Source organism: Arvicola amphibius, chromosome 5 (genome assembly GCF_903992535.2).
Source record: "Arvicola amphibius chromosome 5, mArvAmp1.2, whole genome shotgun sequence".
NCBI lineage: Eukaryota > Metazoa > Chordata > Mammalia > Rodentia > Cricetidae > Arvicola > Arvicola amphibius.
This window is the reverse complement of record NC_052051.1, coordinates 94,630,730-94,702,818: the sequence shown is the minus strand read 5'-3', so window position 1 is coordinate 94,702,818 and position 72,089 is coordinate 94,630,730.

Below are 72,089 nucleotides of genomic sequence, written 5' to 3'. Positions count from 1 at the left end.
ATGGAGCCTCCACCATAGACAGACATGCCAAAATTTTACTGGTAGGTCACTGATACATGGCAATACACAGATTAATGGAGATGAGTTAAATTAATATATGAGTTAGCCAAAAAGAAGCTAGAGCTAATGGGCCAAGCAGTGATTTAATTAATAGCTTCTGTGTGGTTATTTTGGGTAGCCAAGTAATGAAAAGGCAGCCTGCCTACAACAAGTGTTTTTGATCTTGGTCATTCTTCTAGGTATAAAATGGAATCTCAGAGTTATTTTAATGTGTATTTCTTTAATGGCTGAGGCCATTGAGCATTTCCTTAAGTGTTTTTCAGCCATATTAGATTGATCTGTTGAGAGTTCTCTGCTTAGGTCTATACCCCATTTTTTATTGGATTATTTGTTATTTTGATGACCAATTTCTTGAGTTCTTTGAATATTTGAGATCAGTCCTTTGTCTGATGTGGGGTTGGTGAAAATCTTTTCCCACCCTGTAGGGAATTTTGTCTTGTTGACCATGTCCTGTGTTTTACAAAAGCTTCTCAGTTTCACGAGGTTCCATTTATTATTTGTTGTTCTCAGTGTCTGTGCTACTGGAGCTATAGTTAGGAAGTGGTCTCCTGTGTCAGTGCATTCAAGGGTACTTCCCACTTTCTGTTCTATGAGGTTCAGTGTGCTTGGATTTATGTAGAGTTATTTGATCCATTTGGACTTGAGTTTTGTGCATGGTGATAGATCTGGATCTATTTTCATTCTTCTACATGTTGATATCCAGTTATGCCAGCACCATTTGTTGAGCATGCCTTCTTTGTTCCATTTTATATTTTTTGCTTTTTGTCAAAATTCAGGTGTTTATAGGTGTGTGGATTGATATCTGGGTCTTCTATTTTGTTCCATTGGTCCTCCTGTCTGTTCTTATGCCAATACAAGGCTGTTTTCAGTACTGTAGAGTTTGAAGTCAGGGATTGTGATGCCTCCCGAAGTTCCTCTATTGTTTTGGCTATCCTGGGTTTTTTGCTTTTCCATATAAAGTTAAGTATTGTTCTTTTGAAGTCTGTGAAGAATCTTGCTAGGATTCTGATGGGCATTGCATTGAATTTGTATACTGTTTTTGGTAACATTGCCACTTTTACTATGTTAACTCTACCTACTCAAGCACAAGGGAGATCTTTCCATTTTCTGTTGTCTTCTTCAATTTCTTTCTTTAAATATTTAAAGTTCTTATCATACAGGTCTTCCACTTGTTTGGTTAGTTACTCTGAGATATTTTATGCTATTTGTGGCTATTGTGAAGGGTGAAGTTTCTCAGATTTCTTTCTCAGCCCATTTATCATCTGTGTACAGGAGGACTACTGATTTTTTTTTGAGTGAATCTTGTATCCTGCTACATTACTGAAGATGTTTATGAATTGTAGCAGTTTCTTGGTAGAATTTTTTGGGTCACATATGTAAACTATCATATCATCATCAAACAGTGAGAATTTGACTTCTTCTTTTCTGATTTGTACTCCCTTGATCCCCTTTCATTGTCTTCTTGCTCTAGCTAGGAGTTCAAGTACTATATTGAATAGATATGGAGAGAGTGGACAACCTTGTCTTGTTCCTGATTTCAGTGGGATCACTTTGAGTTTCTCTCCATTTAGTTTGATGTTGGCTGTTGGCTTGCTGTATCTTGCCTTTACTGTGTTTAGATATGTTCCTTGTATCCCTGCTCTTTCCAAGACCTTTATCATGAAGGGATGTTGTATTTTGTTGAAGGCTTTTTCAGCATCTAATGAGATGATCATGTGTTTCTTTTTTCAGTTTGTTTATATGGTAGATTATATTGACAGATTTTTGTATGTGAAACTATTCCTGTGTCTGTGGAATGAAGCCTACTTGGTCATGGTGGATGATTTTTCTGATGTGTTCTTGGATTTGGTTTGTCAGTGTTTTATTGAGTATTTTTGCATAAATGTTCATGAGTGACATTGGTAATTCTCTTTCTTAGCAATGTCTTTGTGTGGTTCGGGTATCAGGGTAATTGTAGCCTCATAAAATGGGTTTGGCAGTGTTCCTTCTGTTTCTATTGTGTAGAACAATTTAAGGACTATTGGTATTAGTTCTTCTTTGAAAATCTTGTAGAATTCTGCATTGAAACCATATGGTCCTGGGTTTTTTTTTTATTGTTGAGAGACTTTTGATGACTGTTTTTATTTCTTTAGCTGTTACAGGTTTATTTCATTTGTTTATCTGGTCTTGATTTAATTTTGGTAGATGATATTTATCCAGAAAGTTGTCCATTTCCTTTAAGTTTTCCAATTTTATGGAATACAGGTTTTTGAAATATGACCTGATAATTCTCTGGATTTCCTCTGTGTCTATTGGTATGTTCCCCTTTTTGTTTCTGATTTTGTTAATTTAGATATTTTCTCTCTGCATTTTTGTTAGTTTGGATAAAGGTTTGTTGGTTTGTCTATTTTGTTTATTTTCTCACAGAACAAACTCTTTGTCTCATTGGTTCTTTGTATTGCTTTCTTTGTTTCCATTTTTTTTTTATTTCAGCTCTCAATTTGATTATTTCCTCCAATCTAGTCCTCCTGGGTGAATTTGCTTCTTTTTGTTCTAGAGTTTTCAGGTGTTCTGTTAACTTTCTAGTGTGTGATTTTTCCAGCTTCTTTATATAGTCATTTAGTGCTATGAACTTTTCTATTAACACTGCTTTCATTATGTCCCATGAATTTGGATATGTTGTGTGGTCATTTTCATTGAATTTTAGGAAGTCTTTAATTTCTTCCTTTATTTCGTCCTTGACCAATTGGTGATTCAGGTGAACATTGTTTAATTATCATGTGTATGTGGGCTTTCTGAAATTAGTGTTGCTATTGAATTCCAGTTTTAAGCCATCTGATAAGATACATGGGGCTATTCCAATTTTTTGGTATCTGTTGAGGTTTGCTTTATTGCCTAGTGGTCAGTTTTTGAGAAGGTTCCATGAGGTTCTGAGAAGAGGTATAATCTTTTCTTTTTGGATGGATATAGATGTCTATTAAGTCCATTTGAGTCATAACATTTGTTAGCTCCCTTATTTCTCAGTTAAGCTTCTGTCTGGCAGACCTGTCCTGTGTTATGAGTGGGGTGTTGAAGTCTCCCACTAGTAGTGTGTGGTTTAATGTGTGATTAAAGCTTGAGTAGTGCTTTTTTTTTTTTACATATGAGGATGCTCTTGTATTTGGGGCATAGATTTTCAGTATTGATATTTCTTTCTGATGGATTTTTCCTGTGACTAATATGAAATGTCCTTCTTTGTCTCTTTTGATTGATTTTAGTTTGAAGTATATTTTGTTAGATATTAGGATAGCTACACTCACTTGTTTCTTAGGTTTATTTGATTGAAAAAATTTTTCCCAACCCTTTACTCTGAGGTCTCTCTTTGAGGTTGAGGTGTGTTTCTTGTATGCAGAAGAAGGATGAATTCTGTTTTTGTACCCAGTCTGTTAGCTTGTGTCTTTTTTGGTGAGTTGAGTCCATTTATATTAAGGGATATTAATGACCAGTGATTTCTAGTTCCTGTTATTTTAGTTTTCATTGTTGGTGATGTTATTGTGTGTGTTTTTCCCTTCTTTGGGAATTGCTGCTGTGATATCATCTTGTGTCTGTGTTTCTGTGGATGTAGTTAAATTCCTTGGGTTGAAGTTTTCCTTCTAGTACTTTGTGTAGAGTTGGGTTTGTGGCTAGGTATTGGTTAAATTTGGTTTAATCTTGTTCTGTCATGGAATATCTTGTTTTGTCCATCTATGGTGATTGAAAATTTTTGCTGGGAATAGTAGTCTAACCTGATATCCGTGGTCTCTTAATGTCTTCATAATTCTTCACCAGGGTCTCTGGCTTTCATTATTTCTGTTGAGAAGTCAGGTGTAATTCTGATTGGTTTGCCTTTATATGTTACTTGGCCTTTTCCTTTGTAGTTTTTATTATTCTTTCTTTATTGATAATTAAATAATTTCTTTATTAATTAATAATTTAAACTTAGAGTTTTAATTATTATGTGGCAAGGAAGCTTTTTTTTTTCTTTTTGTCCAGTCTGGTGTTCTGTAAGCTTCTTGTATCTTAGTATGCATATCTTTCTTTATGTTGAGAAAGTTTTCTTCTACAGTTTCATTGACTAATTTTCTGTGCTTTTGAGATGGACTTCTCTTTTTTCTATCCCTATTATTCTTAGGTTTAGTCTTTTCGTGGTGTTCCAGATTTCCTGGATATTCTGTGTTAATATTCTGTTGTTAGGTTTAACATTTTCTCTGCCTGGTGAGTCTATTTCTTCTATTATATCTTTCAATGCTTATGATTCTTTCTTCCATCTCTTGTATTCTGCTGTTTATGATTATTTGTGGTTCCTGATCATTTTCCCATATTTTCCATTTCCAGGATTTCCTCAGTTTGTTTTTTTATTATTATTATCTCTATTTTGGTTTTCAAATCTTGAATGGTTTCTTTCCTTTGTTTGATTGCTTTTTTCTTGGTATTCTTTAAGGGAGTTGTTTATTTCTTCCATTTTTTGTTTGTCTTTTCCTCCAGTTTTTGAGGGAATTTTTCATTTTCTCTTTAAGAGCCTCAAACATTCTCCTAAAGTTACTTTTTAGGTCGTATTCTTCTGCTTCATCTGTTTGGAGTGTTCAAGTCTTATTGTTATAGAGTCACTTGATTTTGTTGGTGATGTATTGTTGTTTGTGGTATTGAGTGTGTTCCTACCTTGTCTACCCATCTTTTCCTCTGACTGATGCAGTTGATGTGTCTCTAGTGATCAGTCTTATAGGGGCCAGTTGATCCAAAAGCTCAGATGGTTGCTCCTTGTGGTGCAGTTGGGGCCATGGTTCCAGTCACCACAGAGGTCACTTAGTGTTCCCGGAGGTTTCTCTGCAATCCTAGAGGTCCTCTGGGCCTGCTCCCACAGAGATGTCTTGCTTGGGCCTGCTGCCCTGGAGGTTGCTGACTCAGGCCTGCTTCTGTCAACTTAGCTTGCTTGGACCTGGTACTGCAGAAGTGGCTAGCTCAGGCCTGCTCCTGTGGAGATTGCTGTTTTGGGCCTGGGCCTGTGGAAGTCACTGACTCAGACCCAGCACTGCAGAGGTCGTTGGCTCAGGCCTGCTCTGAAGAAGGTCACTAGTTCAGTGATAGAAGATTCTCCTACCTGGCTTAGTTTTCAGATGTTAATAAAATATCAGTTTATAAATGGCTGCCAGCTCGGGACGGAGTTATTTCCCTATGCCTCTCCCATTGTTTTCTTTCCTTCTCTCCCTATGTTTACTTGAACAATCTCAACAAGGAGGCCCTTCACAGGAAAAGCATTATGTGGACAAGAGGTTGATAGGCTGGCCTTTCTGAACTTAGAATCTTTGAAAAGAGGTTCAGATATGTGCCATGTGTATGCACACACACATTTGTAGTGGTGTATGACCCCAGGTAGTCAACTTCTGCTGCTGTCCTATGGGAGCCAGACATCTTGTTTTCTGAGACAAAGCCTCTCACTGGGAACTAGGGCTTAGCAACTAGGCTAGGCTGCCTGAGCAGTGAATCCCAGGAATCCTCCTGCCTCTGTTTTCCAGCACTGGGTTTACAGTCTGCACCATCATGCCCAGCTTGCATTTGGATCCTTGACTCAGATTATCACTTCTAAACAGCTAGCAAACACTTTACAGACTGAACGATCTCCTCATACCCAGGCCTTAAAATTGTTTAAATTTTACATTGTTTCAATTTTATTTAAATTCATAATCTCCGAGAAGATTCTTTTAATGTGACCTTTTTAACATGACTTTTTGTAAAGACGAAATTAGCTGAAATTTAATGAAGCCACACTTTGGAATAAGCAGTGATTGACACACATTTTATCACCTAGTTCTTACTTTTACATAGGTTTACTATCAGATGTGTGATGGCAAGAAGGTAGATGATGTGGGAGCCCCCCCATAACATCCTGCCACAGTTTCAAGAAGTAATACATTTAGATACATACCCTTATAGAAATAAGAGGTGTCTACATGTAGTGGCAGCTGCCGAGAAAGAGAAAGGGGAAGCAGTGCCTGCTGGTTCTACTTAAAGAACAAGGAAACTTACGTTGCGAGATTGCTTAGCTGAACACTCTGGTTGTTGGAAGTGAGGAACAGACTTCAGACGCAATTCACAAAGCTTAGGCCTCTAAACAAAACCAGAGAATGGATGCCCATTTCCAGTTGGCATGGAGAGTCTTCAAGGTTGAGGGCTTGCAAATCTGCTTTCAAATTTTCTAAAGAAAAAAAATCCTTTCAAAACTATAGTTACAGCATACTAATTAATATGTCCCAACGTCCCTCCACTTCAGTCACCTCGAGAGTCGAAAATTGTTAGTGCCACTTAGCTTGGCTTGGCAGTCCTTGTCCCTCAGAATGGAGCCCTAGTGGTCTTTCTGACAAGCTAAAGTACAGACGCATATCTGCTGATGTGAAAGGGTCCTTTCTGTGAAATGTGTTGAACACTCAGTGTTTTACTAAATGCTCTGGAATATTTTTTTATCTACATATCTCTTCTTTCCCAGCCACATTTAATCTTTTTTTTTTAATTGAGGTCACTTTCTAGAGCCATTACCCTTCATAAATTCTATAATTTTAAATGAGGTTTTGTGCTGTAATCCAAAAGATAACTCATTCTATTTCCAACATTTAATGTATTTTTCTCTTCTTTTTTTCCCTGAAAGCAATATACGTGTGTAATTAATAAACAATTTAGTGTGTTGAGGAACCTAGGAAGTTGGCAAATGTTCTGGGGATATGAAATCTCAAGAAAAGCAGCACATTATAAGAAATACTAAGTAATTACTTATGTAAGCTTTCTTTTTAAATTCTAAGAACATTAACTACTAATTACCTACTAATTACCAGTACTTCAGCAGGTGTTTGCACTTAACTGTAGGCTAAAGCCCCTGTGAAAAACAAAACCCCTCACAGTCTCTCTCCAGAGTGAAGCCGGGCCCCATTGGACCGGAAGTGCACCACGGGCTCTGCAGGCTGCTCACAAGCCAATGTCTGCACCATTTGGCTGCCTCAGGTGAAAAAAGCCAAGTGGGTCTGTCTGTTTCGCTTTGTGTTCTCTCCAAATGCTGCCATTACCGAGGAGTGAGGACAGGCTTGGATGGCAGCATCCACGTATCTGGGGTTACACACAAACTATGATAAAGAGGCCTCCATCAGGAAGACATCCGTCTCACTTCCGGTGAAGCTGTCCTGTGTGGCTGCCTGGCTGGAGCAGCCTTGCCTTCTCCTCATGTTTTCTCTGGAAAGGAAGTTCGCTTACTGTGTTTATCTAACTATGAAAATGACTGTGAATATCCCTTCCAACTGGAAGAGTATGGGATTCTTTAATTCCAACTTTCTCAAAGCTCTAGGAATAAAAGATATTCCGTATTACTAAGCCAGAGAGGGTTCTGCTTCCGGTATGTCCCTCTGTAGAGAGCAAGCCAGTTCTTGACCCGGAGCTGAGCATTGTGTGACTTGCTTGAGAAAACAACTACTGTTTTCCATTCTCTTCTCTTTACCCTTTCCTTCTGGGGTGCTTTCCTTGGTTTTGTGGTTTGGTTTTCCGAGACAGAAACTTTTTTTTTTTGTAGCCACGGCTGGACTCAAGCAGAGGATCCTTTTGCGTTTTGTGTCAGACTCCCCAGGTCTAGGGTTACAGGTGTGCACCACCAGCCCCATGCCCACCCCAGAATAAGAGCTACTCCTTCTGATGCTTCAGTCATGCCTACACGGTCCCTTGCTTAGCGTGACAGGGAATGCAGGCAGGAAAAGGTGATGCTTCATGGCACAGTCTCACCTGAAATCTACCAGAAGGTGTTCTGCTCTGCCAGGACCACATTCCTTGACTCACACCTCAGTTTCCTGTGGCTACCATAAAGAATTACCATGGCCTGAGGCTTCCAGCAACAGAGTTTTATCCTCTCACAGGTACAGAGATCAGAATTAGGAAATCAACCGTCAATAGGACTCTGAGGAAGCCTGTCTTCCACCAGCCTCCAGACAGTGCATGGCTAGTGCCTACATTTATACCACCTCTTTTCAACTTCTGTCAAATATTATACTATGCCTTTCAAAAGATACTTGCCATTAGGTTCAGGGTCCACCCAAACAACCAGGATACTCTCATTTCCAGATCCTTAAGTTAACTGTATGTGCAAAGACGTCTTTTCTGATCAGGATCATAGTCATAGATGTCAAGAATTTAGATGTGAACATTTCTATTGGAGGAAGGGACATTGCCACTTAAGCCAATGTCCCATAAGTGATCTTTAATGTGTTCATTTATTCAATTTATCAAAGCCTGTGCTGTTTCAGGTACCTTTTCAGTTGAGGGATAATGCACTAACAAGATGGAGTAGGTTCCTATTCACAAAGTTTATGTGTGGTAATCCCACCCAAACTTGTTTATTTTTTCTACTACCCAGCTTAGGCATACACCTGTTCTTAGACTCTACGGTCCACTACAGTCATCTTAAACACTTATAAAATCTAGTTAATCATAGCATTGCGCAGACTGGGGAGACAAAGGACAAGTGTAAATACTTCAAGAGAGAGGGACATCAATGTGCAAATTTTATAAAATAATTTTACATTATAATTGAAATGCCAAAAGACTGAAGAATTCAATGCTGAAGAAACAGACATTAGTGCAATGCGGATCCATTCTGTCTTTGTCAGCCAGATGTCTTTTACATATCACAGGCTGCCGCTTTGTGTTGCATCTCAATTGACTAATTACCTCAGTTTATCAAAACTGAATATGAGTTCACATCTATTACTTTCCCAGCAGTTAAGTGTTCTTGTTATTAAAAACTGTTGCCTAACCGGGCGGTGGTGGCACATGGCTTTAATCCCAGCACTTGGGAGGCAGAGGCAGGTGGATTTTTGTGAGTTTGAAGCCAGCCTGGTCTACAAGAGCTAGTTCCAGGACAGGCTCCAAAGCTACAGAGAAACCCTGCCTTGAAAACAACAACAACAACAAAAATTGTTGTCTAATCATTCATCATTTATTCTAAAGTTTTAGGAGCTCTGGAATGAGAAAATGAGTGGATCAAACCAAGTAGGTATCAGGAAAAATGGGGACAACCACACTGGAGGACTATTGTCCAGTAATATGGTTGTGTACGACCATAGACATTGGTCAGAAAACAGGCAAACCAAGAAGTGGTCATGGCCAGGGAGAAGTAGAACGGCAGATTGAACTGCAAGATGTCTCTAATGCAGAACTATTTTCCAATCAAAGGAAGAAAACATAAATTAACCATGTCTGAAACCGACCTCAGCTGCCCATTATACACTTAAAGTCTGGTGGGTCTTGATGAGGGAAGAGGGTGGTTCTTGCTGATGGTGGGGTTTTGTGTTGAGAGGCCTCCTAGAGTACAGTTCCCTTGCAAATTTAATGGATAGGGTCTCGTCGGATGACACCAAATTGGTTTTGTATGGAGAGGCAAATGGCATCTCTCTGCACCGGTAGCTATGTGGTAGCTATGTGGATACAGGTTTTAAGGGAGTGACAGCCAGGAGAGTGGATTCTCAAGTCGAGCCATGACCTCACCTGGATCGCCAGCAGTCACAGCAGCCTCTTGAAGTTCACTTGACTCTACCAGACAGCAGCATGAGAGGCATGGAAGAAGCAGCTGCTTCCTACCCCTCGGATGGCCTAGGCTCTTTTACAAGGGTGCAGGCAATTGAGACAGGGTCTTGTTCTGTAGTCCAAGCCGCTGTTGAACTCACAGCAATCCTCCCACCTCAGCCTCCAGGAGACTGGGATTTATAGGCACATACCATCACACGAGAGTTGTTGGCCTTCTCTTACTGACATAATCATTCTTCTACCAGATAGGCGACATCATAATTGAGTGATCAGTAATCCTTAGGAACATTTTCATAAGTTGCCAGTGGGGGGTTAAAATTTGTGGAATAAAAGCAAAAGCAACAATTCCTTGAGAAGTTGTGAAGGTGTTCAGGGCTGGCAAATGCGAAGTCCCCACTACAGAGGAAAATGCTACTTACCCTCTACTGTAGTAACAAATACAAGAACCCCAAGGTTCAGGAAAGGGAAGGGGGCATGTTTTTTCCTTAGCAGATTTGATTGTTTGTTAAGAAAATAGTTATTGTGTGCTTTTCCCCAGTTAATCAAGCCATTTTGCTCCAATCTAAACATATCTACGTGTCAGTTTGAAGGGAAGCAGCAAAGCCAGGTGCAGCTTGGCTCTCTGCTCACAAGGGAGGTGTTGTCAAATGTCTCTCCATAGCCAAAACCCTCAGTGCCGGCTCTCTTTCCATTCCCTTTCAAGGACTTCGTTAACAAAGCGAACCGGGATCATTGACCTAAGGAATCTGAAGTTGCATCTCTCTGAACATCTGTCTTCCTTGGGCTGAAGTCTCTAAAGAAACAGTCAGTGAGGCTAGGTGACGCATTCCCTGTGACACGAGGCAAGCTTGCTCAGTCCGCTGTCTCCTTGTGGCTGTCCCCTGCCTGGCCCTCATGGACACTGGAAGTTAGTTCTCGTAGCTCTCAGGTGCCTCACAGATTTCCGCTCTACACAGCCCTTTCAGGATGCAGAAAGCTCAGAGAGAGGCCTCCACTTATCTACCTTCAGCACCTAGCTTAACCAATGTCATCAGAGAACCACACCCATAAATCTTGCTTTGTGTATAAATGTCTTATTTGGAACCCCAATGTGCTGAAACTGCCCAAGAGATGCTCAGCAGGTATCTGTGGGAAGGCAGTCAGGTTCCACTGTTCTTAAGACTATTGAAACTACTTCAAATAAATCCCTGAAAGACCCCAAGATCCAAACACTAGTTTGTCTTCATGTGCATTTTCATATCGTGTTTCATATTTGTTCTCTGTTATTTTGTGCATTCTGTTGTTCTATGTAAATTATTGTTAAAGAACTGTGTCTAACGCATCTATTCTACAATGAATGTTGGAACATCTGAAATAGTTTACATTTCTCAGGAGTCATGACTATCCCAAAATATGGCACAAAGTAAACCAATCAACAGCTATGTGTTTTCTTCCCAACAGAAGTGACTATGAACACAGAGTGTTTTTGATTCCAAATCAGGGAGGTCTTATACCAGTCCACTCACTCACTGTGGCTGGTGCCCAGCGGTGTAAAATAGTGACAGTAAGATTGGAAGAGGAACAGTCCATGTTGTTGGCAGTGTTCGCTGTACTGATCTGCGCTGCTTCTACAGATTGTGCCATTTATGACAATTCAATGAGTCCTCTGTTCATCATTTGCACAATGTCAAATATGTGTGTGTGTGTGTGTGTGTGTGTGTGTGTGTGTGTTATTTCATGTAAGCAGCAAAATAGAGGAGCAATTGGTTGTATATTCTTGTTCAGTGCAGTTCCTAGGTTGAGACATATCCATCCCACCCAAGACCATTCCCTGCCTCGATAGGATGGATGTGCATAAGACACCAGGTTTGCTCACGTGCACTGTCTTATCCTCTAGTGCAGGGTCTATCACACCACAGGGACAACATCTTAAGCCAACATGGCCTTGGCATCTCTCCGCGTGGTCCCTTCCCCATGTGTCTCATTACAGTGCAAGCATCCATGGGAGTTACTGGTAGCTGGTTCTCCTTAACACTGGTCTCGGGAACAAATTTGCAGGGCCCAGCTTTGCCCCAAGCCTGTGCCTTGACTAACCTTTGTCCTTGACCCTAACAAGTGTCTACCAATAACACCACAGGAAAGGAACTCGGCTGCGTGCACAACTGTGTGTGTAAGAAATTGAAATAGAGCCATGGGGATCCAACTCTGTTGACAAAGCTCCCTAGAAAGTACTCTTGAATCTACCTGGAGGACGCCTGGAAACTTTCCCTAAAGAAATGGTACATGACTTGGGTAGGGGCTTACCCAGTGATGTCTTAGCAGTTTCTGTCAATCCTGATTTATGTTGGGGTTGCTTTCCTTCCTTCTCAAAATGCTTCCTTCTTCCTAACCAAGTGTGGAAGCACATGCCTATTCCCAGTTCTCCAGAAGCAGAGACAGGAGGATTGCTACGAGTTAGAGGGCAGTCTGGTCTAGATAAGAAGAACCTGTCTAAAAAGGAAACTTCTTTTTGACTCTTCCAGAGTATAAGGGGAAAATCATTTCATTTTTTTTCAAATCCACTTCAGAACAGTATCATGCTCATGTGAGTCTATTCTAGCCTTTCTCGACCCCCAGCTTCTGAAGGTAGAACATAGATAACAAAAATATTTTGCATTCTGTTATTCATGGAGCTTCATGATTTCAAACAGATCCGTGTCAATATGCACACAAATAAAAAAGTTGTACAGCACACAGAATAACAGCCCCGCGAAGATATTGCAGAACCTGTGAACATGTTAACATCTAAACAGAATAAGAAGCCTTCGAAGATATTGCAGGACTTGTGAGCATGCCAACATCTAAACGGCCTTTGAAGATGGAATTAAGGGTGTAGATATGAAGACAGAAAACCCCTCCTATGTTGCCTTGTGGACCCAGTTTCACCACACAGGCCTTCAAAGCAGTAGAGGATGGAAGAAGGTGGAGCTAGGAAAGGAGCGGAGGTGGGGAGAAGGCAGGAGAAACTCAAAATGTGAGAATCCCTTTACACATCACGTCTGCCTTGAGGATGGAGAAGAAAGCCATGAGCTAAGGGATATGGAGCCTCCAAAAGTTAAGAATGGCCATCCAGGGACAGCCAGTGAAAAGGGGAGTTTCTTGTCATAGAGCCACACAGACCCAAATTCTTCCCAAAATGTGAATGAATGAGAAGATGTTTTATCTCCAAGAGTCCCTTGCAGGAATGCAGAACTGCTAAGCCCTTGATCTCAGTCACAGGGAAGAACCCCCTGCATTAGAGTTTGGTTTACAGGACTGTCTGACCTTGTTTGATTGGAAGCTGCTTAGTTGCCTGGCAATTCATTATAGCCACAACAGATGACCAGGCTGCCCTCAGCAGTAGGGGATCACAGGTGCTCTGAGGTTCATTCCTGTTGACTCCGTGTGACCCGGACAGGTTCCCTCCTCTCTGTGAACTCCAGTTTCCATAGCTGCAAACAGTTCTGATAGCACTCGACACTTAGCCTGGCTACATGTAAACTAGATCATGCCTGTGAAAACACCTTCCAAGATGCTACAGCTACAACAGGGGCTGGAGAAAGCCCTTTGCTAATTAAAGATGCATCCCCAATGTAGTGGTTCCCAACCTTCCTAATGCCACCGTTCTTTGATACCTCACATTGCGGGGACCCCAACCATAAAATTATCTCGTTGCTACTTTATATATAGGATATCTGATATGCACCCCTCAAAGGGGTCATGACCCACAGGTTGAGAAACGCTAGCCCAATCCATATATGTTCTCAAATCTATTTCTGGGAAGTCTTGATCAACTTAGAATATTTTCCCCTTCTCTCAATAGCTGCTATGTTGGCTTTGTTGTGATTACATAGCCAAGAAATACAAAAGGAGACTTACGCTGGCTCAGTTTCAGAGGTTTCAATCCGTGGCTGTTTGGACAGATTATCTTGAGACGGAGGGCAAGGCAGAGCATTAGGCAGAAGCAGGTAGTGAAACAAGCAAAACCAGAGAGAACGAGGCAGAGTTGCAGATAGACTCCAAGGACAAGGCCCTAAAGACCTACCCTCTCCAGCTACAAACTGCAGCACCTCTCCTCATACCCGGGCTGGGGACCACTCCTTCAACACATCAGCTCTGAGCAACAGTCCAGACACAAATGCCATAGTCGTCTTTACGTAAGAAGGGTGACTTCTCTGAAACACAACCTAAATGCCATGGGGTCGGGCAGTACCCTTGGCTTGTCTGCAACTCCTGGCTCCAAATCAATCAAGCCAGCTTAAATCACTCTCAAACAGTTATAGAATTGGCTTTATGTGGCAGTGCCTGGTAGCTACCGGGCATCCAGCTCCCTTTCTCACCCACCCACTCCTGAGCACAGGGGCTCCAGTGATGGCAAATGAGTCCATGTAGGGTGCTTGTAAATGGCACGGTCAAGAGGAGACAATAGCACAGGCTCCCAGGTACACCTCACCCATTTAAAGCTTCATGGTACCCACTGCTGCTCCCCACAGCCTACTCTCTTTAAACAGTCCTGTTCTACTTTAACAAAACCGGTAATTTCTCATTTAATGCTGCTAAATTTGTAGTGTCCAGAACAGTAGACTGGCTGCCTTCTTTGAAATCCCAGGAGGTGAAATGTATTCAGTTTGATACTCATTAAGTGGCCAATCACCCATGACATTCAAGGTGCTATAAACACCCAAACACCATTCTGGCAATATCGATACATTGGAAAAAAACAGTGAACATTTGGTATTGTCCACTGATCAGTCCTTGTCTTCTGCCAGTAAGTTCTTTTTAACCTAGAAAATGGAGACCTTCAAAACAGGACAAATCTTGGTCTAGGAGTTGAGATTCCTTGTTGCTGTGTGAACCCTGTGACTGACGATGAACCTCAGGATATCCCATCTTCTCACCAAATACACACCCATGGTCTCTCCTGCCATACTTTTGTCATGAGCTGTTTGGAGAGTGGGGTAAGAATTGCCCTGGAGATGGCAAGGCTCTGAAAGTGCGGGCAAGAGAGCCCCGCACCAGCCCGCAGATGGTTAATATTTAAAGCTGAAAATCCCCAACTCAGCCTTAACCCTTCAGGCCTTCTTCTGAGGCAGCCAGCAAGCACCCTCATTCGTTCACTTGGCAACGTGTGCTCCCATCACGTGCCTGCTCTCCCCTTGTCACCTTTCCCTCCTTCGCCACCATTTTTTTTTACTGGAAACATTGTAAGATGCTCAGATGTGGCCAGGCCCCTGCCGGGTCTATGCATATGCATGAGGTAGAGCTCTTGCCCCTTGGAGATACTGATGTCACAACTCTGGGGAAATGGCTAAGTAACCATGACAACATGGCTCGATGTTGCATCCTGCTTTGGAGGGCTCTGGGATGGCCAGCCCTCTATGCAAGTAAGACAGGGACATTCCCTCAGCAAGGAGTGCTGAGTGTCCAGCTGATGGCAACCAGCCAGAAGCGACAGAGGGCCATCCACGCTTCCTTCCATCTGGCTCCCCTCGCCTGCTCTGGTGACTGGTGAGCAGCCTGTGATTTATCAGGCTGAGCGTCCCACTCGGGAGCAATGAATGTATCTGAGAAGGCAAGGGAAGCTGGGAAATACAACCGTCTGTCTTGAGGGTTGAGGTCAGAGATTCGATCTTTGTCAATTTCTTTCTCATCTTAACCAGGTGCCACTGACCCTAGGGTAGCTGTTCAGGGTGATTTTCATATTTTAAAGTCGTTATCTTCATCTAGCAAATTCTGCAATGTGGGCAAAGATGGATAGAGGACAAGTTTCAGATTAAAAAGCAACCTACATATTGTTAGCTTTGGGATGTGAGTCTCTCAAATCACTGTAAATGATAATAATTTAGTCATGGTGTTATTTCCAAGGTAAATTTTCTCAGATAACCCCCATCACCACTACATTTTCTAGATTTTTTTTTCAAAAAAGCTTAAGTACATGTTTAGAGCCTCCATCATGGACTGCTAAGGTCTGAGAACTGTTTTGTTCCATTTTCTCAGCCCCTCCCACTGCCCAAAAGTAATAATGTCTGGGTACACAGCGTGTGTCCCTTGCACCTGTCAATTTCAGAAACATTTCCACTATTAAAAAATAATAATTTAATGGGGACTCAGTGTATGTATGCTGCCCTATTGTTCAGGGCTGTAATTTGAATAGCATTTTTAAAAAGGGAACAAAGCCCCCTCGCTAACAGGATGTGTGTGGAGAGCTTTTTTTCTACTTGCCATGCTCAGACAATACTGGCGTGTGTGGAATCAAGGAAAGCTGCACATTCAGTAACAACAATAAATAATGAAATGAATGGGCAATTGCTTATGAAGTAGAGGATATGGGGTTGACAACATACACACGGGGGGGGAGGGGGGCTTTGTGGGATTCCCTACAGCATCAAAGCTTTGTCTTGATAATGTCACACTTCACTCTGTATGCTAACCTCCCTCCTTAGAGCCACATGCCAGAGCCAATAGGCTCCAAGTTACAGGACCTGGCAGTCCCAGGTAGTCCCAAGAACCCTCTAGTCAGAGAGCCCCCAGTGAGAGGCTGCATTACCCTCTAAGTGTCCCCTTTACCTACACTGCTATTGGCGCTCCTGTCTTCATCACCTGCCACATGGCCATCTGATCCCAGCAACTCATCAACCACCCAGGACAGAGAGGCTCTGACTCCTGGCCACCTGCCAAGAGGACATCTTTGGACTCCATGCTCACGAATGTCAGAACAGTTGGGCCATTTCTACTACCTTGTGAAAAGAGAAACTTAAACTCACAAGTATCATTCATAAATATAGCAGAGTCGTTGTTGCTAGGAGAGTAAATGTTGTAAGGTCAATCAGTCTGTTGCCAGACAAATGCATCGGATTGAGTTCCATAGTGCAATGTCCTACCCCAGGAAAGAAGGGGAAATAGCCCGGCTGTGCAGGACACTTTTGTTTCAAACCTGAGGGGACTGTAGCAGCTGTGTGTAAGCTGTACACATTCAGGATGAACCAAATGGTAAGCTGAAGTGTCATCTCTTGTTTCGTCTCTTGGGAGACCTCAAAAAAGAGTGTACAACATCAACCACACACATACTGATTGCTTGCCTAACTGTGGGGCTTCGTGGCATGAGTAGAAAAGTTATCTCTTGACCCAAATCCTAAACTATGAGACACTCTGTCTACTTTATATTTACCAGCATTCTTAACTGCAACAGAAGTCGGTTCTCGCTAATCATTTAGAAAAATCGTATCTTTTCCAGAACTTTTGGGTAGTTCACAGAAGGCAAAAATGCAAAGCTCACTTGCAAGAAACACTGTCTCAAGCTACTCTTGAGCAGGCAGATGGTTTCCACTGCTGTCACTGAGCATGGCCTCTCCAACCTGCACTGAGCACTTGTCTGCAGAAGGTGAATTTAGCAGCGCTTACCCACGTACTTCTGTATCCCAAATTCAAACATGTCTCCCAGCCTGTCTCAGCAAGATCTTTGTCCATGGTTATACAAAAGGCTGCCCCTGCCCTGAACACAACCATGTCCCGATCCAGAGAGATAAACAAGAGGCGCTGCAGGAAAGTCTTTCCCAGATGGATCCCAGTCCTTTCTTCTAAACTCTCTTGGTCTTCAGGGAAATCCAGAAAAGACTCTAATGCGGGGCTAGGGCCCATTGAGAGTCATCACAGGCTCCAAGCTCTCTTGACAAGTCTGCAAAAAGAGCATGGCCCATTAGTCAAATAACTATATTTCCCTCAGGCCGGTTACTTAAATTTGTTCTCTACTCTTAGCTTGGCTCCTAAACAGGACACAGACGAAAGTAAGCTGAGCTCTCACCTTCAGGTGGCCTGTCTTGTTTTATATTGTTTGCTTTGTTTAGTCAATGGTTGTATGACCATCTCACACAGCACGAGCTGTGTTCCAACTCTCCACATAGTGAAGTATGACAGCTCCACAAACAGTGTTAGCTCCTGATCCTCCTGCTTCACCCCTAAGTGCTGAGGTGACAGGTGTGTGCCACCACACTCAGTCCCAGCCAGTCTTAATCCACAGTGGGAACACCCAGAGCCCTGACAAAATCAGAATTGTAGTCTTAAGCAAAACTGTCTTCCATCCCATTTTCTCAGGACTGTCTCCATGGCTGGCCCGTGAGAAGCACCCATGCATTCTCTCAATGTTTTTTACAAAAACCAAACTGTGAATATCCACCTCTCCTTCGCCAGTGACAAAAGTTCTTCTGTCATTCTTCAAATTTTTCTCTTCCACATGTTTCTTCCAAGTTCAGGAAAAGTGTGAAGTTCCCAAACCAGTCATATTCAAGGCCTTCCCACAAGGCTGAGGAGGAGAAACTGTCTCTGTATTTTATACTGGGGGTTGGGGGATCTAGAAACCAAGCATAGCAGTATCTCCTCCAAAAGGAATGTTAAAACCCCTCTCAATCTCTGTCCCTTATCTGTCAACATACAAGGGGTTTTAAGAGCCTGTAACTAGGTCATGGTTACCTCATTGCTAGCTCTTTCAGCTCATGGTGACACGTTTTCTTAGTGGATTCACCCAAACTTCTGCTTTATGTGGAAAAATTGGCTATTTTGTCCCCAAGGGCTAACTACACCTTCCATGGACCTTGAAATCTAGCATGTACCTTCTTTTCCCCTCTTATAGGTTCTGTTGTTAGATTTGTTCTCTCTTACCACAAACAACAAAAATCCAGAAAAAAATACACAAATTAATTTTTTCAGACATTTGAAAGAAACAAAAGAAAGCTGTGCCTCCTCCCATGGAAAAATATAGACACAAGATGAGCCTTCAAGTTGAGGCCTGTTTCCACATAGCAGTTCAAAGAATGGCACAAAGGCAGATTCCAGAATTCTTACTGAGTTTATAAAACATTGAAGAGAATTCAGGAAACCTCACAGCTGTAATTTCTAGGGCAGAAGAAGATATGTAGAAAATTTCTAGAATTCCGTGTAGCTGTTCGCCCCTCTCTACTGGAACTTTCCCTTGATCTCCTCATGTGTGGGTTGCTAGTCCACGAAACAGCAATGAACAGCTTCTAAAGAAGTGTTTGCTTGAAGCCACGACTAGAACAAACTCAGAAGCTCACACAGGGCTTAGAACTTCTTGAACTCTCAGAAAAACTACAACACCTTAGAAGGACAGATAAATTAGATAACAGGGTAGGCCAACTATAATCTGGCACAGTCAGTTATGTGTTTCAAGTCAACAAGAGGAAAACAAACTAAAGGTTCCATATATACATAAATTACTATGTTTGATGTGATATAAAAGTTAATTATCCTGACTTGATCACTGTAAATTATAAATATGTATAAATTACAATATTATACCCTATAAATAAGTGCATATTATGTCGATTAAAAATGAAAATTATACCTTTAAGTCCCTTTAAAATATAACCATTTTAGGCTAAAATAATAATCATATAGTATACAACTTGTAATATATATTAAAATATATGATTATAGCTCAAAGAATTAAAAGGCAAAAAAATATGTGGTTATTTGGTTCTTCAAACTATTCATGAAGAGCTTCAGTGTAGTATGAAGTAAATAAAGATGAAATAGCAAATTATATTGCAACCACTTACATATAAAACAAACAGGTCTGACGAATAACCCAAGCATATAGATAAGAGCAAATAGCTTAAAGCCCAATTAGCAAATAATAAAACACATTTCAAGAACAATCAAGTGTTTTTCTATATGTTTTGAATATACAGTTGGCTTTCAACATTCACTATTTCCCATTTGTGGATTCAACCAACCTCAAATTGAAAATTTTCAGGAAAAAAGAAGTTGTGTCTATTGAACCTGGACAGTCTATTTCTCGTCCTGTTGTCATTGCCTAAGTGGCATACTGTAATGGCTGTCACCGTAGCACTGAAACTGTGCTAAGTTGAGGGAACACTGGGATGATTTAAGCATGTGAGAAGACATGTGTGGTGGTTTGAATGTAATTGGTTCCAATAGTCCCAAAGGGAGTGACACTGTTAGGAGGTGTGGTTTTGTTGCAGTAAGTGTGTCCTTGTTGGAGGAAGTGCATCACTGTGGGGTCAAGCTTTGTGGTCTCTTTTGCTCAAGTTTCCCTCAGTGTGACACAGAGTCCACTTCCTGTTGCCTTCTGGTCAAGATGTAGTCAGCACCATGTCTGCCTGCTTGCTGCCATGCTCTCCACCATGATGATAATGGGCTGAACCTCTGAACTGTAAGCCACCACCTCAGCTAAATATTTTCCTTTATAAGAGTTGCTGTGGTCATGGTGTCTCTGCACAGCAATAGAGACCCTAAGACAACAACAGTAGGCTACATGCCAAAATTAATTCATTTCATGGAAGGAACAAGCAGCTGCAGACTTGGGGTTCCTTCGAGGAAGTTCCCAACCCAACCTACTGCAGACACTGAAAGACACTATAGTTTTGTTTGCTTTCATGAAAAACTGTGGACTCCACTTAGGAACCAGGCTTCCCGTATTAAACTCTGGCTATCCTGAGTTCAGTCCGAACATACTTCTAAGGCACAGCTGACACAAAGAAAAGCTACCAGTGTGGAACTGTGGAGATGGCTCAGTGGATGAATTGCCTGAGTCTGGATCCCTGACGCCTATATAAAAACTCCATACTGTTCTGGGAGGCAGAGCTCTCTGGATAGACAGTCAGCCAAGCCAATGGGAGACGCTCTTCTTAAACAGTAAGGTGGGAACAGCTGAGAAAGACATCAAACCTCAACATGTGGCTTCCACATGAATGTGTGCAAACCTCCACACATGAACATATGAATGCCTGCACATACACATGCACATGTGTGATGTGTGCAAACCTCCACGCATGAACATATGAATGCCTGCACATACACATGCATATGCGTGCACACCCTTTCCACATAGTGTTTCCTGGAAGAGTAACATGCCAATTCATTACCACAATAACAAAGATCCATATGAGACCAGCCAGCCATGCCTAGACACAGGTGAGTTTTTCCGTGCGTGTGTACCTGTGAAGTCCAAGGTTTAAAGAGGAGGCTAAAATAGTGACTGGGAAGAAGGTGGGGGGCATACATAGGTCACATTTCTCTGTAAGCTCAAAGAGGCTCAGAATCTGCTCTGGTATTACCTTAAATAGCAACCGGACTTTGTCCAGCACTTAGTACCCATATGTGGAAAGACAGAGACACAGCTAGGGGTGCAGCACAATATTTAAGCACTTATTTGGCGAGCATAAATACCTGGGTTCCATCCATCGCGCTGTGAAGGCTACATAAAAGTAGAGAAAGGCAAGATGGTGAGAAGGAGACAGGAATTGAGTGGGAGAAAAGAGGGAAAGAGGGTCTGAAGAAATCTATCAGCACACATCAGAAATCTATGCATTTCTGATATTCCTTGCACATGGCAACAATGAGGTCAAGAAAATCAAGAGACTGCTCTAGGGAAGAGCGAAGGCATTCGATGCCTGTGACGTGGAGAAAAGACTCAGGACTGATGCAGAGAAGCGGTCAGATGCATCCTCCCAGATGCCGGAAAAGATTCTCTTGCCTAACTAGTCAGGCCTGTGCCAAGAAACAGCCATTTAGTCTCCCTCCTCAGCTAGCAGGCTCGTCTGACAATTGTCCTGCAGATTGATGGATAATGTAATCAGGATAGTGTATGTGCACAAATTGAGAGGTGTGGTCATTACAATACGATCTTAATGCACATCAGAGGCCATTCTGAAGGCAGAATATTCAATTTAGAAATCTATTGTCACCTAGATCCATCTGCCAATAAACTGCTGGAGAGACACATTTATATTAAGGAAAAAACACTTTGCCTTCTGGTTCCTCCAAAGATCCTTGAAGATAAAGTAGTTCATCCTGAGAATCTTTGTTTAAATAACAATAAAAGCCTCACCTACATGAAGGTCAAGGGACAGGGTGGTTGACTAAAGGAAGCAGCCTCCATTTTGTACCTAGCAAGGTTTAAGAGAATTCCTGTATCCTCATCACAATCTCTCTGACTATATGAATGTATAAAACACAAGATCTAAAATGTGGAGCCACACATGGTGACTCAACACTCAGAATTTCTTTACAGGAAAAGACTATGGTTGGAAAAATAGCACAGCTGGAAAAGTGCTTGCTACATAAACATGCAGGCCAAGTTTGATGCCCAGAACCTACTCGAAAAAGCAAAAAATAAAAACGAAAACATCAGGTATGATGACACATGCTTGTGGTACCAGCTCTTGGGAGGTAAAGACAGGCAGCTCCTGGGACATCGTGGCTAGCCACCTGTAGTAATGGGCATGTTACAGCCAATGAAGAAACCTTGTCTTTATAAAGAATGTGGACAGTTCAATAGCTCCAGGGTTACCACAAGCAAGGTTGTACTCTGGCTTCCACATGCATGCAAATACATGTGCATGCACACCTGCCTGCAAGCCTACAATCACACACACACACACACACACACACACACACACAAGAAAAATCCTAAGTACCTAAACAAAACTTGTAACTTGTAAAACTATTGTCTTATAACTAATCCAATTCAAGTTTCAAAACAAGACTGCCAATCCACTCCTACCTCCATTGTAGCTAATGCACACATACGTAAGTATCCTTAGGATTACCTGCCCATTGTCTATCGACATGAACCCTCCTGCCTGCCCCCTTTTCATCCTCCTTCCCTCCCTTCTTCCTCCTTCCATCCTGGGAGAAACTAGTTCTCTGTTCCTGCCCTCAAGAAACTCTATCTCCATCAATTACTAACAGAGCTACACTTTCCAGTGACATCTGTCCAATTCATTGGAGTAAATTCTTCCCCAGCATCTCCTGATGCTCCGGGAAGCCCGGGGAGAGGGAGCTCCTCTAAATGGAACAACTATTTATTTTTCACTTAACAAGAGTAAGGCTTCTTATGTCAAAATCTGACTCAGGAGCCCTGAATATAAACTGGCAAGGGAAACCTAAGTTCACCTCAGAAACATAGTTAGCTGACAACCACCTTGGGAGAGAAGAACAAAATCCTATTCCAGCTCCCGCAGACTGATCTGAGCCCCTTTTGCTGTCACCTAACACCGCGGGTTTGATTTAATTTGATGAGACTTCTAAGACAATTTAAAACCTAAGCATTTAATACTAACCCTGATCGTTCCTCCTCGGCACATACTCAAAAGGGTTCCTGGTCCATAAATAAAAAGTCAAATCAGATGTGAGATCCATCAAAGAATTTTGTTTTGGTTTTGGTTTTTTTCATTTGTAAGGTCCAAGTTATCTTCCAAAGAAAAGACTGAATGGAAACTAGAAAGAAGCAGATTTAGGCTACCCTGGGGAAGCAATCGCCAATGACCGAAGCCATTACCTCTCCTGAAGGTAACAGGTTAAAACATTGGTTGTTTCCAGGTCAGAAATGAAGCCTGCACCGTGGTTTCTGCTACTGGAAAAGTCACTTCAACTAAAACTGAAATTTAAGCCTTTAAACAGTTTCCACCAAGCAAACACCTGTTCACTAACATCTGTCCAACTCTATCTGTGGGCACAGCCTCTAGAGGACAAGATTGTGTATGGGGACCAGGGGGGACGCTGCAGCTGGACTCAAGCCGGTGGGACCATATCCTATCATTATACTCTGGGAACTGGGTCTCCTTCCTGCCACAGCCTCCCGCTGTGACCTGGTGTGTTCACTTTGCCTGCCACACACTTCACCCAAGCTGTCTTCCTCTCATTCTTGGATGGGATCCCTGCAGACTCTTCCACTGGGTCCTCACTGCTCTCTCATTCCCTGGAGCAGTGGCTGAACATGGTCAAGACTGTTTGCTCCCCTTTACAAAGGTCTGCCTTGCTTAAGTTGTAAGAATTGGAGATCTTGTTCATGAGGCCCCAAGCACAATGTCCAGCTGTGGCCCACTTCCTCTGTTGTTCCTATGAACAAATTGTAACTACCGCCTCCCTCCTCCCAGCCAGAACTTCTTCCTTAGAAGATGCCCCATCTTCAGTTGCTGTTCATGTGTAGCTCTCTTTGTTGTTGGCTTTTTCTGTTACTTAGTGACAAACGCTTGTGTTTGTCCATGAGTTTATGAGTGAGGAGGCTGGGTACAACCCCTGGGCTGGGTGTCCTCAGCTGCAGGCTATAATTAAGATTTGGACAGGTGTGGAGCCTGAGCTGTGGGTCAGGATCCCAATCCAAGCTCATGTGGCCGCCCAAAACTCATTCCCTCGTTGTTCTGGGATTCACTATAGCTTTCATCTTTAAAGCACGACTAGAATCTGGCTGCTTCTATCTTTGACCTCTGCCACTTTTGGAGGGCTCGCCTAATTAGATGCTACCCAGGGCAGCATTTCTGTTAACAGAAAGTGAACTCAATAAGGAGCAGACTCACGGCGGCACACTCCAGTGGCTGCAGACCACAGCCCAACCACGGCAATCACAGTCCACCACCTACACATCTTCAGGTTTTAAGAAGCACATTACAGGTCCCACCCATACACAAGGGCATCCACTCAGGATCAGTTTAGCCTTCTGCCTGGCATAGACATTAGTGTGTCCATGGAATCCAGCCATTACTGGCCAACCTGTAGTCACGATGGAGTGCAGCCGTAGAGCACCATTGCTGCTGTGCTTTCCGCTCATCTGAGAACTCAAGAGAAACAGACACAGAGGGCCTGGCCATGCCAGGGAGTCAGGAAAAGGGTGGCAGAAGGAATTCAAAGCCATTAAGTGTTACTTTGGAATTCAGCCTTTCCCGCCTACCGAGTGAGAGGTGCTGCGACAATGTCACTGCCTAATTAACCAAAATCACCTGGTCAATGGTCATTGCCCTCCTGGGGATGGCTGAGTGCAGACCCTTGCAGCAAGAATAGACTGAGAAAGGAGTGTGTATAAACACACGTGCGCGAACACAGCCAAACGGTCCAGATGTCCTCTGCTGACATTCAAGGATTTAGTTTCCTCAGTGTGGCTTTCTGGGTGCTGAGGGGTGTGGGGGCCACAACAGACTTCTCTAACTGGAAGGAAAGAAGGCAGCTTCCCTCCCTCGTGAGTGGTCCTGGCAGTGGCAGCTGCTCTTGAGCTAATGAGGTCATCTCCTACTTAGGCCACAGAGCGGAGGCCTCCTGGGTGGATTACACACTGTGGGCTCAGCAGCTGTGCCTGGGATTCCAGACGAACAGCTGAAGTCCGAGGACCACCCCGCCCTGCATTGGGCATAGCCTGGGGGACCCCGTTCTCTCTGCCAGCCACAGGAGCCTGTGTGAGAATGTCTATGAAGAGCTCCCTCCAAACACCTGGAAAGGGAAAGAGCGCGCCTCCATTCCTCAGGAAAACACCACCACCCTGCTTCAGGCCAGCTGGAACCAGCTGGAACCAGCTGGATTAAAACCGCACTTCAGTGTGGTGCAAAGTATAGGCACACCTCTCCACTGGGCAGAAAACGAAGCCCAGTTGGTGATCTGGGTGCCTGATCATTTACTTCAGCAATTGTATTTAACACTTTAAAAAAATCATTTGCTCATACCATGTTGCCTGTCTTTGTTATTTTATTATTATCATTATTAATTACTTTTAAATGTTTTCTTTTTGCCTTACGCTTTTGTCTGGCTATCACATAGGATCCCTCCTGCTGCCTCTGTGACTTTTTCTACATTGCCTTTAGTCCCGTGGCCACTTTACTTCTAGTTCTCCACTCTCGATTGATTGTGTTTGTGTGTGTGTGTGAGAGAGAGAGAGAGAGAGAGAGACCGAGACAGAGAGACAAAGACAGAGACAGAAAGGGACAGAGACAGAAACAGAGAGAGATAGAAACAGAGAGAAAGAGAGAGAGAGACAGAGAGAGATGGAGAGACAGAGACAGAGAGACAGAGAGAGTTGGAAGGAAGGGACAGAGGGAAAGAGGGAGCCAGTCAGGTGAGTGCAGGTACCTGCAGAGGCCAGAAGAGGGCGCTGGAGATAAGGCACATTGCTGTGAGCTACTCAGTATGGTGGGTACTGGAAACTGAATTCAGGTCCTGTGAAAGAGAAAGCTGTGCTCTTAATCCTGCATCCGTCATCTTTGCAGTTCCCTGGCTGGTCATTTGTCTGGCTGGTTGACTGTTTGGTTGGAGTGTTGTTGTTGTTCGTTTGTTTGTTTTCCTGCTGAGGTCAGGAGGCCCAGTTATTCCTAAGCCTTTGCCTTATAGCTCATCCAACCACTGGCTAAAGGCACTTTGAACGCCTTACAAACTAACACACTTCTGTTGAATGGAGAGTATAGAGCCGGGGATGCTTGGTTGGTAAAGTGTGTGTGCACAAGCATGAGAACCTGACTTTGTTTCCCAGAATCCAGACATGGTGGTACAGGCTTCAAATTGCAGCACTGGGCAGGCAGAGAGCAAGAAATCCTTGCAGTTTGTTGCTCAGCCAGCCCTGAGCCTACCTACCCAGCCTGCTCCTGTTGGAGACCCTGTCTTAAGAACGAGCCAGCTGGTAAGAGCACCCACTTTGAAATCATCAGATCTCTGTTCAAATTTCCAAGCCCCACATAAAAAGCTGTGTGTCGCCCTCACATCTACAACCAGTGTTGTGTGACAGGGAGACAGGAGGGTCACTGGAGGCCAGCCCTGTTCCGAGGTCAGCAAGGGGCACCACCTTAAGGAGCAAGGGTGGGGAGTAACAGAGTAAGACACACAGCATCCTCCTCTGGTCTCTGCAAATGTTCAAAAACATGCACACCCAACACACGTGTGCCCACAAGCTACATACTGCTCAACATGCACACCCAACACACATGTGCCCACAAGCCACATACTGCTCAACATGCACACCAAAGCCCCCACCCCACTTTTCTCTGTGGACAGCATCAGAGGAACAGCACCTGAGGTCTCTGGTCTCCACACTCACAAACACACAAACATGCACCTGCATACTCACATGGGAAGATACACTTGGTACCAGCAAGATCAAATAATAGTCATTACAAAAACATGCTTGATGGAAAAGAAGTCTTCCACAGCAAGCGTGTTTCTCCTTGGTAGTGACAGGTGCCAATGTAGCATTGTGACCTGCAGGTGACTTCACTAGCGGGCACACGTGATCATTAAAGCATTGAGGAAACAAAACCCTCCTGTGTGGCTTCCATCATTATCCGTATCTCTTCAACGGCTTGTTGAACTGTGGAAGATTATGGTTTTATGTCAGGCTGCACCTACTCCTTAAACATCCTTCAGAATTATATTTTTTCATGCATGCTAACAGAAGCACTTAAAGTATCTTAGTGATGACTCTGAAAATCTGACACTTCAGCCATTCTGTCAATGTTTGTGAAAATAGACATTGCTGCCCCAGCCACTCAGCCACATACTGAAGTGTAACCGCAAGCAGGGGCTTCCCAGTCATTGCAACCCAACTTATTCCACACTTGAACAGCCACTGGGACAAGAAAACGCTGGGTAGAATGCTGCAGGCCAGGATACAAGGAGAAGTACGCAGAGGAGGTGTCCTGTCCACCTCGGCTGGGAAGCTGAACAGTTGGGCTGCCACTCCTCCCGCTCATGGGAGGGCTCTGCTGATGAGTCCAGACCAGTGCCCTAATCGGGCATCTGGACTTATTAGTATTTATAAGATTCAGACCAGGAATCCATGCACGCCTTCCAGGCACCCAGAAAAGAGAAGTATTGAAGGCTGCCTCTTCCCTCTTCCCTCCCTCCCGTCCTCTTTCCCTTCCCTTCTTCATTCAGTTCTTGCCTGACTTTTTGGGGTAGGGCTAACCTAGAACTCACGATCCTTGTAGATCAGCCCTCTAACTGCTGAGAGGACAACCGGGCAACACCACACCTGACACAAAGCCATCTTCCTTCTTTTTTTTTTTTTTTTAATAGAATTAGCCCCACTCTGTCTCCTGGGTGCTCTGCTCTGAGGTTGACTAAAACAAATCTGCATGGATCTGTAGCTTTTTCTCTCTTATTAGGGTCAATGGTGTCTCAGCAAAAGCTGTCTCGTCCTCTTATTCAAAGGCAGGCTTCTTCTCATTCTGTGGTGAGGAGATGAGAGGCAGAGGTGGTGGATGTGGCTGGGAAGAGGCGAAGGGTACCCTGTGTTGTAAAGCATGATTTCTGTGTGCTCTCAGGCCACGGCTTTCAACTTCTGCCCTTTTAGGTGAAAAAGAAAACCTTAATTCTCTTGACCTGCTATATAGAAGCCCTGAGCATTTTTATGTTCTTAGCAACGAACGGATTAAACCATTAATAAAAGTCAATGTTTGCAGTATTCCATATGCCAAAGTCTACAAGGCTGTCTCCTTTCTTAGGGACAGAAAAAGCCAAAGCAAATGCAATGAACTGGGCTGCTCCGCCATCATGAAGATTTTAGCAACTAGTCATCCAAGGCATGCATGCACGAAAACCCCTCTCTGAACATCAATCTGCATTGCCAACTTTATAGGTTTTGGAATCACTAGGGGACACACAGCTATGGGTGTCCAAAAAAGTGTCTCCAGAGAGGATTAACTGAGGAGAGTAGACCCACCCTGAATGGCAAGAGCCACTGCCCTCTCAAATGCTGAGGGTCTGGAATGAATGAAAAAGAGAGAGAATGTGAGTTGACCAGGAATCATCTCACTCTGCTCCCTTACTGTGCAGACAACATGGCCAGTCACGCACACTTCCACTGCCACACCTCCCGCCATGGTGAACACCGGCCCGCTCTAGCCAAGACTCTAAACCACCCTTCTTCCCTTGAGTTGCTGTCAGTAGATACTCTGTTGTGACCACATCAGCATTCACTCCAGAGCAGTGCCGGGTGGCACCAACTCCAATTACGTCTTAGATTCATGTAAATAAAGAAATTTATTTCACTCAAGTAGCTATATTGCAAAGAATAAGGTGAACATGTGCCCCAGACTACAGAAGTCCAAACCCTAAAGCAAAGAGTCCTTGCTGTGAAGCTGGGTCAGGTCATTTGAGGCAGATTGTTATTTTTATCCAATTCTAGCCCTCAAGGTTGTATATTAAGAGAAAAAAGAAAGCAGTTCTCCAGTACACTGGGGCACCTCATGCTGTACACGTCATCAAGCTGAAGCCTCCAGAGCAGGTCAATAAAAAGTGTGATGTGAGCCAATCATGCGATTTTACATTTTCTGACAGCACATCAAGACAGAGAAAGAAAAAGAGCTACGATTGATTTTAATAATATGTACTATTTAATCTAATATGTCTAAACAGCATCATTTTAACAAGCAATCAATATAAAACATGGCTAAGGAGGGTCTTTTTTCTGCATTCTGCATTCTTGTATGGAGTCTTAGAAAGCTGCCGTGCATTTTATACTTCCAGTACGTCTTGATTCGGAGCAAGCCACCTCTCAAGCATTCAGCACACTGACTGCACAGCCCTGGATATCATGACAAGCAGATTCTCAGTTGTGCCAATGATGCATTAGAAGTAGAAGGAGCCTGAGCATTGGCCCATTCTGACTTATTTTCCAAACTCTGCTGCATTATTTTCTGGCTGTGCTTCCCTGTCAAAATCACTTAGCATCTCTGAACTTAAATCTCTTCATATTAAAAACAAGTCTATGAAACCTGTATTTCATAGGATCATTGTGATATATGAAACAGATATGTACTGCAGGTACTTGGTTTAAGAGTCAGTGCACAGAAGGAACTTAGCAATAGGAAGTTAGGATTTTTTTCAGTCCTGGTGGTTATGTATATAACAATAAATTGAGAAATGTTAAGATATTTCAAACCTGGAGAAAATATCCTTTTGGTTTGCGGTTTCATGTAAAGTAGTTCAAGCAACTTCTTGGAACCATTGCTGGCTCTTGGTTTTTTTATTAAAACATTCAGCCTCCAGGGGCTGGAAAGATGACTCAGTGGTTAAGAGCACTTGCTGCTCTTGCAGAGAACCCAAATTCAATACCCACTCACGATCACCCATAACTCCAACACCCCTTGCAGGGGGTCCAATACCCTCTCTTGCTCTCTACAGGTGCCTGCACATATATGACATGTACATGCACACATGCATACACACACACATACATACACACACACAAATACATTTTAAAATTTACTCTAATAAGGTCATATTTATGGAGATATGATCCCCCCACAAACACCATGATTCTTTTTTCTTTTTCTTCTTTTTATAAATAAACATCTTGAATGTTGAAGTTCTTTACTTGTGTGTGTGTGTTTACTTTTTGAGATGGTGTTTCTCTGTAAATTTGGGGCCTGTCCTGAAACTAGCTCTTGTAGACCAGGCTGGCCCTGAGCTCACAGAAATCCGCCCGGCTCTGCCTCTCAAGTGCTGGGATTAAAGGCATGTGCCACCACTGCCTGGTGATTTAGTGTGTTTTTTTTTAAGACTTGTTATTTATAATTTTGTGTTTACGCGTGCTTGTCTGAGTACGTGTATATGGGCTACAGTGCTGGAAGAGGTCAGGAGAGGGCACTGGATTCCCTGTGATTGGAATTCAGGCATTTGTGAGCCACTTGATGTGGGTGCTAGGAATCAAACCCTGGTCCTCTGAAAGAGCAGCAAGTATTCTTAATCACTGGGCATCTCTCTTATCCCAAATGACCTTGCTCCCCATTTTGAAACACTTAAGGAAAAGAAACAATAAAGTGATTGCCTTGGGTACCTTTCTATTGCTTTGAGGCTACACTGTGACCCACACCACTCTCAGAAAGCATTTATTTGGCGTTTGGGTTTTTTTTTTTTTTTTTTTTTTGGTTTTTTCGAGACAGGGTTTCCCTGTAGTTTCTAGAGCCTGTCCTGGAACTAGCTCTTGTAGACCAGGCTGGCCTCGAACTCAGAGATCTGCCTGCCTCTGCCTCCCAAGTGCTGGGATTAAAGGCGTGTGCCACCACCGCCCGGCTATTTGGGGTTTGTTTACAGTTGAGGGTTAGTCCATGATCATCATGGTGGCAGGCAGGCAGGCATGATATTGGAGTAGTAGCTGAGAGTTTTACATCCTGATTCAAAGGCAGCAAGCAGGCAGACACTGGGCCTGGTGTGGGCTTTAGAAACCTCAAAACCTTCCTTCCCCAGGGAAGATTTAGATCTGTATCCCATTTTTTATTGTATTACTTGGTACTTTGATATCTAGTTTCTTGAGTTCCTTATATATTTTGGAGCTCAGTCCTCTGTCAGATGTGGGGTTGGTGAAGATCTTTTCCCATTCAGTAGGCTGCCTTTTGTCTTATTGACTGTGTCCTTTGCTTTACAGAAGCTTCTCTGTTTCAGGGGGGTCCATTTATTTATTGTAGCTCTCAGTGTCTGTGCTACCAGAGAAAGGTAGAAGAGTGGGGGTGGGGTGAGAGCAGAAGGAGAGGAGGAGATGAGAAGGGAAAGGGGTAGGAAAACTTAAGGGAATAGGGTGGCCAAGATGTTTGTCAGCTACTCCTGGGCACTGGGTCTGCATAAAGGGTGGTTGATATACCAGTGACACACCATTAAAAAAAAACTGATTTTCTCTTTTCCAGCAGGTATCAATTGCAAGTCACTTCTTGATTAAGTTAGGAGTGGGCCTCCTTTTCCTTCTCTGTGATGGGATTTTTGTCTGGTTTGAACTTGTGAAGATCTTGTGCATGCTGTCATAGTCTCCATGGTTTCATATTGCACAGCCCTGTGTGTCTAGACGACAGTTTCCTCGGAGTTATTCATCACCTCTGACTTACAATCTTTTGCCTCCTCTTTCTCTGAGACTTGAGGAGAAGGAGTTAATAAAGAGATCCCATTTAAGACTGAGTGCTCCAAACTCTCTCACTTTCTACTCATGGTCTAGTTGTGTGTCTCTGTGTTAATTATAATGTACTGATTCTCCAATGAGAGTTGAGAAATGTTCTAATGGATGGGTATAGCATTATATGTCTAGGAATTGTTTTATTGCTATGCTCCTTTACCAGACAGAATAATAGAAGGGCATTTTTCCTCCAAGGGTGCACAGCCAGCTAGTCTGAGGTTCTTGGCCATGTTAGCAGTATATGAGTTCCATCTCATGGAGTGGCCCTTAAACCCATTCAGAACCTGGCTAGTTACTCCTGTAACATTGGCGGCACTGCTGCTCAGTCTATCATGAAGACAAGTAGCTGTTTTAAGATGTGGGATTTGGAGCTGGGTGATAGTAATGATTATTTCTTTCCCCCTGTAGCATGAAGAGTACTTTCCATGGATGCTAGGAGTGAAGCTTCTGGTTAGGCACCAGCTTGATTTCTCCATGTTCAATAACACAAATAGTGCTGTATCTTCAGCAAGAGAGCATTAGCATCAGGTTGTGGAGAGTAACCCAAAGCCTTGGCAATCACCTGTGACGTTCCCAGGAGTGTAACAGAAGAAATAAGTAAGTGGGAAACTTATTTTGGGGGGAAGAGCATTTGTGAAATCTGAAGATCCAGATTCCAGATAAGAAAATATGATAAATAAATAAATAAATAAATAATAAATAAATGGATGAATAGACAAGTGAATCTCTCCCAGTGAGACACAGTGAAAGGCCATAGGCAGAGAGATTCCCAATAAAGAGTACTCATGGGTCCCTGCACACTCCTAGAGGACTCTCACCTACCAATGATTTTAATATGCCTGTGTTGTAACTTTCTTCTAAAATCCTCAAACCGTCAGTAGAAATCGATGAATACACTATGATAGTCTCAGAAGTTATGGTGGAAATTTAAAGGAAAGATCAGAGCCACATGGAGGAATAGAATGAGTGAGCAGTAGCCTTGGGAAGGGACTAAAAGTCTCACAGATAGGAGGTCATCTGCTCAGGACATCAACAAAAACATAGGCTGGAGCAGCCAGTGAAAGACCACAGGAACGGCCAGCTAGCTGAGGGCACGCATCAGCAATGACAAGCTGAAGAAAGTGTTAGCATCTCCAGGGAGTCCTGAGAACATAAGCGGGCATTGGCTATTAAAGGGACTAAGCCTTTAACGTAAAGGCTGATTGTAATGAATACATTGAAAAGAATTGTGACCTCATTTTATATCTCAGTCTGTGGTAAGCCTGGGCATCATTGCTACATCCTGGGGAAATGTGACCTCCTAGCTGTATACCCTTGGACAAATGGTCCAACTCACAATCTTGAGTGTTCATGCCCAGAAGGAAGGAATCGACCAGAAGAGTTTGTTTCCTTCCAATGATAGCATACTTTCTGCCATGATTGTGTACCAGCTGCTGAATACATGTTATAGGTAGATGCTGGAATGGGACATAACCTGGTCACTTTGTGTCTAGGAAGCTGTTCAGTATATGGAATCTGGACACATGGCATAAGTATCTTCTCCAACCAATTCAAATACAAAAACTTAAACAGATTTAATGAAGTTTTTTTTTAAAAAAAAAAAAATTAGACAACGTTGAATAAGAAATGAATGGCAGCTGAGCCAGTTTCACTTACTTTATCAAAGCACTAACGTCTCATCCTTAGTGACCGGAGAGATGTTCAAGCAGTTCAGAGCTCTTGCTGCCCTTGCAGAGGACTAGAGTTTGGCTCCCAGCAGCCATGTCAGGCAGCTGACAACCAACCGTAACTTCAGCTCCAGGGAATCTGATACCCTCTTCTGGCCTCTGAGGGCACCCAGTCATGTATACACCCCACACACATACACATCACTAAAAGCAAAATAAACCAGGGTATGGAGAGATTGTTCAACAGCTAAGAGCACTTGCTGCTCTTGCAGAGGACCCAGATTCTGCTCCCAGCCCTGATGCTGGGTGGCTCACAGCTGGATCTGATGTTTCTGGCCGCTGCAAGCACCTGTACACATCTGTTGTTCTTACTGTTTGTTTGTTTGCTCATTTGTTTACTTAATGAGAACAGTCTCTTAGGCCTGAGGAATGGCTCTACCACTAAAACCAAAGCCCACAGCTGAAAAGACACAGTGTTTCTTTATAGCCTGGGCTAGCTTCAAACTTGCTACAACCTGAGCTAGCCTCAAACTTGCTACACCTCAAGCTGACTTGAACTCACAGTCCTCCTCTCTTTGTCTTGCAAGTGCTGGGTGATAGGTACTGCCACATGTCAGGCTTTGCTATGCCCCCTTTTTGGAATTAATTCTTTTCTATATTGCTAGGAAGACACATATGGTAGATGCTTGGTCAACTACATTGATCACATAACTGAAGAATACACTTAGACAAATTCCATTGGCTTAATTTTTAGAAATTATTTTATGAATTTCACATTGTAAGCATACTCTCTTCTGGCTGCTTAGGTGTTCAGAAAGGATGTTTATTCTTCTTTTAAAATCAAGCCTGACTGTACCAATGATGCAGGAAAGAATCATGGAGACATCTCTGAAGGTCAGAACACCTTGACAGAGAATCCTTAAGTGAAACTGATCTCTCAAAGAGAATTATCAAAAGAAATATCAGGACAAGGGTGAAAGGTTAATGTGCCTGTAGTAATGTGGGAGGCTATGGCCTGTGATGGGGCGCAGCAGTCTGAACCTAAGTAACAAATGATTGACTCCTCAGCATTGTCTGCATGAGGAGTGAATGGGAGTGGCTACTGTGAGAAGATGGGGCAAAGTTAACACTGAGGAGGAAGGGCAGGTCACTAAATCTTGTGTTGCTTTTTCTCCTGTATGAAAAGACATAACATCCGACATGAAGAGGATACAGTTATCTTCTCTCAAGGGAACATAAGTATGTACTAAAAAATAACACACTTTTCTGGTCCCTGAGAGGTCTCTCCAGTGTACTCAAGGAATTTGTGGTCCTTATCGCTCAGCCACTTTTGAGGGATATTAAAATAGGGAGAAACAGCACTCGAGAGATGGTTTGGCAGTTAAAGGTTCTTGGTGCAAAATCATGAGGACCAGCGTTCAGATGGCAGTGCCCATGTGGCAGTCCAGGCATCCTTCAGGGAATCTGATGCCTGCTTCTGGACCCTGAGTGCCCAGTGACTTGCACATGCATCCTTCCACACACATAAAGATAAACAGGAGCTGCAGGAGGTAAAGTGCTTTCTGCACAAGCCTGAAGATGTGAGTTCATATTCACAGAACCCGTCTTGTGCCAGGTACCACAGCAAGCACATGGAACCTCAGCATTTGGGGACATACACAGGGAAACTCCTGGGGTTCACTGGCTAGTCAACCCTTCTAGCTGTAGCAGCAAGATTCGGGTTCAGTAAGAGAACCTGTCTTTAAAAATAAGGTGGGGAGTGACTGAGGAAAAAACATCATAATGTCAACCTCTAGTTTCTATACATACCTGAACACACATTGTAGAAGGAAGCGGTGGGGCTGCGTCCCGCCACCCGGCCGCAGGCTAGCTTTACACCCGAAATAATTACACGGAAACTGTATTCTTTTAAAACACTGCCTGGCCCATAATTTCAGCCTCTTATTGGCTAATTCTCACATCTTCCTTTAACCCATATTTAGTAATCCGTGTAGCACCACGAGGTGGATCACTTACCAGGAGAGATCTTAACCTACGTCCATCTCAGAGAGGAGAAACATGGCAACTCACTATGGCGACTGCCTGAAGCATCTCCCCAACTCTCCCAGAATTCTGTTCTGTCTATTCCGCCTACCTAATTTTCTGTTCTTTTAAAGGGCCAAGGCAGTTTTCTTTATTAATTAACCAATGAAAGTAACATAGACAAATAACTCTCCTCCATCAACACATACATGCATGCATGCACATGCACACACACACATACACACACACACACACATGAATGCATGAAAAAGCTGGAAGACTGAGGATTGTGTTGTTTTCCCCAATGGTAGGTCAAAAAGCAGAATTACTAATTTGTTTTTGTGATATTTGTACTCTGTATAAAGATGTATTGCTGTGATTTGGTGTAATTAAAAAGGTGAATTAAAAAGGTGAAAGGCCAATAGGTGAGCAGGAGGTATAGTCGGGATTTCCAGGGAGAGAAAAGAAGAGGAAGAGGAATCAACCACACAGAATAAACCAGGAGACATAAGGTGGAAGAGAGGTAATACCACATGATAGAACATAAACTAATATAAATGGGTTAATTTAAATCCTAAGAGCTTGCTAGGAACAAGCCTAAGCTAAAGGTTGAGCTTTCATAATTAATAAGAAGTCTCCGTGTCTCCATGTCATTATTTGGGAGCTGGCTGGTAGGACAGAAAGACTTGTTACCCTAAATAGTAAACGATTCCTCAGAAAATGGAGTCTGAGTCCATAAACCTATGGTGTGTAAACCTGGAATAAAGAATAGAATTGTTTTGCCAGAAACCAACAGGGGATCCCCCAAGAATATATTATTAGCCTGTTTAACTAATGTTACTAATAGAGTTGGTTGGACACTAATTTATGAATATGTTTGAAGGAAACATCTCTTAAATTTGTTTAGCCACTTTAAATGCCCCCAACTCTTTTTAATATAAAAATATAGAGGAAAAAGATAGAGGGTAGGTTAATTTCCTTATGATTTAAACAGTTGTAACATCCAAGTGTTAACTGAAAAGATACTGTTCCACTTGACATTTTTACTACTACCCAGGGTTAAGATGGAAAGTATATTTGCTTATTCAGTTTAAGGAAGAAATGAAAAAGGGAAAGTCAGCTAAACCCACATTGTTCTTAGTGTTCTTGATTGCAAGAGACAGGAGCCCTGCTTGCGTTAACTTCTGAAAACAGACTTTTCGATTTGTCAGTCACTTTGGGCATAGTTGGAGCCAGTTGCTCAAATAATATGATCAAGAATCAGGCTCTTTTATACATCTGGGATGTGTTTTTCTCCCTCTTTGCTCTATTTATTTATTTATTTTGGAATGTTTCTCCCAGGTGAAGTCAAATATGGCTTTTAGCATCTCCAGGCTTCCTTTCTCCTAGTTCAACAGTCACAGGGGAAGGAATGTCCCTTTGCTCAAGAGTGCTAATCAAAGTCCTGGCTCTGAACCAAGCTAGCCCATCAGTTGCCATGTGCTCATCTCTAAACCAGCCACAGAGACTTAATGCTTTCCCAGCCTGATAAGTTTGTATCCTCACAGGGCCCAAGGACTAAGCAGAGGGAAGGGTTCATTCTTCAAAGAGATTCTGTACAGCAAAAGTACAGCAATTAGCCCCAAAATAATGGGCTAAATTGATCATTTTTTAAAAAAAGAACTAAATAATAGAAGTCCTAAATTTGATTTAAAACAATGAATTTCATAAATTAAAGATGAGGATAGACCACATGTGTTAAGCAGTTCATCTGAAAAAGATTTAGAGGTTGTTTTAGACAATAACCTTGTTATGAAACAACAATGTGCTACAGAAATGGGAAAACTAATTCAATTTTAGGTTGTCTTAATGGGAAAAATCATAAGACAATTATGGGATGTTATAGTCTTGCTGTTTTCTTCTTAGGTCACACCACAGCTGAGTGGAAGAACATTCACAAGGTCTGGAATTATCCAGGGGTGTCAAAGTAGAACAAAGGACTAAAAATCAGTTTGGGGGAGGACTTGAAGATGGAGATACCCATCCCGGGATATGGATCACCAAGTAGGGATGGTCCAGGGCCCCAACAGTAATCACGTGGACATGAGAGTAACTCCATCTGTGGAAAGACCTAATGCCTGTAGTGAAATGAAGGGGAAAGAGATCTGGGTTGGTTTAACAAGCTATACTGTCCAGAAAAAATAATTGGCTCCCTCGGGATGAGGTAAGCTGCTCACAAATGTAATTGCCGGGAATGCCATAGGAGTGTGCTGGTCACTAGTCAGCTCCTAAGACCTTTCTCCCAACTCTTCAAACTATGAGCCAATGACTCCGTGTTCTGCTCGCCTCTCTGCTGTGGGCACATTAACAGAACACACTGTATTCATTAGTTGTAAACAGCTAATCAAATACCTGACGGAAGTATCTTAAAGGGACGTGCTACTTAGTTTGGATCATAGTTTTTTGCGACATTAGGCCACGGTCCTCTGCCCTATGGTTCCGCACTTATGCAGAGGTAGAACAGCATGGTAGGGAAGTGTGTGGAGAAAGAATGCATTCACTTCTGGGTAGACAGAAAACAGAAACTGAAGGTGAGAAGTGTGACCAGGCAGACCCCAAATCCATTTTCCCTGTGAAACCCCACCCCTAAAGTTTTCGGGGCCTTCCAAAAATCTTGTCACCGGTTGAGGACCAAACACTTAGTACACAAGCCCAACGGGGTATGTTTTTACAGCACCAGCTTTCACTGTATGGCAACAACCCAGACCTTCTACAACTGCTACATGATACAGCTAAAGGAAATAATTCACTGATATGTGGAAGTAAATATGTGGAGAAATCTTGGAATACAAAACACTGGAGAAACAGAATTTCAAAAAATATTTCTCTGCCTTGAGACCCTTATGAACCAGTCAGAAATTGGTGCATTTTAAAAATTAATTAAAACATCACTGTATGATATTATTTTTATGTCTACTTCCAGGAAATGATTTGAATTCCTATTACAATTATTTTAATCATCCATGGATTTCTTAATTCACATTCCTTTACAACACAGATATTATAAGAAATGTAATACAGTAACAAGAGCATTGGAAAATATAATGAAATGTTGAAAAGGGTCTTACCCATTGTCAAACCAAATATGGATGTCAGGATTTACCGTGGTTATTAACTATTCTACCATATATTATAAGTAACTTTGAGTTTTCTTTATTAAAATTGTCTTTATGAAACTATGAAGATTAACCAAATCGTTGTTAGACATAAAACATCAAATTTCTCTGACTTTAGAATTGTTCAGACTAGGGAGATATTCCATTGGCCACAGGTGGTAAAAGTTACTGAGAAGTCATAAGAATTAACTGAAATGTTGTCTGGACAGGGGCTTTATGATGTACAATTTCCAAACCAGAATATTGTCATCATTCTCTCTTCCCTGTTAACAATATTTTCCATCTGGCCACAGTGAACTGACTCCCAGTATACAAATGTCTACATGAAGCTAACTCTTCTTCACCAGTATCAGAACGCTGGAGTCATGGGTATATCTTTGGGTAGCTACTTTCTTTACAGAGGTGGGTTGACAACACTGAATCATCTCTGATAGCTTTAGCTAGTAATTATTACCAGACAACACAATATCAAGCATAGGGTCTGAGTGCTGAGACTATAAGCTTGTACCTGCTCACCTGGTTTTGGGGACTTTTACAAACTTTTTAATAATATACAAATACCGTATATATGTGTGTGTGTGTATATATATATATATATATATATACATAAAAATACATAGATATGCACACACAAACTCTTTTAAGAGGCTAGTGGGGCTGAGATAAGTGACTAAATATCAATAACAGTGAGAACTGAATGAATGTATTTTAAAGCAGCACCATAACTTCAAAACAAGAGGATTGGAATACCGCTTTTCATAACAAATGAGGAACTTGACACCCTTCCAGAGTGGCTTTCTAAACACTTATCCACACTGCTCAAAAATAAACACTCAAAGTTTATGACTATAATATCTATAAAGAACCAAACCGGATCAGAGTTGAGCCTTCATCCAAAATTATACAATAGAAAAAAGGAAGCACCTTCAGAAAGTGGTACTGATCTAACTGGATGTTGGCATGTAAAAGAATACACATTCTTTTATCACCCTGAACAAAACTCAGTCCAACTGGATCAAAGACCTCAATGTAAATCCAGTTACACTGAACCACACAGACAAGAAAATGAGAAATAATATCAGACACATTGGCACAGGAGACAACTTTCTGAACAGAACACCAATAGCACAGGCACTAAAATAAACAATAAATAAACTGATGTTTCCTTAAGGCAAAAGATGCCACCAATAGGCAAAACAGCAGCCTACAGATAGTCTTTTTGACCATCCATTTGCATGTAAAATTCAAGATGTCATTGTTTTTTTACCACTGAGTAGTACTCTAGTGCGTATATATTCCACACTTTCTCTATCCATTCTTCCATTGAGGGGCATCTAGGTTGTTTCCAGGTTCTGGCTATTACAAATAATGCTGTTATGAACATTGTTGAACAAATGCTTTTGTAGTATGATTGGGCAGGGCATATCTTGGGTATGTTCCCAAGTGTGGTATTGCTGGATCCTGAGGTAGGCTGCTTCCCAATTTCCTGAGAAAATGCCACACTGATTTCCAAAGTGGTTGCACAAGTTTGCATTTCCACCAGCAATGAATGTTTCCCTTACTCCACATTCTCTCCAGCATAGGCTATCATTGGTGTTTTTGATTTTTAGCCATTCTGACAGGTGTAAGATGGTATCTTAAAGTTGTTTTGAGCCAGTTGTAGTGGCACACGCCGGTAGGATTTGCTGAAGGAGGCAGAGGCAGGAGGATTATGAGTTCGAGGCCAGACTGGGCTACACATTTATGAAAATTGTCTGAAACTCAACCGGGGAAATTGAATTAAATCTTATGAAATTTGTTTTAACTGGTAGTCTCTAATAATAGATTAATTTTTAAGAATCACCCCTTAAAAAGAAAATGGTTTATAATAAAAGCAATGCAGATTTTAAAAAAGTTGTTTTGATTTGCATTTTCCTGATTGCTAAGGAGGTTGAGTATGATCTTAAGTGTCTTTTGGCTATTTGAACTTCTTCAGTTGAGAATTCTCTGTTCAGATCAGTACCCCATTTTTTAATTGGGTTAATTAGCATTTTGAAGTCTAGTTTCTTGAGTTCTTTATATATTTTAGAGATCAGACCTTTGTCTGTTGTGGGGTTGGTGAAGATCTTCTCCCATTCAGTAGGATGCCTTTTTGTCTTAATGACAATGTCCTTTGCTTCACAGAAGCTTCTCAGTTTCAGGAGGTCCCATTTATTCAATGTTGCCCTTAATGTCTGTGCTACTGGGGTTATACGTAGGAAGTTGTCTCCTGTGCCCATGTGTTACAGTCTACTTCCCACTTTCTTTTCTATCAGGTTCAGTGTGGTCGGATTTATATTGAGGTCTTTAATCCATTTGGACTTGAGTTTTGTGCATGGTGATAGATATGGATCTATTTTCATTCTTCTACAGATTGACATCCAGTTATGCCAGCACCATTTGTTGAAGATGCTTTCTTTCTTCCATTGTTTCCTTTTAGCACCTTTGTTGAAAATCAGGTGTTCATAGGTTTATGGGTTAATATCCAGGTCTTCAATTTGATTCCATTGATCGATGACTCTGTTTTTATGCCAATACCAAGCTGTTTTCATTACTGTAGCTCTGTAATAGAGTTTGAAGTCAGTATATCCTGAGTGAGATAACCCAGACCCAAAAAAATGAATATGGTATGTACTTACTCATTAGTGGACTCTAGGAATAAACAAAGGACATTAAGCCTATAGTTCACAAGCCTAGAGAAGCCAAATAACAAGGTGAACTGAAAGAAAAACATATATAGATCCTCCTGGAAATTGGAAGCAAACAAGATTGCCAAACAAAAGTTGGAAGAATAGGGGTAGAGGTAGAGGGGTGGGGGAAGGGGAGAGGGGGAGAGGGAAGGGAAAAGGGAAAGACCGGGGAGAGCTTGGGGGATTGAGAGGGTGGAGATGAAGGAAGGGCAGATATAGGAGCAGGGAAGAAGATATCTACATTAAGGGAGCCATTTTAGGAGTGGCAAGACTTGGCTCTAGAGGGGATCTCAGGTGTCCACGGGGTTATCTCCAGCTAGGTCCTTGGGCAGCAGAGCAGAGGGTGCCTGAACTGTCCTTGCCCCACTATCACACTGATGATTATCCTGAATATCACCATATAATCATTGTCCGGCAATGGATGGAGATAGAAACGGAGACCCTCATCAGAGCAAGGATTAAGCTCCCAAGGTCCAGTTGAAGGGCAGAAGGAGGGAAAAGACAAGCAAGGAACTCAAAACTGTGAGGGGTTTGTCCACCTGCTGAGGCAGTGTGCCTGATCTAATGGGAGCTCACCAAATACAGCTGGACTGGGACTGATTGAGCATGTGATCAAACCAGACTCCCTGATTGTAGCTGACAATGGGGGCTGACTGAGATGCCATTGATAAAGGCACTGGGACTTGTTTTTACTGCATGTACTGGCTTTTTGTGACCATAGTCTATTTGGATGCACAGCTTCCTAGGCCTGGATGCAGGGGGGGAGGGCCTTGGACTTCCCACAGGGCAGGGTTCCCTGCCCTCTCTCAAGCAGGGAGGGGAAGGGAGGAGGGGGAGTGGGGGAGTGGGAGGGAAATGGAAGGAGGGAAGGAAGTATGATTTTTTGAAAGGAAATATTTTTTAAAAATGACGATAAAAAATAATGGAAAAGACCCCATATCTGACAGAGGGCTGACTCAAAAATATATAAAGAACTCAATAAACTAAATATCAACAAACCAAATAATTCAATTTAAAAAATGGGGGACAGATCTAAACAGAGAATTCTCAATAGAAGAATCTCAAATGGTAGAGAAACACAGAGATATTCAATATCCTTACCTATCAGAGAAATGCAAATCAAAATGACTCTGAAATTCCATCTTACACCTGCCAGAATGGCTAAGATCAAAAACACAAGTGACAGCTCATGCTGGAAAGGATGTGGAGCAAGGGGAACACTCCTTCATTGATGGTGGAAGTACAAACTTGTACAGCCACTTTGGAAATCAATATGGAGGTTTCTCAGAACACTGGGAATCAGTCTACCACAAGACCCAGCTATACCAATCTTGTGCATATACCCAAAGGATGTTCAATCATAACACAAGAACACTTGCTCAACTATGTTCATAGCAGCTTTATTTGTAATACTCAGAACCTGGAAACAACCTAGATGTCCCTCAAAAAAGGAATGTTAAAAACAAGGGCATTAGGAAATTTGAAGGCAAAGGGATGGAACTAGAAAAAAAGTCATCCTATTGAGGTAACCCAGATCAAGAAAGACAAATATGATATGTACTCAGTTATAAGTTGATGTGAGAAAAAAAAAACCTATAATCCACAGACCCAGGGGAATTTAAGTAAAGGATTAAAGGATGCTATGGACCAGTTCCTCAAGGTTCTAGTTATTCTTACTCCATGCCTAGAAAGTATTTTCAGCCCTCTCTGCCCACTCTCATTGACCAGCCTCTCTGTGAGGTCCTGTCTGTCCACAGCCAATGTTTCCCAGATATGGCAGGGCAGTTGCAAAGATGAACTCCCAGCAGGTATGGCCTTGGAGGAACTGTGGAAAGAACTGTGTCACTATGTGGTGTGGTGGGCTTTGAGGTCTATTTTGCTCAAGCTTCCCTCAGTGTAACTGTTAGTCTACTTCCTGTTGCCTCTGAGTCAAGATGTAGGACTCTCAGCTACCAGCACCATGTCTGCCCACACGTTATCATGCTTTCCATTATAATGATAATGAACTGAACCTCTGAAAGTGTAAGCGAACCACCCAATTACATGTTTTCTTTATAAGAGTTGCCGTGGTCATGGTGTCTCTTCACTGCAATAGACACCCTAAATAAGACAGGCTGTATGCAAGAGATCTATAAGAGATCAATTAGTCAAACTCCCAGGATGTGGGCGGGTCACAAAATCCTACCCCTAGTTGAGGAGCTAATAGCAGTTGACAGCTGCTGGAAGTAGGGAAATTCAGTTTTCTTCAGCGATGAGGGCTTTGATGGGCTATCCATGTTCCAGCAGGTGGCCCTGTGTCCTTGCAGACTCAATGATCTTCAAAACAGAATGCATGAAATTGGGGAAGGAGGGGAAGTGACACTGGGGTGAAGAGTTGAAGATGCGAGAATAGAGATGGGTCTGATCAAAACATACCATATGCATGCATGAAATTCTCAAACAGTAAAAAATACGTCTTCCCTAAGTCTTCTTCCAGGTGAACTACTTCACACATTCTCAATACTCTGCTTATATCAACATTATATCATTTACACCATGGTACTCTCATTATCTGTTCCTACATCTGTGTTGTCAATGAGGGGCACCAAAAGACATCCATCTAATGACCCCCAGCACTGGCATAATGCCTTCTCTCCAGCTGCATCCTTAGTCTTCTATAAAGAGTGAGTAAAGTACTCAATCCCCTCTGTGAGTAGTTATCAACTACTATCAGTGATTCATTCTTATGGTCATAGTTGTTTTAATTCCTAGACTTCTAATACTTAAACAACACAACATACTACAATTGAACTTCTGGCTTTTATTGACATTATTAGTTTAGAATCTGCAGGCAGTAAAGGCATATAATAATTTACTTATGTTTTTAATTGTTATACCATGGGATGAGAAGTTAGGAATCCCGAATTCCACTTTTTGTTCTGTCCCTGATATTTCTCTGACTTTGATCAAACCTCTTAAATGTTGATTTGGTTCTAGATGTGTTTAACCAAGTTACTACATACTTTTTATTAATGTCATGTTATTAATTCATTTTTACAAAGTTATGCTTTTTATCATAATTCTGTATACACACACATGTAATGTTTCTTGATCATATTATCTTTTTGATTATATGTCTTAGGCTTTAATATACTTTTTCTGGGAAGTGCACATGTGGATGTCAAAGTGCTTTGCTAGTCAGTTCTCTGTGGGTCCCAGGAATAGAACCCAAGTCCTGACCCTTGCCGGCAAGTACCTTTACCTTCTGAGCCACCTCATCAGCCCCCACTACCCTTTCCTTATTCTCCCAATTTGCATCCCTTTCTACTTCCAAGTCCCCAACAGACCCCTTTTACTTTTATAAGATGTTAATTTTCTTGATCTATCCTCACACCCTTTATTAACTAAGCATCTTTATATACAACCTGTATTTTAATCTGCACCCTTAGCTATAATTTCAGAGCACAGGTGAACCTTGGAAGCTTGCTAAAAAGCATGTGCATTTTATCTTAAAACATAAACCTTTAGCCATTTCTCTAGTACAAAAGAGTTATTAAATATTGAAAGAATCAGAGTCCATAAAATTACTTCTGTTCAATGGAGAACTAATCATTTACATACTTAGATTAAATTAAGGAATAAAGATGGAATTTGGGTATTATTAAATCCGGTGATATTTGAGAAAGAATATTCACATTAAAGTGTATCTGTTGAATGACTACTGTAATAAGGAGGAAAGTACAGTTCATCACTAGAACAGAAACATGCACCATTTTAAGCATTGTGTAGCAACTGGAGAAGTTCCCTCTGACAAATGCCTCTTCCTATAGCTTACAAAGAAAAAGGAGTGTGAAAGGGAAATGGCACTACTAAGATGGTCAAAGCATCTACAACAGGTACTACCCAGGGCCCACCTATAACCCTTTCTTCCTAAATAAATTCTAAGCAGAAAGAGTCTTTAGATATTCTGTTTAGAGACATTTACTGTCTGTCTCACAGCTAGTCGCAGACCCAATTTTAAGTTCCAACCAAGAAAATAGCATCAAAGACTGTTAGATGTGCTTTCCAAAGAGCATCTTTAGTGTAGTAACGACTAGGGTCACGATGCTGGCGAGGCCCCTTTAGCATAGTAACAGAGGTCACCATGCTGGCGTGGCCCCTTTAGCATAGTAACAACCAGGGTCCCCACGCCGGTGCGGCCCTTGCCTCTCGCATCTTCCCTCTCTTCTGAGAGTTGATACGATGACTGAATCTCCACAGTGCGGTGATTCTGAGATCAGAAGCTGGTGCTAAGGATGGAACAAAAATAACTTAGGGGGCTGGATAGGATGGAGAGATGGCTTCAGCAGTTAAGAGCACACACTAGTCTTCCAGAGGACCATATTTGGTTCCCAGTACCCAGGTCAGGTAGTTCAGGAATTCTATCACCCTCTTCTGGCCTCTGAATACACCTATATTCATATACCCATACACAGACACATTTTTGAAAACTGAAAGTTAAATCTGTACATAGAAGATTTAGAAGGACCTTGGGTCTGAGGGAACTTATCGTGTAAGCTTTCAGGCATTCTCCAATATTAACTACTTACTGTTTAGAAACATCAACTCTATATCTACTTAAGCCATTGGGACCAGGTTGCTGATGCTAGCTACCAAATATAATTCCTTAGTGGTAGAGTACATCATCCTTAAGAGGAAGATAACTCTTGGATCCACATTATTTTAGAAACATGATGGGAAAACAAAATAAAGCAAAACCAAAAAAAAAAATCTCCCAATGTTTCCATTGCTCCTACAGTATTGATCTCCATGTGTTAATGGTTTGGTCTCAGCCTATGGGGAGATAGTGAATTCCTTAAGAGATGGAGCCGGGAGGGTGGGTTTAGGCCTCTGGAAACAAGCCCCATGGAATCCTGATCTCCTGTCTTCCTCCTTTGTTTGGTGGCTTAGATATGACTTAGATACAAGGCATGACGCGGCCCAGACATGAAACAGAAGATGCAGAGCTCAGCTTACCCACATGCTCATGGCTGAGGAATTACCCAGGCTACCTACCAGCCTGAGAGCATGAGATGGGCCATGAACTGCAACTGTGAACCAAAACACTCCTCTCTTTTGACTATCTGAGATGTTTGCTACAGAAAGAAAAAGCTGAACACACTTACCAAATTAAACCGCAAAGCTTGGATTGAGAGTTTCCAGCCATTCCTGGAAGCTCTAAATAAAGATGAGCCCACTCACCGCAACAGGCCCTTAACCTTCCTGTAACAGCTGTCTACACCAAACAGTTCTGTATTTTCTGTATAAGTTACCTGAACTGATCAAGCTCTCCTCCAAGCAGAAACCAGATCTGATACAGCCCTCTCGGCACCTGTAATTTTGAGAATACGCAACCCCAGGAATGGGATGGGATTGGCTCCTGAGAATATTACACTATGCCATTTTTATTATCATTATTACAAATAGTTGGATCTGTTTCTTCCCATGAACTAAGTCTCTTCAAAGATGAGATAATTATATTAATCATTATATTCCAAATAATAGGAATTCCACATTAAAATGTTGAGTTAATAAATGAATAGAAAAATGAATAAATGTCTGGGCTCTAAAGTTCTCACAAACAGTGTTAATCCCACCAGGCAAGAATAAGACCACTACCACAATTTTTGAGCCAATTTGAAGCAAGTTTTCGTGAGAACTGGCCAGGAGGATGGACTCTTGCCAGGTCCATACCTGGAGCTCCCAGAGAATGGCCATGAATTACATTAGTCTGCTGCTTATAAGGACAAAGCCCACAGGCTATGTACATCCTGCATTTGTCCAATTGGGGGCAAGCATACATCCTGGAATACTTTCTGCCTTCACATCTCCTACCTATGTGTGAGCAAGCACATCCTGCGCTGGGGCAACCAAGCTTGTTTACTGGAACTGCAAACACATGGCTCCCTATCTTACATGACCAGCTCCCAGCTTTCCAGGAAGTCATCTGTCCTTGGGCGAGTCAGGCTTACAGGTCAGAGGCATTTTTGTTTTGTAGATCTCTTAATCACAGGAATTTAACCTTAAACCACGACTTCAGCCTTCACAGCAGGCTCTTCGTCTGCCTAAGCTTTCATATGTGGACTATTTCGGATATTGTTTGCTGACTTCTAATATAAGAATCCAAGAACAGCCTGTTCTTTTCTGGAAAAAAAAGTGTTGGGTAAATTGGATCAGAAAGGAGTGAAATCGCTTTCCCTCCACTTTGGGGAGCAAGACAGTCACATGGAAAAGATGGTACTAACCACACTCCACAGGGCCATCGTCCCTTTCCTATAGCAGGAAGCCCTGGCTTCCCTTTGGATACAAGAAGAACCCATGTGCAAAGGCAAAGGGAAGCAGAAGGGAGAAGGAACCTGCAGTTACAAGAGCGAGAGACGGCAGTGTGACAGAGTAAGAGCATTTGAGAAAACCTTGATGCTCAGTGTCCATGTCTTATATAAGGCACAAATGGCTCAAATTAGTGAGAGTAATTCTAAGTCCGGTGCTCCTTGAGGCTTTGGCCTTGAAATTATTCCATCAGAGTCTAATAGGAGAAACAACCTAAAACCCATTTGGGAGGTAGTGGGTAACACACATGGCAGTTACACACTCACTACCCTTCTGCATCCATCCTCATGTGCTCTGTGATGCAGAGAACACAGCTGAAAACCTCTCTCAATGAGCACATTCTTCCTATGATGAGCCCATCAGCTAAGGAAATCGTCATTCCTTTCCTCATATCAGCAACACAGAAACAGGAGGATAACTTCCACCAGAATCCAAAATGGCATCCCTTCCTTGCCATTTATTTGACCTTACTGCTACTCAAACTGAAAAAGAGATTAAATCATTCTTTGAACATTTGCCTGAGTACACCTTCATTTACAAAGTCATTTGTTAGACGGATTGTACAAAAAGCTTTAACATCTCCTGCAGCCCCCTCACTTATGCCTTTTGTTCATTTCCAGAATGGCCTCTGGCCATGGGAAAGAGGATGAGAGAGCCCATTTCAATACATTGTCTATTCTCCTTGATCACACAACCTTGCTGGTATTTTCGCAGATGTAGAGACATCCTATCTGGACACCAGATGTTTTATTTGAAAATTGTTCCTAGAATGTAAATGGAATGAAAACCAACCAGGTTGCTATAAATTCAAATTAGGTAGCTTATTTCTTTGAGAAAATCTTTGGTAAGTGAAGAAACAGAGAAGTATTTTCACCTAATGAAAACAGGTAACACATTAGCTCATTGCTCTGGGCACTCAATAAATATTAAATAACGACAATAACCTCACCAGAGTTGACCTGTAATACCTTTGGATTTTCTGGGCTTCTCATGGACAACAACTGCACACCCATGTAGGAAGAAGACATATAAGTAGAAATTCGAATTCTGAACTTACTCAAAGGTGTGTTTCTTCTCCAACAACTGCAGAAGTTTAAGAATTTATGTCTAGATAGAGATCATAAATGTCACTTTTCCTATAGTCTGCTGTTTGAAGGGAATAACCTATACTCAGAAGTTTTTAAAGCAAAGTCTGGTTGTAAGCATAGAGTGTTCTAGAAACTCTTTCCTTATTATTTCAGTTTCCTGGAACAGTCATAATCAAGTGCCACAGGCTGGCTGGCTGAAACAGAACTTGATACTTGATTCTAGAAGTTGGTAGTACGAATCCAGCGAGGTGGATTCCTCTAACACCTCTCTCCTCGTGGCTCGTATTGGTCAGTTTCCCCCTCTATGTCCTCAGTACATTCAAACGGGATGCGCTGTGAAACGGTCCTTCAGAGAGACAATAAACTAAAGCAAGATCCCCAGGGTGTACTCTAGACCACTGAAATCCTACAATGTGAGCCCGGATACAGGCAAACCTGTCAGCCCAGGAATGTGGGAGAGACGGTTCACCACAGCAGAGGTCACCACCGAGGGAGGCTTTGGATGCACCTGGTGTCAATGCCTGACGTAGTAGTTAAAGAAATTGGACTCTGGACATGAAATATTGGGTAAAAGAGATTTCAGGCAGGGGAAGAAAGACAGAAAGACATTGGGCAGGACAAAATGCCCCACTGTTCTTTAAATATTTAGCGAGAGAAATCATTTCATGGAACCAGTGTTTTACACCCGAGGTGTAATGTAAGAAGCATTATTTCCATCCCAGGCTCATTATTCCAGGTGGGGCAGAGAGATTCCTGGAGACGCTGCCCACTTTGAGACTCCGCTGTATTTGCACTTTCGCTAGCCAGGTTAGGTGACCTTTGCGTGACCTGTCCAGGAGTGTGAGCGAGCATTCCAGGTGCCCTCAAGACAGTCCTCTGGAAGTGAGAAGCAAGTATCAGAATGTCCATCTCAACGCTGGGCAAGACATAAGTCACTTCAGATACTAAATATACAGATTGACGGTGGCTGGTGTCAGGTGGCACCAAAGGAAAAGAGGTGTTTTCCGAGAGCTACTTCCAAGTGTTGCCATGGATCACAATTTCTGTCATGTGTCTGGTTAAATGAATTTATGGCTTGTGTCATGCAGTATCAACTAAATTACCCCTCACAAACTGGACAAATGGTCTGGAAAGAGTCTTTCGAAGAAAGTGCAGATTGAAGGTGGCATAAATAATAGAAGCACAAGTAAATGAGACAATTGCTGAGTGGGGTTTTTATTCCTAGTGTGTGCTCACAGAGCCACACCACGCGAGGCAAAGGCAAAGGGGACCTAATTACATCTGACACACTGAATTACACTTCTCTTATGTTCTTGTTGTCTTGGGGGGGGTGGATAGCTCAGAGAATCCTGCATTATTGATAAAAGAAACCCACATTTTAAAAATATTTAAAATCTCTCTCTCTCTCTCTCTCTCTCTCTCTCTGTCTCTCTCTCTCTCTCTCTCTCTCTCTCTCTCTCTCTCTCTCTCTCTCTCTCTCTCTCTCTCTCTCTCTCTCATCATGATCTTTGTGATCAAGGATTCAGAGTGTACTGGACATGTCTCGTGATGTCCAGGAAAACATGGGTTAGCACACACAATTGCGATGCCTCCCTCAAACTATTCCTTACTGACAGAAAAGTCCAGAGTCTGTTTAAAAGTTTGGTGAGGACCAGTCACAGCATTCTGGCAATGGCAGGGAAGGTGTCTTCCACAAGAAGCTGCTGTTTCTTCTAGAACTTTCTGCCACACAGTGGCAGATGGATGTTTTACGGTGCTGTATTTTGTGTTGTTTATAAGTTCTCAATGAAATTGTACATATCACACTGACTTCCCAAAGTGAATACATGTATGTCTCAGTATACCAGGATAGAAAGAACCAGGCAAACATAAAGCACTGGAGCTCCTCAGGACTCTACACACTACTGACCTGGCACTGGTGAGAGCTAGCTTGCCTCTGACCCAAGAGCTAAGTCACTTACAGTTCTTTATACAGACTGGATGCATGTTGAAATTTATATTGAAAATATTTATGTATCACATGTATTAAAAAGACTGTTTCTTCCATTCTATGGCCTGAGCGACTGGCAGCAATCTTTTTTTTGATATTTCATTTGTATTTTAATAAATTTGCATTTTAATAAAACTTGCCTGAAGATCAGATAGTAAAAATGTCACCCTGATATTCCTTTTAGATGAGACGTTGGTGACACACACTTTTTTTTTAATTTCTGAAAATTTTTTATTTTTTAATTTTATAAATTTCCATCTCCTCCCCTTCTGATCCCCCTTCCCTCCCCTCCCCTCCACCCATACCCCCCTCCCTCCCTCTCCAGGCCAAGGAGCCATCGGGGTTCCCTACTCTATGTTAAGACCAAGGTCCTCCCAACTCCCCCCAGGTCCAGGAAGGTGATCAACCAAGCTGAGAAGGCTCCCACAGAGCCCGTCCATGCAGAAGAATCAGAGCCCAGCGCCTTTGTCCTTGGGTTCTCAGTCAGCCCCCACTGTTCGCCACATTCAGAGAGACGGGTTTGGTCTCATGTTCCATCCGTCCCATTCCAACTGGAGTTGGTGATCTCTTGTTAGTTCTGTCCCACTGTCTCCATGGGTGAACGCACCCCTCACGGTCCTGACTTTCTTTCTCATGTTCTCTCTCCTTCTGCTCCTCATCAGGACCTTGGGAGCTCAGTCCGGTGCTCCAATGTGGGGTTCAGTCATTTTCTTCATCTATTGCCAGGTGGAGGTTCCCTCACAGTCCTGACTTTCTTTCTCATGTTCTCCCTCCTTCTGCTCCTCATCAGGACCTTGGGAGCTCAGTCCGGTGCTCCAATGTGGGGCTCTGTCATTTTCTTCATCTATCGCCAGGTGGAGGTTCTATGGTGATATGCAAGAAATTCATCAGTATGGCTATAGGAACTGGCCTTTTCAGGCTCTCTCTCCTCAGCTGGCAGCAGTCTTTTGCTCTCTCCATTATTAGGGCTTTAATACAGTCCTGTGGTCTGGTGAACTCTATTTTCCTTCTTCAAAACTGCTTTGAGTGTTTTAGCTCTTTTCTATTTTCTCATTCATTTAAAATCAGAACAAGCTGAAGAAGTTCATGAGTTTGAGACCATCGCAAACTATAGAGTGAAACTCTGATTTTAATTAATTAATAATAGATATAGTAATGATAAACTAATTTTAGTAGTTTTGACCCCCTAAAATGTAAACTCATTTAACGCATGGTTTAGCTTGGGAAATGCTGGCATCCACAGTTTTGAGTCTATTTCTGAGTGTGGGACTGTGCTCCATTTATTTAGATCAATAACCTCTAACAGCAGTGAGTTCTGTTTTTTTTTTTAGTTTAAGATGTATATTTTCATTTTCAAACTTTCCATTAAATCTACCTTCAGATAGTTGATGTTTTATGTCACTATTGAAAATTATATCATTAAAAATATCAGTAGCTAATTATCTGTTGCTGTTGCTTCCAAGTAGAAATGCAAGCAGGCAGACTTTTCCACCAGCTAGCAGCCGAGTTTGCTGAAGCAAACCATTAGGCTTCTTCCGCATCCCAGTCCTGCTGCATTTGCTTCAGAACGTCATAGATGGTTTGGGACAGAGCCATACCGTCTATAAAGAATTCCAGCGTCTCATCTGTTTGTTCCTCGGGCGTGCTTCATCGCTCCTCTCCTGCCTGGTAGAGACCTTCAGTTCAAGGTTGGACAGAAAGAGTCTCGAAAGCTTCCATGCAATGCTCTCAGTCTCGCTGGAAATCATTCATTGCTTTACTAGTATGATTTTTACTACTGCAGTTTTTAACCTTTAGACAATCTTTATTAACTTAAAGAATTTCCTTTTTGTTGTCATTTTGTCAAGTATTTTGTAGTAAATTAGTTTTGAACTTTCAGTCACGCTAACACAGCTTCCTCCTTTTTACAAAGCCCAGAATGCACCCAGGGAACGGTGTAGCCCTCTTCTAGGGTGGGTCTCCCCACCTCTGCTCCTGCAGGTGTGTTTCCTAGGTGACTACAAAGCCTGCCAAGTTGATACTCAGCACTAACCGTCACATGTACTGTGCACGTTGTGAGGTATAAAGTGCAACCTTTGACCTCATTATATATTAAAATTTGTTTTCCAGTGTCACCATTGATTGTCATTTCTGTTGGTAGGATAAAATACCTCGCCAAAAGCAACGTGTGGGAGGAAAGGTGTGTTTGGCTTACACTCCAGATTATAGCCCATTAGTGAAGAAAAGCAGATGCAGGTTCTCAGGCAGCTACTCACCTCACATGCAAGTCAGGGACAGAGAAAGGAACGCACCCCAGTGCTAGCTGGCTGCAACTGCTTGGCTAGCTTCCTTCACACTCACAGTTCAGAGCCCAGTCCAAACAGTGCCGCCCACACTCAGGACGAGTCTTCCCATCATCAACCTTCAAGACAAAACCCCACAGACACTCCCTCAGGCCAGCCCGAAGTAGGTAATTCTTTAATAGTCACGCCCTCCTCAGACAATTCTAGACTGTGGTAAGTTAACATTTAAAATCAACCACTACGCCATTTTAGCCTTACTGCCAAGATTTAACCTAAACTTAATAAGACATAATTAGGTTTCTATATAACAGCTTACTTTTGTCTCTATTAAATTCATCTAATTTATTCCTGTCCTCCATTTAGATTCAATCTGTATGTTGAACGCTTCCATTGTGCCCTACGTACCTATGTCTATTCTTTTATCTATTCTTTGTACTTCATAATTTTTATCACTCTGTCTTCTCATTCTTAAATCCTATTTTGTTATGTGTCTGATTTATGCTAATATCCACCTATGAGGTAATTAATTTTGCATATCCTGGAGTTTTATTTCTCCATTTTTGTTCGCATTTCTGTAAGGTTTCAGTAAATTTACCTACTAATCTACATTTTCTTATTTCCTTGTGTTTTGCTAAACATAACTGTAGGAAAATTATTTCTCTTAAGCTAGGCCACCTGTGTGTCTGTTTCCATTCTCAGATTTTTAAAAATGGATTGATTTTTTACTTATTTTATATGCATGAGGGCTTAGCCTGCATGTATGTACAATATCATGTGTGTGCTTGGCACCCATGAAGCTATAAGTACAAGTCCTGGGACTGAAGTTTTGGGCAGTTGTGAGCTACCATGTGAGTGCTGGAAATCAAATCCTAGTCCTCTGGGAGAACAACACATGCTCTTGACCACTGATCCAGCTCTCCAGCTCCCATGGTCTGACTTTCCGCTTCAAGTCTGGTCTTACGATTGTGTTTTCGATCTTCATTTGAATGGCAGATGTGATGAAGCTAAAGATACTATACATTCCCTCTGCTAGCTGCAGTACATTTGAGGGGTACAGTAATCTTTATCCAGCTGGGACTGACCTGAGTCAACGCTGGGTCGGCATTGTGGGAAGACTTTCTCTAGCTCCAGTTTAACCAGTTCTTAAAACTCGGGAGTTTTGAACTGAGAACATGAATGTCTTTATAGACCTCCTCCCCCCCACCCCCACTGTGGAAAATCCTTTGCTTGCCAGACATAACTTCAGAATGTGCCAAGTACTTTGAGAGGAAAATTAAGTGTTTGAAACCTCTTAAGTGCTTAATTTTTGCCATTTTAACCTTATACAATACCAAAACTTCTATTATCTTTTTTTTTAACTCCAGCAGGAACTTTCTGCTTGAGCCACCCAACATATTCAGCTTTGGCCTGAAACTGACAAAAAAAAATCCCAGAAAAATAAAAGGTAGTATAACGGCCTGCCCATCATCCTGACTTCTCTTTGTCCCAAGACCTTTGGTCCCTCTGTTGCTCCTTCCCACACATGTGGGCATGTGTGTGTGTGTGTGTGTGTGTGTGTGTGTGTGTGTATCTGTCTGTCTATGTGATCTGTGTATCAGTGTGTATCTGTTTGTGCATCTCTGTGTGTGTCTGTCTGTCTGTGTGCATGTTTGTCTGTATGTGTGTGTGTATGTCTGTGTCAATGTGTATATGTGTGTATCTGTCTTTGCGTGCATGTGTGTCAGTATGTATGTGTATCTATCTGTGTGTCAGTGTGTATTTGTGTGTGTATCTGTCTGTGTGTCTCTTTTTGTGTATGTCTGTGTGTATCTGTGGATATATGTATATATGTGTGTCTGTCTTATGTCTCTGTGTATGTCTGCCTGTGTGTATATGTGTGCGAGTGTGTTCAACTGTGTCTCTGTGTATGTGCTAGTGTGTATATGTGTGTATGTGTGTTATATGTCTTTGTGTTTTTTTCTGGCTGTTGGCCACATGAATACAGATTTGGCACAAACTTTTCCTTCCACCCTCCTAAGTCCTCAGCCTCCTTTTGGTTTGCAAAGGAATCAGAAATCTTAAATATTTTCTGCTTGGAAAAAGTTTTGAATCACTAAGTTCCAACTAAAGAGTTTGCTTTCTTTGTTTTTGGTTGTTTTATGAGGAGGAATTACTTTAGGACTAATATTCATTTTTAAAAATCCTGTTTGTTTAAAAGTCAAGGGCAACATAGAATAACAAAATCAAATGTCCATTCTGAAGCTTGAAATTTAGGCAGGCATAGGATAATCATGAGAAGTAACCAGTCAAATGAACATAAAGCAAGCTGGCACGGAATCTCTAGAACATGGTGACTTGTGGGATGTTCTCTTTCCACTTCAGATAGAAGCCAGTTCCATGAACTAAACGTCAAATGGAGGGGCTGCAAGCACCACGGGCTTCTTATACATCCCACACACACTCTTCGCCAACTTCTACAATGAGAGTAAGTTATTCACAAAAGCTACTTTTTCATTATATATTAACTCTGATCTGAATTGCATTAGGATATGAAAATTACATAAAGTAAAATACTTATCCATATGAATATATATCTCTGAGGATCTTATTTTGAAGTTAGTATTTATCATATCTTTAATTGAAGAATAATACTTTCTTTCAAGTGTTTAAAGATGTGCAATGAATTTTAGAATAATGTATCCAATTTTCCCAACATAAATAATTCCTGCCAGTTCATTTTATTTTCATGTTTAATCAATAATAATAAAATATTAATGGCAAGATTATAATTCTAAAGACAGTTAACTGCATAACAATCCTTTGTAACACCCAAGGTCTGCTGCTTCATCCCCTGGGTAGGTAGGCGAGCCCTCCTGCCCCCCTGCGTGTATGGAGGTCAGAGGACAGCGTGCGGGCGTCAGTTCTTTCCGTCCATCCTGTGATGTCCAGGGTCATCAGGCTTGCAGTCAGGCACCTTACCTGCTGAGCGATCCTGATGGCCCTGGATGTAGACATTTTGACTTAGTTTGTAGGTGAGGACACTACACACAGACTTGTCTTCTCATACCCAGATCTGTTGGATTCCAAAGCCCTTGCCCACAACAGCTCATTGTCTCTGAGGATCAATGAAAGCTGAAGCATTGATTTGCAGCTTGATAGATGCCCTATGTCTTACTCCTTTTCAAACTGCATTACTTAGATAGACAGGGTAGAGAGATAAAGGTGCAAGTCAGATTTATCAGTTCCATCACTTGTCAAAAGCTCAAATAGGTGTTGGCTGAAGAGAATGGTTTGGAGTTAGAATGCATTTCTGGCCTCCTCCTAAGATTTCAACTTTCTGTGTTGTCCCTGCCCAAAAGAAGCTTTAAAGGCTGACTTTAATTAATTATTTCCATCCTTGATCTTTCTCTAAAGGTGGCCTTTCTGTCTCTTCTCTCTTGCTGTGCCTGAAGGCCTAATCCGATCCCGTCCCATCAGCAACCTAGAATGCGGTGAAGGGAGAGAACAATGCAAGGCCGATCCCATGTAGGGCCCATTTAGTGACTGACTGCCCCTTGGAGAAAGCCGCAACTCATCATGTGGTGCCCTCCGCCCAACCTCGTCTCCCTAGTCCTCCACCTATGCATTCAGCTAATGTTGCTTCCCTGGCTACTAATGTTGAAGCGCTTGTTATTATTATTGTCTGGGTATCTTAATTAATCCTCTAACTTCACACCATTTAGTCAGACATGTCTACCTTTCTGTTATTTCCCCCACCATATGCCTTTTCTCGTTAATCTTAATAGAGATATCAAAGACTCCAATCTCGCCATAAATTAATTCTACTTCCTCTGGGATACTTAAAAGTTTTAGGGCTCTATAAAGGCACCTGCTATAAATTTGCTTTGTGTTTCTATCCTGTAGCTTCTGTATCGTTTTAAAATCAAAACAATAAGACTCAAACCATATCTTAAAGAATATTCCCTATTCCCATGTTATTTGCATGACATTCAGTTTTAGTTTTTCTGGTCTTATTATCAGTCCATCATTCAAAGCAACACTTTCCTTAGAATGAACCGACTTACAGTTAAAAATACAGTCACGGAAACATCCTTAGATAAAGTCTGTGAATCACAGCCTGCCTTCAGGAAGGATACTTCTGAACCTAACCCTTCGAGCAGAGGCAGATCGCACTGTAAGAAGCTGGGTTCATGTAGCCAGGCAACAATTTCAGAATCGTCAATCTCTTCCTTCAGTCACACGGTCAGGCAGTAAGGTGAACATGAAAATGCAGGCAGAGGCTCCTCTGAACCCCTGGAGGGGATGTCTTCCTATTAACATTACAAAAACGTCTCTGGCTCCCCAATCTTAAATACATAATTTGTGAATAATATTATGGGTTTTCAGCTGGCAGTGGAGTGTGATATATTGTTAATGCTTTTCTGCCGGTATTACAGTGGATATCTATCAAGAGCTCTATTGTCTCTGACGGCTTTCATATAACACAGTTCAAACCACCTCAACCTCCTACTTAACTAGAGATCTTACTGTTCTGCAGACCACTCGAAATTTTATTAAATCTAAATAATAAAAGCCATGATTAAGGTCAATTCACAGCTGTAGAGCTCACCATTTTAGAATTTTTTTTCCTAGAGATATGGTTGGGACTCTGAGCTTCCTTTTTATTTCAGGGATTGGTGGGAGGAAGTGAACTTTCTGTGGCTGCAGTGAATGGGAAGACAGCTCTGACAACGTTTAAACACTCTGCAGAAAGCCACACTTCTCAGGTTGCAGTTAACATTCTCAGTCCACACACCGCTTCATTTCCTCCCCGTTGGAGGAGATCAGGCTAGCCTGAAGGTCTGTATGTATAAAGTGATTAAGAAATTCCATCCTGTCACTCACTTTGATGTGATGTCTCTGGGCCATTGCTGATGTTGCTACTGTAGCAACAGCATATTTAGCGCTTGTCACAGACAGGAGCCTTTGAAACTGTGAGGGAGGAGCTGCGGTTTATAATGCGCTACAAATTGCTCTCAGCGCTAGAATACAAATTCAAATATGCTAGTTGATACCAATCTGCAATGTATTTTGGAGTAATCCCAATTGCTTAGGAAAATCCCTTGATGGTTTGGGGATACATTTTGTCTACCAAACAGTCATTCTGACTGCGCTGAGAATTCAGACACAATTTTTAAAATGCAGAAGGGATTTCAGGGTAAATTATATTTTTAAAACCCCAAGTGTTCAAAATAGAAGCATTCTTGCTTGATGCACCAAGACCCTGTAAAACCATGAAGATAGGATAGCTCTCAGAGAAATCCCATTCCTGGTAAAGATGACTGGGAACTTCAGTGGAGCACAGCTTCAAACGATCAGTACGTGTTAGGAATCTGCAAGCACACAGAGAAAATAGTGAATGTCTTATCATGTCTTTTCACAATGTCTTTATTAAACAAGAGAATTTAGTATGTATTATCACAGAGAGAGAGAGAGAGAGAGAGAGAGAGAGAGAGAGAGAGAGCCGTTTCAACAATAGCCTAAGAATGCTAGAGTAGAAACAAGGGTGCGCTATGGTTATGGAGCCAACAGAATTATCACACACTTTGATCACTTGTTTAAATTCCAGCACATCCATCATGGATAACTTGGTTAGAATATGAGAGCAAATTCATCATAGCAAACCTCAAGTTCAAGAGCCTGTATCTAACTTGAGGGAAGAAACGCAGAGATGCACAGCTAGCTAGACTAATCAGTGCACTGTCACCAACAGGGATAAGAGATGGTTTCAACACGCTTGCTCTGAGTCATTGTCATCTGAGCAAGATGACCAGAAAGAAGCTTGGGAGTGGGGAGCATAGAAAGCAGTGTGGAATTTTGTTTTAGTGGCTGTAACTTGATTCTTGTCTACAGATGACCCAGGAGAACTGACCTGGGTCCCTGGATCAGGGATAGGCTAAGACAGGATGCTTTGCTCTTCTCTGGGTTAGAGACATGCAGGTGGACAGTAGAGATGCCTTGAGTTCAATTAGTTTGCTAGAATGGCCACAAAAATACAGCATTAGCTGAATAACAGAAATTGATTTTGCTTTCATTCTTGAGTCTGAAAGTCTCAAGCTTAGAGACCAGCAGGGTTGTTTTCTTCTGAGGTCTCTCTCCTCAGCTGGCAGCTGGCCGTCAGAGCTGTCCTCACAGGGTCCTCCTCTATGTGGTTGTGTTCTAATTACATCTCGTCCTATGAACACCAGTCGCACTGAGTCTGAGCCCTGGGCTGGGGGTATAGATCAGTGGTAGAGTGCTTGCCTAGCATGTGCAAGACCCTGGGCGTCAATCACTAGCACAACACAAAACTTAAAAAGCAATGGTGTTGCATGTAAATTAGTGCCTACCCCAGGTCTCTTAACTGCTGTAAAGACTCTGTCTCCAAATGTTGTCACGTTCTGAAGTTATAGGGTAAGGACTGACATCTATGGATGTGGCAAAGGCACCACAGTCCAGGACCAGCTAGATGTGGCTATCAGTCATGTTTCATCTTTGCTGGATTTCCATATGCATTTGCAGTCTTAGCCAAAAGCATTTTGACACAGCAGTTATTCTCTGCTTGACATGATAAGAATGTGCTGTTAAGGAAACCAGGGTAGGATTTGACACTTGTTACTCTGAAATGTGCCTGTTAGTCTTGCCTGTGCAGTTTTCTGCTTCCTTGCATTAGCAGCTATAGAGAATTGTGTTGTGGCTGATGCTTGGTGATATAGACTTTCCTTTTTATAGAGCTCATGATAAAGGGTGGGTGTGAAGACGAATTAGCTCCCAACAGGACCGTTTAGTCTGTCAGTCCCTAAAGACAGCCCTACTACTTCTGCTCCAGGCAATAGAAACGATAGGTGGAAAAAAAAAGCTCAGAAAAAAATTTAAAAAAATAGTAAATAAAAATAACAACAGACCAGAAAGATGTCTCCACTCAAAATCAAGTCAGATATTCTTGGGGATCAAAGAAGAAAGAAAAGCTCAGTGTAGAGATGAGGGAAGACGATGTAGGCATCACAGGCTTTCAGACTTCAGGCCCTTGCGCTTGCTCCTGCCAGACCGTGGAGAAGAAGCATGTCCATGACAGACAGACAGCTGGAGTCCCCTGCCTGGGGCCTCTACTGTGGTAACTCTCCACCCCTCCTGGACATCTTTGAAGGCTGAAGAATAGAGTTGTAGAAGACAAGGTCTAGTTAAGAATGAGGAGAAAGTGTTCCTCTTTGTGGACAGATGAGCTGTTTGAGCTGGGTCAACAGAAACCATCTGACTACCAGGTCCTTCTCACAGCTGGGGCGTGGGAACCTGAGAAGACACAAGGGGACGGCACCTATGTAAGGGATGCGAGCACAAAGGAATAAAGTGAGGGAAAACTGTCTCTTCACACAACATGAGTTCATAAGTGTAAACCACAAAACATGAGGAAAGATAATGCTAAGAAGAGAGCCATCAAAATACATCAATTAATTAAGCTCATTCCAAATGAAATCAATGTCATACGATGAAGAGCAAATGCTTTAAATAGGATTAAAATGGCCAAGAAGATAAAAGAAGGAACAGCACCCAGAAAAAAATAATAAATAATGAAATTATAAAGGTGCTTAGAAAAATTAATAGAACTCTTGGAAATATATGTAATCTTACTTACAACATATATTATATATTTGTATATATTGTACTGTATAATATATAGTATATATTTGTATATAATATATATGAGAAAATAGAAAAAATTAATGGGATAAATTCTAGACTGGGTTGAAACAGGCACTCGGCGCAGCTCTGACATGTGTCTAATGAGCACTCCAGCAAAGAGGAGCTGAACAAGCAATGCCTGGGTTTTCAGAACTGAAGGCAGACACGGGCCATCCATTAAATGTGCACTTCAAGCTCTGAGAAGATAAGAAAGACTAAATCCCATACTCGGTCTGGAAATCAATGTCTTAATGCTGCCAAAAACAACAAATGACATGCAAACCCATAGTATGAGGCCAGTTCAGAACTCTGATTCTCAGCACAAGCCGAAGTGGCAGCAGAATGTTTTCAAAGTGATTCTAGAAAAACATGGCCAGTCTCGGACTGTAGACACAATCACTAAGTGTGAGAGTGAGAGAAAGACTCTGTCACACATGGGAAAATGAGAAGCTGCTGCTCACACATGCTAATTAAAACAATTATTGAAGAATGTGTTCCATTAGGAAAGAAACAGAAATCATCCTGAAGCCTCCACACACACCCATATCCCATGATCCTGCCACACCACTATATCCTGAGTTCCTGTCACACCATCATATCTGTGATCCTGTCACACCATCATATCTGTGATCCTGTCACACCATCATATCTGGGATCCTGTCACACCATCATATCCCATGATCCTATCACACCTCCATATCTGGTGATCCTGTCACACTTCATATCTGTGACCCTGTCACACCCCTATATCCTGTGATCCTGTCCATAAGCTTCAACAGATCATCCACATCTCACTAGCCTGCTCACAAGAAGTGACATTCTTCTGTCCCTCTTAAATTGATTATTAGTCAAAGGCAAAGTGTTCAGAACCAATTTTCTGCCCCCTAAGTTTAAAGCACTAGAATATTCTCCCAGCTCTGTTGTGTCTGCTCCTCTACCAGAGAAGACTGTTGCTTTAGGGACCTTCAGAAGGCAGGAAGGGAGCCCTAGCTGACAGCAAATGCAAGCATAGAGTGAAACTTTGCTAGCTAAGCCACCTCTTCTAAGGTTGCCTGTTACCACAGCATCAGGACTGTGAAGAACAATTACACAAAACTGGAGACCCTCCAGAAATTGATAAAATATACTGAGAAATTTAATTACAAATCACTTAGAAAATAATAATTTTTAATGACTATCTAACTCTCTAGACAACAATAATAGGGAGTGTGTTCCAGGGAGATTTAAAGCATATTCTAGAAAGCTTTGCTCAAAAAGTCTTGATACTACATTTTTAAATTTTGTGATACCCATATTAAACCAACATTAAAGCATCCTTGTTCAATTCAAGTAAAATTAGGAAAAATCAGAAAATAAAGAAGAAAAGGAAGCAAGAAGAGAAGGGAGGAGGGAAGGGAAAGAAAGGGGGAGGGAGGAAGAGAGGGAGGAAGAAAGAGAGGGAGGGAGGAAGAGAGGGAGGGAGGAAGAGAGGGAGGAGTACTAACAGACTAAATATAAATTGCAGTAAAATGGGAGAAACAAACCACATATGAAATCAATCAGTTTAGTCAGACCAATCCTGATAAATGTATTTCTAAATTCATCTGTTTGTTGTTATGATTTTAAAGAAAAACAGCAACAGAAAGGAAAACCATGGATAACAGAAGGACATACACAAACATGCACACACAAACGCACCAGACATATGCACACGTGAGAGACAGGGCACTGTCTCCCTCCCTTTCTTTCCTCCCTCCCTTTCTTCCGCCCTCTCTTCCTCCCTCCCCCTTTCTTTCCCTTCCCTCCTCCCTTCTCTTCTTGCTTCCTTTTCTTCTTTATTTTCTGATTTTTCTTAATTTTACTTGAATTGGTCAAGGATGCTTTAATGTTGGTTTAATATGGGTATCACAAAATTTAAAAATGTAGTATCCTACATTTAAAAATGGAGTAAACTGAGCTCTGTAGTCTCTAAACTGATGCAGTCAGGTACTAATTCTGGTATACCACATTGCCATATTCGGCGAGTCTTCAAAGACTTAATGACTGAATTAAAATGAGGTTATTAGGATGTGCCCCAATCCTACATGACTGGAGTCTTTATAAAAGTAGACTTTATAAAATTTGCATAGACACACATAGAGAACTATGTGAGACACAGAGAAGATGATCATCTACAACTCAGGGAAACATAGAGAACAGGAATCCTGTGTAATCTGACTAAGCTCCAAAATGTGAAAATATGAATGGCCATTGTGTACCTATCCGCTCTGCTGAGCCTCGCTATGGAAGCCAGAGCAAGCTAAAACACCTGCCAAAAAAAAGTGGTGGCACTACCAATGTCAGATAACACAGAATTAAAGCCTGACAGCATGGCTGGAATGGGAGGGGGACAGCACACAGAAAAGGTCCAATACACTAAGATGTAAATCTAGTTCCTCTTGAATCCTCTTCATTCAAGCATGTATCCCAACATTCCCACCAGCCTCTCTTGTCAGCATCGCCAAAGATGGCTGGCTTCCAGGGTGAAGCCTGAGCACCTATGGACAGCCTTTGGCATAGCTGGAGACATCCTCCTCTCTGGTGATATTTTGTTTGTGATCTAACAAATACAGCTTGCCTGGAGGTCAGAATGTGGAGCTAAAGCCACTAGTTAGCCATATAGCCCAGACGGTGGTGGTGCACACCTTTAATCCCAGCACTCGAGAGACAGAAGCAGGTGAATCTCTGTGGGATCAAGGCCACCCTGGGCTACACGGTTGATCCAGTCTAAAAGAGAAACAGAGCCAGATGGTGATAGTTCACACCTTTAATCCGGTACTTGGGAGTCACCTGCCTTTAATCCCAGCACTGGGAGGGTGGAAACGGGAAGTGGCTGTGCAGAGAGGAATACAAGGCCTGTAGAGATAGTAGCTCAGGGCATTCGGGCTGAGGATTCATAGAGACAGGATCTTGCCCCTTGGTTCAGAGGATTTGGTAGAGGCAAGAACTAGTGGTTGGTTGTTTTCAGCTTTCACCCCCAATATCGGACTCCAGGGCTCAGGCTTCAGGTGCCTTCTCTTCTCCATCTTAGAACCACTGCAGGGGAGCTGGACGTGCAGACAGGCAGGGGGTGCTTGTGGAAGTATTGCAGTCTCCCTGCTGCAGGGAAGCTGGGAGGTGCAGATGGGGAGGGGATGCTTGTGGAAGTATTACAGTTTCCTGTGATGCAAGACAGAGCACATGGGCACAGAAGGGAGCTGTGCAGGGAAACTATAAAATGGGTATAGTGATAACAGGCATCTATGAATTATTTCTGGAACTTTCTTTTTGTTTTATTAGGTCTTTGTCTTAGTCAGTGTTCTATTTGAGATGAAAAGACACCATGATTATGGCAAAGAAAGCATTTAATTGGGGCTCTCTTCCTGTTAGAGGTTTAATCCATCTACATGGCGGGAAACATAGCAGCATACAGGCAGCTGTCATGCTGAGAAAGGGCTGAAGTTCTACATCTGGATCTATAGGTAGCATGAAGAGAGTGAGAGCCATGGGCCTGACTTGGGCCTCTGAAACCTTAAAGCCTACTCCTAGTGACACATTTCCTTCAGCAAGGCCACACCTACTCCCTGGAGACCAAGCATTTAAATCTATGACCTTGTGGGGTCCATTATTATTCAAACCACCATAACCTTGTTTTGTTCTGTTAGTCATAGCTGTCCTGTAGGCCAAACTGGACTTGAACTCACCAGGATCTACCTTCCTCTGCCTCCCAATAAAGCATATGCTGCCATGCCCAGCTGTATGCAGTGCTGTGTGACAGTTTGAATTCAATTCGCCACAATCTCATAGAGAGTGGCACTATTCAGAGCTGTGGCTTTGTTGGAGTGGATATGGCTTTGTTAAAGGAAGTGTGTCACTGTGAGGGCGTGTTTTAGGTTTCCTATGCTCAGGATACTGCCCAGTGTTTCAGTCGACTTCCTGCTGCCTTCTGATCAAGATATAACCAGCACCATATCTGCCTGCATGCCACCATGCTCTTTGACATGATAATAATGAACTGAACCTCTGAAACTGTAAGTGAGCTCCATCAAGTAAATCTTTTACTTCATAAGGGTTGCCATGATCATGTGTCTCTTCACAGCAATAAGTAAGACAACTGGGGATTAAGTCCAAGCGACCACGCATGCTAGTAGAGCTCTCTATTTACTGAGATATTTCTAAGAGCCCTTATTTCTGGAAATTTCCATTTCATGTTTTTGAACCATGGTTGACTGTGGCTAACTAAAAGAACTGAAAGTGAGATCACATGTGAGGGAGCCACTGCATGTTTTGAAGCCTCTCACTTAATGTTGCTACAGGGCAAACCATCACCACATTTCTGGCAGAAACTCTCAGATCCTTTTGTCCTCTCCTGTCTTACTACAGTTAGATATCCACACATCCCAAACAGACATCCTTTCAAAACAAAAGTCACCTCATTTCATCTTGACTTTGCCATTCTCCAAAGACCCTTGCTGTGCAGTCTCTCAATACTGTATACCCACCCACTTTGGGGCCTTTTCCTTAATACCTGACTGGAATAGCTTCTTTAAACACACACACACACACACACACACACACACGGGGTGGTGGGGTGTCCATCTCCATACTTTACTTCAGCCTTCCCAAAACTGTCCTCTGAGCCACCCTGTTCATAGGCAGCTCCCATCCCCCACCCCACCCAGTCCCTCTGCCTTGCCTGCTTGATCCACCTGGACATTGCTTGTTACACGCCTGACACTGACTGATGTTTGTCAGGAACTGTCTGTTTTCTCTACTGACAGAAGTTCCCTGAAACACAAGACTTCAAGTCTCTCTCTCTCTCTCTCTCTCTCTCTCTCTCTCTCTCTCTCTCTCTCTCTCTCTCTCTCTGTGTGTGTGTGTGTGTGTGTGTGTGTGTCTGTCTGTCTGTCTGTCTGTCTGTCCGTTGTACCTAATTAAGAGCAGTCCACCATAAATTCTCTCAATATTTGCTGACACAGCAGATACACAAATAAGTGAATTAGTCAGGATATGCACAAAACTGGGAGCAAGGAAGCCTCAACTCATCATTTTGAACCCAAATAAGCAAGGTATTGTAGTAGTTAAACAAATCATGACATAATTTAAAAGAAACCAATGATCTGCGTGCTATGCCTTTCCTTACAGTGTTATAGATATGACAGAGTTTTACATGGTAGGAATACTGAATATTTGACACTAAATTAATTATATTATTATATAATGTATATTATAGTATATTATATAAATATAGAGAGATCTTATAGTCCCCCAATTAAAAAAATATCATAGGGCTAAAGAGATGAATGAACAGCTAAAGAAATGTACTATCTTTCCAGCCCCCACATCACGTGGCTCATAACTGCCTGTAACTCCAGCTAAATGGACCCAAAACGAAACCATTCTAGTCTCCTTGGGACATGACATATAGTAACAAAGACACACAAATAAGTGCAAACATACAGATAATTTTCATAAAAAGAATGCACATCTTATATATGTATACAATGAGTAAATAATCAATGATATGAGGTGAGGAAAGAAGGGAGAGATTGAACCATTGATATAGTAAAATAAGAAGAATGCCCTGACAAATTTCAATCAGTCATTAGTATGTGAACTAAATCTTTTACCACAGTATAATTAAGCTTGAATTCAACAATGCTAAATTATAGTATGTATCATACTTTTTTACTGATGTAATAAAATAATTATGACTAAACTAAAGCAATTAATCTGGGGCTTAGAACTTCAGAGGGCTAAAGTCCTCGATGGTACACAAAGGCATTTCAGCAGGAGTAGCTGAGAGCTCAGGCCTTGATCCCCAAGTAGGAGGCAAAGGAGAGAAAGACTAAGAATATCTCCCCCAATGGCATACTCCTCCATTGAAGCCACACCCCAATCCTTCCGCCTATGGATAACATCTCATTCAAACAAACACAGGGCGCTAGAGAACACACGCTTGGAAACTGAAAGCTGGGCGTTCTAATATACATAGATTAAAGGAAAATAAAAAAGACATCACTAGAAGAAGCTAAAACCTTGAACAATGCAGCTAAAATAGTACTTAAATTTAAATTTAAATGATGCCCAGTGCTTACATTAGATGGCCAAAATGCATTGTATAAATGTATGAAAATTCTCCAAGATAAAAATATTATTTTGAGGGAAGAGAAAGAAAGGAGAGAAAATGGGAAGAGAGGAGGGACATGGTTAGTATGTAAAATAAATGAAAAAGTTTAATAAAAATATTATTTTAAAGTTTTGTCATCCACAATATTTCTAATAATTAAGCATTCAAATCAAGAAACTAAATGAAATGTCCAGAAAGTACACTGTGAAAATTCACAAAGGAGGAGCAAAAGCAAGAGGCCATGTACGAAACAGAAGCAAAGGGGAGATCTGTCAAATGGAAGTCGGCCTTCAGAAAATAAGACCTTAAAATAATACTGAAATAAAAAAGAATGCAACCACAGAAAGAAAATGTCAAAATAATTTAAGACATATGAATTAGTTTATACTAACAAGTAATTTTCTCTCTAAAAAATGTAATTTCTAAGCATTGAAGCAACAGAGAACAAAATAAACCAATAAAGTCCTCATAGAAGAAAAAGAAGGGGGGAAGAAAGAGAAGGAAGTGGAAGGAAAAAAATGGCCACAATGTCACATCCAAGTTCTGTCATCTCAACAAGAGTAGCAGTGTTTAGATGGCATTCAATACACCTTCATGAAACTTACTTTTGTCTTACACAAAACTATCTTAGAAATAAAACCCATGTAGGCAAGCCAATTAAATTTAAGAGATTACTATACAAAACATCAAAGACAGCATAAAGGAAATTAGAGGGAAATTATGCAAGGAAATTATGACTATTTAGCTTATTAAAATAAAACCTTTTGTACATCAAAAGCTATCATAAGTGAAATAAAAAATCCTTCCCACCCCCCCAAAAAAAAACTTTTGGATAAATGGAAACCAGGACTAGTAATATGATTTTGAAGAAATGCTTAATCTCATCACTAATCAAAGAAATGCAAACTGGGAGACAATGGCATTTCATTTGCAGTGCGTTGGCAGCCTTGGTAGTGCTGTTCTTGAGAAGAATGCCAAGAGCACAGTCAGGCAGTAGATGGCCACCCTGTCCCCGGGCAGCAGAGGCTGCAATTGTCAGCAGTCATTGATGGCCACCCTGTCCCCGGGCAGCAGAGGGTGCAATTGTCAGCAGTCATTGATAGCCACCCCGTCCCCGGACAGCAGAGAGGGTGCAGCCATCAAGAATACTGACTTATCTTCCAGAGGATCCAGGTTTGATCCCTAGCACCCAAGGGTGGCTCACAACAGTGTGTAGCTCCAAGCTCAGAAGATTTTATGATCTTTTCTGACCTCTATGAGAACTGCCCACGGGTGGCACACAAACATGCAGGCAAAATATTCATATCCCATACACATCAAACAAAAATAAATTGTTTTAAAAAAGGAAGGAAGAGCACACTCTCTGCTGGTGAGCACTACACCTCTGCAGATCAATAGGGCAATCATTAGCAAGGACAGTGTGCCCTAACAGCTCCAGTCCTTGGTGTATGATTCTGATCAGTTTTCTGGTACATGTGACATGCTCAAGAATGATCATTGCAGCAATTTTTGTTGTGCTAGAGAAAAAATTGCAAACAATTTAAATGCTCATTTAGAGAAAATTGGATAAATAAATTGTAGTATAGACATACAAAGGACTTTACACAGCAACCAGAATAAATGAATTAAAGCTGCAATTGCCAGCATAAATAAGCCTCAAAATCATTAGTTTAAGCCAAAAAACCAATTGCAAAATATATACATTACCAGCATAAAAATAAAAATGTATAAAATAGCACTATTTAATACTCATGATATATATTTATATAAATATTCTACTAATAATATCAAAACACACATAGAAGTGAATAGGACAGAATCAAGATAGAGCCTGTGAGAAAAATAAAACAGGCCACTTCTGTGGAATATCAATGATACATAGGTAGGTAGACACATAGACCATAAGGGATGGATAGATAGATGATAGATGATAGATAGGTAGATAGATAGATAGATAGATAGATAGATGATAGATAGATAGATAGATAGATAGATAGATAGATAGATAGATGATAGATAGATAGATGATAGATAGATAGATAGATAGATAGATAGATAGATAGATAGATAGATAGATAGATAGATGATAGATAGATAGATGATAGATAGATAGATAGATGATAGATAGATAGATAGATAGATAGATAGATAGATAGATAGATAGATGATAGACAGACAGACAGACAGACAGATAGATGATAGATAGATGATAGATAACAGATGAGAGAGAGAGACAGAGAGAGAGAGAGAGAGAGAGAGAGAGAGAGAGAGAATCTATCTTTCCTCTTCCAAAAATAAAACTAATGCAAGTGAGAGAAAATGTTACCGTCTGTGACCATTTTCTAGTGGGGAATAGTGTTTGAGACATCACTTGGTCTCAGTTATCCTCATGCTTGGAGCACTTCATAATAAGAAATGACAACTGAAGCAGGCGGCAGGAAGTGACAAGAGGGAGGACTAGAGTCACAGTGGGTAGCAGAAGCATCCAGGTTAGAATTCCTGAGAAACTGAAAGAAGGAAAATAAAAACAGATAAAACAGAAGGGAAGAGCAGAGAGGACGATGAACGGGATGAGGAAAGAACAAAAGAAAGCAGGATCTGGGGAGTCTGTGGGTGAAGGCAACATGCCCTCCATATTCCCTTCCAGACCCAACACCCCACACACCAAGACGGGGATGTTGGGTGGAGAATTCCAAGCTGCTCTCCTCCCAGGAGCACCGTCTCTGCACTCAGTCCCATCAGTGCTGAGGGCGGGGTGGAGGGTTCTAGAGAGTAAATTTTACTTACATGCCTTTACCTAGCCACAATCTTGTCTACAATTCCTAAAATTTAAATAATCATGCATAACACATTCCTAAGACTACTATTTCCTGGCCCAGTAAATTGTTCACCAAGAGACACTCACTTTAGGAAACTACCAACCGTTTACCTCTAGGAAGCAAAAGCTTTTATTTTTTTCCCTCTTAGCAAAAAATCGCTGTGTATTTGCAATGCTCTTGTAAGCTTCATCATCTTTCATCCCCAGCCTTTCCCATTTCTATGTTTCTCTGTATTATCTTGCATCTCCTCCCTCATTCGCCAATTTCAGTAAGGGTCACGTCTTCTCACATGTGCCTCTAAGCTTTCTGTCACCAGGTTAGCTCAGTCTAACCTGGGCTGCCCTCACCCGCTTTCTGAGGCATCCTATAAACCAGTGTCTGATAGAGAGTTAGTAGAGCCCAGGGAATCACCCATTTCCCCCAGGAAACACAAATCATACACAAACATATAAAGAGAGAGCTCAAATCCTGTACTTTAGTGTTCAAGGAATGCCTCAGCTGTCCAGTTGGGCTTATACCACACCATGCACCAACACTATTGAATGTCATTCTCAAACATCCCATACCTTTTTTATCTCTGAACACTTAAAGAGTTCCATCTACTCATAGGAAAAACATCTTAAATTTTATACAGAAACACAAAAGACCAAGGGTGGTGGTGGTGCATACCTTTAATTCCAGCACTTGAGAGGCAGAGGCTGGCAGATCTCTGTGAGTTTGAGAGCAGCCTGATCTATAAGAGCTAGTTCCAGGACAGGTTCCCAAGCCACAGAGAAACCCTGTCTCGAAACAAAACAAAACAAAACAAAAATCCAAGGGTAGCCAAACCAAGCCTGAGAAAACAGAACACGGCTGGAGCTATCACCACACCTTATTTCAAGTTATACTGGAGCAATAGTAACAAAAACAATGTGGAACTAGCCCATATACAGACACATAGATCAATAGACTTGAATAGAGGACCCAGGTATAAAAGTCATAACTAAGGCTATCCGAGTTTTTGACTAAGATACTGAAAGTAAAGCAATAGAGAACGATAAGGTTCTCAATAAATGGTTCTGGGAAACCTGGGTATTAACATGTAAAGGAATGGAGCTTTATCCGTATATCTCACCCTCCATAAAATTCACCTCCAAATGCCTCAAAGACCTCAATATAAGACCTGACTCTCTGAACCTGCTAGAAGAAGAAGTTGGGAGTATGCTTCAGTGTCAGCACAAGGTCTTCAGAAAGGACTCCGTGTGGAGCAGGAAATGAAACCAACAAATGGGATCTCATGAACCTAAAATTCTTCTCCACAACAAAGAAAACTGTCATTGGAGCAAAGAGGCAGCCTACAAACTGGGAGAAAATAGTCACCAGCTATAATTCTATGAGAGGATCAATAACCAGAATATACAAAGAAACAAGAATTTTTTGGACTAAACTCCAAGAAAAGAATCTAATAAACACTGGCAGGTAGAACTAAGCAGACTTCTCACAAGGAGAAACACAAGGGGTTAGGAAATGCTTTGAAAAGCATTCACTGTCCTTCCCTATCAGGGAAATGAAGATCATAACTACTTAAAATTCTATCTCACACCAGTCAGAATTACTATCATCAAGGCTACAAAGGACAGCAAAGGCTCTGTGGATGTGGGGATACAGAGCCCTTATATATAACTGGTGGGAGTGTAAACTGGCGCAGCCATTTTGGAGACCAGCCTGAGGGTTTCTCCAAAAATCAGAAATAGAATTACCACATGACTGAGCCATACAACTGTTGCCACACATCCGAAGGAATTTATATCCGACCACAGAGATGCTTCACATCCAGGTTTATTGAAGTTCCATTTATAGTGAGTAATGTCTTAGTTAGGGTTGGTGCTGATGTGGAAAGAAGAAAACACCATAAAAAAACAACATGGGGAATCATTTAGTTCATCTACACTTCCAGGTAGTCACCCAGTGCTGAGGGAAGAGAGGGAGGAACTCAAACAAGGTGAAAACTGGAGCCAGGAAGTAAAGCAGAAGCCATAGAGAAGTTCTGCTCATATTGGCTTGCTCTGCATGGTTTTCTCATCCTGCTCTATTATATAATCCAGGACCCGGGGGCTATGATCTCCTGTGGATGGGTCCCTCCATATCAGTCACTAATTAAGAGAATGTCCATAGGCTTCTTCCACAGACCAATCTGGTGTCATATTTTCTCTGCTGAGTGTCCCTCTTCCTGCAGCCTGTGTCAAGTTGACATAAAAACCAGCTGAGGAATGGAGTCAACCTAAAAAGGTTCATCAAGTGATAAATAGATGATAAAAATGTGGTTTATATACACAGGTATATACTCAGGTATAAACATAAACTTCTGAAATTCCAGCTTGATTGCTCTCTATCTTCTGCTCAAGATGTATAGCATCTTCAGCATAGCAAACTATGTTTCATAGGTGAAACTAGAAAAGCAAAATTATTCCTCTGGAGATAACTCAAGGCAGGAAAGTGCTATATGTTGTTTCTCGGATGCCTTCCTCAGCATAGGTTTGTGTGTTTAACTTGGAGTATCTTCAGAAGGCAACTTGCTAGAAAAGGGACCATGGCACATAGACAAACATGAAGATTGACAGCTGGAATACTGGAGGGAGGGATGCTCAAACAGGCATAAGAGTGCGGGAATGTAGGAGATGAGGGTACTATAGGGCTTAGCCAGGACAAAGGGGTGTGCGAACATGCCACATGAAAATCTACTACCTGCTAAGCCAATTGAAAAACATAAAAGGGAGTGTGAAAGCAGATTATCCCACAAGGACAGACAATGCCAACTGTAGAAGTAATAGGTCACTAAACAAAAACCCAATGCCAGGTATGAGCTACTGCATAGGAACTGCTGTCAGGGAGGTTCTAGACACCATCCCAGCATATAGGTGTTGTGTGGAAGGAACAGCAGGCTG